The sequence below is a fragment of the Rosa chinensis genome, chromosome 4 (genome assembly GCF_002994745.2).
Source record: "Rosa chinensis cultivar Old Blush chromosome 4, RchiOBHm-V2, whole genome shotgun sequence".
Taxonomy (NCBI): Eukaryota; Viridiplantae; Streptophyta; class Magnoliopsida; order Rosales; family Rosaceae; genus Rosa; species Rosa chinensis.
In genome coordinates this window covers 4,646,752-4,718,840 of record NC_037091.1, presented here as the reverse complement: position 1 = coordinate 4,718,840, position 72,089 = coordinate 4,646,752, and the positions used below count along the sequence as shown (strand labels likewise).

At 39.1% G+C, this 72,089-nt stretch overlaps 3 protein-coding genes and 1 long non-coding RNA gene across 8 annotated transcripts; 2 read left to right on the top strand and 2 right to left on the bottom strand.

Moving 5' to 3' along the window:
• Positions 1-16,103: 16,103 nt before the first annotated feature.
• Positions 16,104-18,673, top strand: LOC112200946 (PRA1 family protein D). 2 transcript variants are annotated; one of them, XM_024341954.2, is made up of 2 exons: positions 16,104-16,838; positions 17,163-17,239. In XM_024341954.2, the coding sequence occupies exon 1, from the start codon at positions 16,270-16,272 to the stop codon at positions 16,804-16,806; it is 537 nt and encodes a 178-aa protein (XP_024197722.1). In that variant the 5' UTR covers positions 16,104-16,269; the 3' UTR covers positions 16,807-16,838; positions 17,163-17,239. The 2 variants fall into 2 exon arrangements, with proteins under 2 accessions (XP_024197722.1, XP_024197721.1); XM_024341953.2 differs by lacking the exon at positions 17,163-17,239 and adding an exon at positions 18,327-18,673 and having other exon boundaries at positions 16,106-16,838.
• A 330-nt stretch (positions 18,674-19,003) lies between these two features.
• On the bottom strand, positions 19,004-23,389 carry LOC112198661 (E3 ubiquitin protein ligase DRIP2). Its single transcript, XM_024339795.2, has 7 exons — positions 22,907-23,389; positions 22,269-22,368; positions 21,328-21,715; positions 20,859-21,232; positions 20,704-20,754; positions 19,926-19,998; positions 19,004-19,446 (listed from the first exon to the last, which is right to left on the bottom strand). The coding sequence occupies exons 1-7, from the start codon at positions 23,031-23,033 to the stop codon at positions 19,270-19,272; spliced, it is 1,290 nt and encodes a 429-aa protein (XP_024195563.1). The 5' UTR covers positions 23,034-23,389; the 3' UTR covers positions 19,004-19,269.
• A 19,708-nt stretch (positions 23,390-43,097) lies between these two features.
• Positions 43,098-47,140, bottom strand: LOC112200506 (magnesium transporter MRS2-I). Of its 2 annotated transcripts, XM_024341544.2 has the most exons (11): positions 46,790-47,140; positions 46,680-46,709; positions 46,359-46,497; positions 46,126-46,247; positions 45,423-45,497; positions 44,703-44,930; positions 44,158-44,202; positions 43,782-43,826; positions 43,649-43,678; positions 43,410-43,529; positions 43,098-43,329 (listed from the first exon to the last, which is right to left on the bottom strand). In XM_024341544.2, the coding sequence occupies exons 1-11, from the start codon at positions 46,895-46,897 to the stop codon at positions 43,243-43,245; spliced, it is 1,029 nt and encodes a 342-aa protein (XP_024197312.1). In that variant the 5' UTR covers positions 46,898-47,140; the 3' UTR covers positions 43,098-43,242. The 2 variants fall into 2 exon arrangements, with proteins under 2 accessions (XP_024197312.1, XP_040375005.1); XM_040519071.1 differs by lacking the exon at positions 46,680-46,709 and having other exon boundaries at positions 43,099-43,329; positions 46,790-47,139.
• A 423-nt stretch (positions 47,141-47,563) lies between these two features.
• Positions 47,564-50,482, top strand: LOC112197996. 3 transcript variants are annotated; one of them, XR_002935821.2, is made up of 6 exons: positions 47,564-47,713; positions 47,801-47,986; positions 49,040-49,099; positions 49,229-49,429; positions 49,676-49,748; positions 50,054-50,482. It is a non-coding gene; the product is annotated as an uncharacterized LOC112197996 (long non-coding RNA). The 3 variants fall into 3 exon arrangements; XR_002935822.2 differs by having other exon boundaries at positions 47,575-47,709; XR_002935820.2 differs by having other exon boundaries at positions 47,582-47,986.
• The last annotated feature ends 21,607 nt before the right edge of the window (positions 50,483-72,089 follow it).

Here is a 72,089-nt window from a genome sequence, read left to right as displayed (position 1 = left end):
AGGAAATCTTAAGAGGAAACTAAATGGTCCCTGAATTCATATGGTTTACTCTTAGCAGGTAAAACGGGCAGCCGAAAATCTATGAACTTCAAAAAGTCTATGAAATTGAGACATTATTATGAAGTAAGAGGTATTATGAACTTCAAAAAATAAAAAATATTTTCACTTAGTATCTACAGTTTATGTCCTTTACATTCGATTAGAGTTGTCCTTTACATTCAACAGCGAAAACTTCAGACTGAAAAATCAATTCCATTTCCCATCAGATTATCCTATATGCTAGTTAAATCAGTTTGAAAAATATATAAATGATCCAACAATGTCAAGCAATCAGTTATTTAATATTCTTTGTGCATTCTCAATAATAGCATCCTAATAACAATGCTTCTAGAATAAACACTACCACAAAGACAAAATGCCGGATAAAAACTAAATTACCCCAGCATCTAAGGACTGGAAACCTACTGTGAGTGTTGCCTGGGTCAAGACAGCTGCAAAAGTTGTACCTACAGTCAGATAATTGAAACAGTCACACACTTTACAAGCTATCACATTTCTCAAGCACAGATCATTGAAAATAGAGCCATATTATTTCAGAGTCAATAGCTCTTGTTTTATACACTTTGCAAGCGAGAAAATAGGCTATAAAATAGAGTCTCCCTCAGGCCGTGCCCGCTGGCTGTACGTGAGACAAAATAAAACAACCATAATACTCTAGGTACCAACATTTATAACCAAGGTTAAAAAATAAAAGAGGAGGCTACATCCTTGTTTGACTTGGATAGCTATGCAATCTCTTGCTTATACATGTCCATATCCTCTACTTAAGCTTTTTATAAGAACTGAAAAGAATATGAATATCCTCTGTCAACAGCACTATCATGCAAAAGTAAGTATATTAGCAATTATGATAAAGCTACTTCTTAAGATCAGGATTCAGGGGAAGTATATTTTCCCAATATTAGACGGTTTAGACTTCAAATCCAAATACTTAATTACAGACAATCTAATAATTAATATCTGAGAGACCTATTCTAGGCCTATATTTATTAATGTTTATGCCATATATTTATAAATACTTATGCCATATAACTGAGAGAACTAATGTGGGTCTATATTGTAGCTCAAGAACTATTGTAACCTGTACATATCAACATTACTTGTATCCTGATTCTTGTACCTCATTCCTCAAACAGCTCCTAGCTTGAGAATTAACTTCTATGGTTCCTCAGACTGACTAGGAAAACCTTTGAAGTCTGAACAATATAGGCTTAAGGTTATGGACTCTAGCTCTCTTTGTTTATACTTTTCAGAAGTGGTTTAGTAAAGACATCATCTTATGGAACTTTCAACTATCCAGCTTTCCTACTATGAATGAAATTGATAAAATAGCTTCAGGTTTTCAAAACTGAGTGATATGACAAAATGTTATCCAGAAACATCAACAGGTCTATAAACTTGACAAGGTTGACCAGCATTTGTGTTTTAGAAATACAGAAAGTTGGTCAGGTAATAGTTACAACCGTGAACTGTGTCAATGAGGGATTTGTATCAATAAGCTCCCAGTTTCTTTTTAAACTACAAGACCCACACGTAACGATAACTATATTCACTCACCTCACTGTATTTTTTCTGATCAATCAGAAAAATCAGCACCAGCAAGTAGCAGTAAATCTCTAGCTCAGGCGAGGCATGTTTCTTGGGAACTTGAGTAGCAGAAGTTGCAGTATCAATATCCATGTCATGCTCATCGTCCTGCATAACCATTGTTTCACAACCACAGACCTCCAAACATAAACTGAACACTGAAACACAGCTTTAAATCCGAAATCACTAATCGAAAATCATAACCCAAAGGCATCACAGTCACCCAATCGATGATTTGAACCCTAAAAAAATAATCCTAAAATCCCAATAATCAAGCAAATCCACAGAATTAATGGCAAAGTTGTAGACTTTAACAACAAAGGCATGAAATCTAAATCAGAAATTACTGATAAAGAGTTTTACCGGGTAAATTGAGTTGTCCTGTTTCAATGGTCTTCTTCAATTCCTGCCCTATTTCATAAACATAAGACATCAAGAAAAGACAATAAGTAGTTATGAGAATGGAATATGTCGGGGTTTTGAACTACCTTCAAGTACAATGAATCATAAACAATGGAAGCACTACTATAGGTAATGAAGCGACCTAACACCAAAAACCCAGCGACTCAAATTCCATTACCTTTCTCATTCGAAGACCAACACAAGCTTAGAAATCTCAAATCAAAGAGAGGACGAAGAGCCGTAAAAACCCCAAATCGAGTAGCTGTGAAACCCCCAAATCGAGTAGCCCACAAATCCCCAAATTGATGTTGTGAACCTAGAGATCGAAGAACACTAATCTTCAGCGGATTGAAGAACCTCCTCCTTCTTTCCAGTTCCTAATACGCAGAACCCTATTTCTTCACAAATGGAATTGAGTGATGGCTGAGTGACGGCGGTGATGTGTGTAGGCGAAGATCATGATGTAGATGGAGGAAGGGATTGCGGAGACAATAGGGAGAGGAGCGATCTAGGAAAAGGGACAGTAAAATGCGAGAGGAGATGATGTTTTGAGGAGAGATGCTCGAAGAAAAGGTCATTTGTTATTTTGTTTAAGTGTTATTTTGTGTAAGTGGGAGACTATCAAGGCGCGGGGGTTTGTGTTTTTTTGTTATGTATTCATGAATCAGACAACACATATATGAAGTTATGTTGTCTGATTGTACATACTTTAAATTTGAGCTAAGGGAGTAAGGAGGGATAGTTCCCGCCTATGTGCAATCATAGTACCAGTTTTGGTGCTTGGGATAGGTATCTTTCATTTAGACAACACAAATAAGAAATTACGTTGTAGGAGTACATATATGCAACCTACATTTTGATCAAAGTTTGTTCATTTTGGGGGAATGAATGACATTTTGGATGCATTGAAATCTTGCCAGTATATATCTTCATTACTTGGACAACACAAAGTAAAAAACTGTTGTATGATATTTTGCAAGCTACACTCATACAATAGATATAACTATTCTGTTGTCCTTCGGAGCACCAATTTAGAGCCAAATTTGAGTTGGGCTAAGAGGGAAATCTGCCGCTATTTTTTTTTCATTCACACAACGAACTATTCTTATAACTGTTGTGCAATGATCTACTAGCTAAAAAGTTCAAAATTTTAACCGCCATATACAACGCAAGTTTTGTAAACCTGTTGTGTGATTCACTTTTCTTCATCACACAACACTTTTTTTTTTCGTTGTGCAAAAAGTGTTGTGTGTTTAAGTAATTGGTGTAGTGATATTTATAGAACTTTCCCAAAACTTCAAACGTCATAACTTTCTCATACGAACTCCGATTCTCGCGTTCCACATGTCCACGAACTCGTATCTACGCACTCTACAACTTTTTTGAAGGAAGTTTTTGGAGAATCCCAACGCATCAAAAGTCAACCTTGAACCCCCCCCCCCTAAAGTCATACCTTTCAAATAATTAATTCATTTGAAACACTTCCGCTCCGTCCATGAGCCACGAAACCGTCCAACAACCACAAATTAGATTTCGGAAATTCCTTGGAAAATAATTACGAATTTCCGGGGCATCACAGTTTTCTCCATCTTATTTTTCTCAAATTTAAAATCGAAATTGCTTTCTTTGTTTTCCTCTTATTTTAGTAAAACCTAAAAACCCCCCAAAACATTTATTTTTCTTTTCTTTTTCTATTTCGTTTCTTCTTTTCTCCTTCTCCCTATTCTACGTTTGTTCTTCTTTTAGTTAGTTTCTTTGTTTGTTTGATTTGTGTTCTTTGTTAGTTTAGCTTAGTTTATTTTTATTTTTCTTTGTGATTAATTGGTTACCCTCAATCTCTGGCATCGAACGATCCTTGCTTACTCTATATTGCTAATGACTATATCTTGTAGGGTTAAGTTGAGCGTCTATTTTGGGCATATCAATTGTCACAAATAGCTATGAAATTAGTATGACTAGCCTTGAATTACAACCCCACAAAATACCAAAATCTTGAATCTTGTAGAAATTGAGTCCCTTGATGGATTCTTGGAGCTTTGTGTGAGTAGTCCTTCAAATCTCAAAATAAAATAGAAAGAGATTAAAAAGGAAAAATGGAGGGAAAGGAGGAGAGAGAGCAGCCCAAAGGGGCTGCCTCTGTTTTGGTGGTTTTGGCTACTGTTGCTCTAGGGTTCTCCTCCCCCTCGGTAAAGAAGGAGAAGGTATATATATTATTGGTGGGTGTGTGGCTGGTCTCTGCTGCATTAGGGATTGGGAGAAGAGAATGGGATAATGTGGGTGATGTGGCAGCAAATGAGTGGCCAAAGAAAGAAATAAAATATCAATGAAAATTCAAATAGAAAGAGCACGTCAGGTGGTAGCTCAACAAGATTAATTAAACAAACTGATGATTAATTAAACAAACCGATGATTAATTGATACTATCTTCTTCTTTTTATTTTATTATTATTATTTTTTTCTTTCCTTCTCATATTTTTTCTTTTCTTTGTCGGCGCTGACCACAGTTGACTGCTTCTACATTTTTCGTCCTTTTGTCGAAATACTCCGATTTGCATAATTTCCCACCTTTTTATCTTGATTTTCACAATTCCGCTTATTTCTTACAAAATAAATAAAAATGAATTAATTACATCATAATTGACTTGAGGATTAGCTTATTTCTAGTGCTTTAGATACAATTACATGCATAGAAATACGTGTAATCACTAGTGCAGTTGTTAAAATAGATAAAAAGTTAAACATGCTCTCTAAAATAGCTAAGGAGTTAAAATAGAAAGTATGCTAAATATGCTCTTATCCTTAACACCGTGCTTGTGCTTAATTTTAGGATGGCCCCTAGAACGGCTCATTTATTGGCCCGGTATAAACACGGCTCGAGATAATAAGTGCTTGGGGGCATGAGGCGAGCTGGCTTAACATTAAAGTAAATTGGTCAGCACGAGCCGAGCACAGAACAAGGAACGAATAAGCCCACTTAAAATGGCTAGCCTGGCTGTTTGCCACCTCAATTTATGAGAGACTGAAAGTAACGAGGCATATAACCATAGCTTAATTAGTTTGATGTTGTTTGGTCCTTACTATTTGTCACGCCCCTGATTTTTTACACAAATAAAAATTGATATATATATATATATATAATCCCATAATTATACATGCGTGAACGTTCAGTCATTAATACAAAATACCTGAAATCTTTTTCCCTTTAAACCAAGTACACACTGATGCCCTGAACCCTCAAAGTTAATATACACTCGCTCCATAGAGTTATATATTACACAGGCTTACGAATTAAATTGTCAACAATAAAATAAAACGTAAATGCTACTCAAAGTTAACTATGCAACGGAAGTCCTTATCAACAGTAAAGTCACAAAAATGGCTTCCTACAGTAAAGCTGCGAGGATGCCTTCACTGCTTCAGCCACGATTATCCTTGTCACGCCCCAAATTTTGAATAAAAAAATTCAAATATGAAACGCGAGAACAAACACAAGCAAACACATATAGAAAATTTTTCATTTAAACTAAGTAACAAACAAACTGAACTCACAATGTCAATACCGACTCGTTCTTTAGAGTCACATATTACATTACAGATAGTTTACAAATCATATTGAATGACAATTCAATAAGTAAACACACCCACCACAACTCACTACCCAGTGGAAGACTTAAAACTAAGAGCACCCTTCCACGTCCACGCCATCGAACGTACACCTCAGCTTTGATAATGATCACTCGATAATCAAACCTGCACAAAAACCCCTACACCATAGAATAGTGCACCGGGAATGAACAAAACAAACCAGGTAAGCTTTTCACCCCGTATGAATAAACTCAATTAAAGTGACTCACATCACTCATGCTTATAATTTCTCAGCTCGTGAGATAATTAAAGCAACAACATTTAATTCTACAAAATACATGCTTTCACCATCTTAGCTTAACAAAAACAATATGCAATTATCACAACAAAATGTCAAGTTCAAATTAATCAATAACATGCTCAACAATTTCAACCCAACTAAAAACCCACATGCTCTGTCTCTCAATTCATTTTACGTCCCCACAATCTATTAGATTACTATTCCTTTGCCTCAACGGCACAACCAGGAAATCATACTCATTTCCCTCAACATAACGCGGTTGCCAAAATCATGCCACCCCAACTCATTTATCAATCACTATAGATCACAAGCCACAACTGTACCCACAATAAGAATTAAGCAAAATCAGTAATTCCTGCATAGAAACTTAGTTCATGAGATCACATGAAAACAAACAAAAGAATTCATAATAATCCCTGCATAGAAATTTAGTTCAGGAGATCACATGAAAACAAACAAAAGAATTCATAGTAATCCCTGCTTATGGTTTATTTCAGGAGATTACAAATAAAACAAACAATACAAAAGGCAGTAATCCCTGCATATAATTTAGTTCAGGAGATTACATTAAAACAAACAATTAGAATGACACGGAAATAGATAAAGAAGTCAAACAACTCACACCAGAGTCGATGATCACCCATCAACTCCAAATAAATCATCTCACAACATGACTTATTTTCAAAACTCGACATCCTTACCCCTTAAGGTAACATACATCACAAAAGTGATAAAAAAATCATATTATCCCAACTCACCCATGAAAATCAAATCCCTCTTGGACAATAAAAGAAAGAACCCACACGACACTCTCAATTAAAAACATGTATTCAAAGGCTTCATGTAACCCTCGTGTTACTCCCCTGAAATACAAATAAAGACGTATATTCAAAGGCTTCATGTAACCCTCGTGTTACTCCCCTGAATATACAATGGCAGACAGACTAGAGCTCTAACTGAATCGTAGCCTGTCACCTTGGCCGAGGTTCAAAGCTATGATAATGATTGCCTCTGTCACTACTTGTGACCCGGATCCGTAGACCCGAAAACATTTAAAGTCCCACGTGACTCAAAACTTTATCGAACTCGACTACTCATTCAACACAATAAGCAACAGTTTAAAACGATATTCTGAATAAATCACAATTCACTCATATCACAAAATCATCTTTTATTTCCAAAACCATATATTTTCCTCAACATCACATTGCACAACAATAGTAAACTACACACTCAATTCCACCAAGATATATATTTCACGTAAATATATATATACGTAGTCATCCACTCAGGGATGCCACTAATACCAACTATAGTTTTATAAATTATACTTCTCGAAAATCATTTTATATCAAAACATTGTTTTCACTTACCCATGAACCGTTGTCGATCAAGTTCATATATTTTAAAACAAATATATAATTTGTTTCGAAAATGATTTAACAATTAAACAAGTAATTCCGAGTAATAAATAAATCCGTTCGTAAATGAACCGCGTGAGATTTACTCACCTCCATATCCTGCTGCGTCTTCACACAAAACCAAGATAAGCACCAAATCGGCCAAACTCCACTCACACAATTTTGTCAATCACCTAATCACATCAAGGTTACACTTAATACAACACAAAGCACACAATTCACAAAACACAATTATACTACGATCCAATAGTCGGATCCTCATCCGAGACCATCCAACGTCTTCGGAACACTTCTACGATCACTATATCAAAACTACAAGTCGATCAGATAGCCGAATCCTCACTGATAGAAAACCGATCGAACCGAAAACCCTAAAACTTGGAAAATTCATAACATGCTCATACCATTTCCAAAAATTACAAACTATATATCAAAATGCTCGTATCAACGAGTAGATCGCACTGAGGAGCAGAAACTGCCCCAGAGGTGGCCGGAAGCCGCCGGAACCCACCACCACAGTGGCGGCACCGCCACCAAACCAAAATCAAAATTTGACAAAACTTCCAACATCAAAGTTCTTCATCTCAACTCCAATTGAAACATTCATAACTAGCACAAAGTCAGAATCAAAGCCATTTGGCCGGAATTTACCTCGCAAGTTCAGAAATTCGAAGAACCCTAGATTCCCAATCTTCCAAATTCGAGCTCCATAGGTTGAATCGTTGCAAGCATCTTGGAGGGAAGCATCTACGTCCTCTGGACTTCAAAAACCCCCAAGAATCACTGCCTGAGGTGGCCGGAAACGCCATCTCCGATCTGGGCGATTTGAGGCGATTTGCAGCTCCACTGTGCAACTTCTCGGCCTTGTAGCATCGTCTACGGTACTTCCCACGACGAATCACCACCACAGACGTGTAAAGGGGACTGAGAAGAGTAGGATTCCATTTGGAATCGCGCCGATTGGTGGCCGGACTGTGAAGAAATCGGCCGGCAAGGGAGAGGGCGAAACTGGGCTTGGGACCGAAGAGAGAGAAAAAGTTTCCAATTTTGGAAACTTCTGATTTTTCTGATTTTTTCCTATTTAACCAAAATGGAAACTTTTTCCAATAGCCATAACTTCTTCCACATGTCCACGAACTCGTATCAATGCACTCTACAACTTTCGTGAATGAAGTTTTCTGAAAAACTCAATGTCTAAGAAGTCAACCTTTGCAACCCCTCTAAAACCATACTTTTCGAATAAAAATTCGTCCGAAACACTTCCGTTTCGTCCACGAGTCACGAAACCGTCCAATAACTATAAAATTAATTCCGGAAAATCCTTGGAAAATAAATACGAATTTCCGGGGCATCACAATCCTGACCTGCAAGATTAACCCCTACATGGTTTGAATAGTGTACCGGGTTGCCACACAACAAAACCCGGTAAGCTTTTGCAAGCCCGTATGAGTAAACTCAAAATCACAAAGCAAAACACATTTTTAAGTCACCTCAACCTAAACACGATATGCACATATCTCACACCTACGGTCATTAATTCCTTAACCTTTCATCGTGCCTACTTAAGTCAACTGGTGACTAAAGCCTCATGCTGAGATCCTTAATCCTAGCATCCAATTACACAAATTTCAGTCAAACAAGACTTCCTCAAGCAATGTTTGACACCATTCTAACGCCCTATGGCGAATTCTAGAATCACACTCATTCCCCATTTCGCCCCTAGGAGCTTTTGTCATCAACATGACATCAAAGGTGAAAATCAATGAATCACCTTCCTACCCTCACCACAAAGTACAATTCGTCACCACTATGGCTCTTAAAAGAAATCAAACCATCAATCAATACAATCAAGAAGAAACAAAGCAATCACATTTCAAAACAAGCAAAACAATTCATAGTAACCCCTGCATATAATTTAGTTCAGGAGGTCACATTAAGTTAAGAAATTCAAGTCAAAGTAGTCATCGTAATCCCACACTCTGCCGTCTGTAGGTAGCCCCAACCATCACAGCAGTTCTCACGATCTTTGTTAACTTAATAACAATTCAGCTCCGTTACCGAGCAGTCATCACATTGATCATCGCACAGATTTCACCAATCATCACGCAGATATTCATCATCCTACTGATCATCACATAGATATCGCTGGTCATCACATAGGTAGCGATCATCACATAGATTCACACAGATATCACCAGTCATCACACAGATAGCGATCATCACATAGATTCACGCATATATCGCCAATCATCACATAGATTTACGCATATATCGCCAATCATCACATAGATTCATGGCTAGTCATCACACAGTTATAAATCATCTTACTAATCTTCCTACACAAGCTACACAGATATTTCTACACAAGCTTTACATGACAATCATCACAAAGATTCATCATACTGATGTCATCGATTCATTATACAAATATTCCTACACAAGCTTCACACGGCAATTATCACAAAGATTTATCATTACATATATATTTCATATATATATATATACACACACGTAGTCATTTACTTAGGAATACCATTAATACCAACTATAGTCGTAGTTAACCTAATAACTCCATAACAATAGAGTAATCTCGCTCATAACAAATATCGATCATGCTCATAACTAATATCGATCCTGCTCATAAAAAATATCGATCCTGCTCATAACAAATATCGTGATATTTTCTCACCAAACGATAAAGGTAATCCGTTCATTAATGAACCTTGTGAGATTACTCACCTCGAAACTCCCGCTGCGTCTTCAATACAGAACAAAGCAGCCAAACCACCCAAAATAGCTGTCCAAAGAATACCTCGTCACGTACCTAAAGAATTACAGCTCTCATTCAGTCAATGAATCATAAGGAATAACGTTCGAAACCATAAATAGAACCAAAATTCCCAAGGTGACGCCAAATGAGGCGAAACCACATCCGAGACTTCCCAAAGTCCCCGAAATTCGTCCACGATCGATGTGACCAAACCACAAGTCGATCGGACGCTCGAATCCTTGCAGATCGAATAAATCGATCGGTATGAAACTACAAAAATCATAACAATTCCATACGAATTCCAAAATTTGCATATTATATATTAAAATGCTCGTATCAACGAGTAGAACATATATAATACCAAAAATAGTTCCTTAAGTGGCTGGAACACAGCCGGAACTCCTCCACAGGCGGTGGCGCACCGCCACGGGCCAAAACTCAATATTTCCCAAAACTCCCAACATCAAAAAAGCTTCATCTAAGCATGCTTGTGAATTCTCATAACTAGCTCGAAGTCAGAAAACAAGCATAAAGGGTCGAAAACTACCTCACAAGATGTGAACAGTAATCCAATCTGAGTTGAACCAAGTTTTACGCGAATCGATCCAAACAAACACCATAGATTGACTCAGACGACCCCCATGAAGCCAAGGAAGGAAACTTGAAGCTGTACGGTCGCCAGAGCTACATTTTCCGGACCGGTCCGAAAACACTCAACTGCGCCTCTTTGCAGGGCCGCCGTGGAGGAGAATCGGCGCTAGAGGACACCAGAGGGACGACCAGACGAAGGAGACGATCCTATCTGGAAAGTTTCGTCGCCGGAGACTGCCGCAGTTCGCCGGAAAATCCGGGTCGGGTCCGTCGGGTCCTGGTCCGGGTCGGGTTAGTCGGATTATTTTGTTTCTGAAGGTGCAGCCGAGAGAGAAGAGAGAGGAAGTGAGTTTTCCGGAAATGGAAATAATGAAAATAGTAAGTTTCCAACTTGGGAAACTTCTATTTATACCAAAATGGGAATTCCTTCTAATGGCCATAACTTTCTCATACGAACTCCGATTCTCGCGTTCCATATGTCCACGAACTCGTATCGACGTACTCTACAACTTTCATGAAGGAAGTTTTTGTAGAATCCCAACTTATAAAAAGTCAACCTTTGCGCTCCCTTAAAACCATACTTTTCAAATAATTAATTCGTCCGAAACACTTCCGCTCGGTCCACGAGCCACAAAACCGTCCTATAACCATAATTTAGATTCCGGAAAATCCTCAGAAAATAAATGATGAATTTCCGGGGTACTACACTATTACCTTCCTTAAGAGTTAAGATTCTGATAATAATGATAATTTGGTGTGGGGGTAAGAAAAAGAAAAAACTGTATGCAATGGCAGGTCTAATAAGGCAAAGCTGCATGGTGTAAGCATGGAACTGAGACGTGTTGTCTAAGTCTAGGGACAAGATGCTTGCAGCCCAAGAAATAATTCGATTACAAATGTAGAAAGCCAAATAGCTATCTAATCATCTTTCTCTGATTATTTACTATAGATTTTTTATCACTACTAGAGTCAAAACTATCTTGCATCGGACAAAAAGATACCAAACTTTAAAAGTGATAAAAATGATACCTAAATTTTTAAAAACAGATCAACTTGATACCCAACTTTCAAAAGTGATCAAAATGATACCTAAAGTTTTAAAAACAAATCAACTTGATACCTCGTTTTATTTTTTGTAATTTCTCTATTAAATTTGATCACGTGTGGTGCGGTGTTTTGTGGGGTTATATTAATATTTTACACAAAAACTGCTTTTTTTTCAAGTAGATCCAGAATATATGTCTGGTCCAAACTCTAGGTTACTTGCTCTAGTTGTAATAGGTTGTATTAGAGATAATCTTGGAGAATCTTAGTAGATATCCAATCAATGTACGATTATGTTTTCATATACAACTCTATCTCTATACTTGTAATTCTCTATATAAAGAGGCCCTTATTATTAATGAAAGCACAACTCAATTCTCTCTTAATTTCAGTTTTCCTAAAACATGTTATTAGCATGAAGCCCTAACCCTGAAACCCTAAAATCGTAGCCTTCAAACCCTAGCAACCACCAACCCCTACCTCAAATCTCTCAATCCCAAGAACTCAAAACCGGAAAGTGGCTGAAAAATTTGCCAAAAAATTTGCCCACCAGTCAATGTCCGGCTACTTTCCGGCGAGATTTTCCTGTAAATTTTTCAGCCACTTTCCGACACTTTTTCGACTAGATTTCAGGCGACTTCTGGCACTTTTCCAGTGACATTTTCCTGTTACTTTCCAATCACTATTTCGAGGTACTTTTTACTAAAAGTTTCATTTTTTTAGTTTTTTCAATTTCTCTTCATTTTATCGGGGACTTGCAAACTCCCTTCTTCTACCCCCCTTTCTTCTTCATAGGGGAGACCAAAAACCGAATTGTGGTGGTTCGTGCTCACTCCAAGCTTGGAGCTTGTTGACATCTCCAAACTTAGAGTTTGTAGAGAATTTATGATCGACCACTTACATCATTGTTTCGATCTAATCCAATACCTCTTGGAATCTGATTTCTTGGAAGTGACTACACTAAAAAATTCCTAATTTCTTGAAAGCGATTATGCTAAGAAATTCATAATTTCTTGGAGTGACTATGCTCAGAAATTTTATATGTTTCATGGTAGCCTTTTTCGCTCCTAAAGTAACCATTTTTCTTGTTCTCTTTCAGGATGACTAATCTGAACAAACTGGACTTCGCTCCATTAGGAACAACTGGCTCTGGATATCACAAGTGGGTTTGTGATGTTCGCCAGCATCTTAAGGCTGATGGAATCCTAGATACGATTCTCGAGCCTAGCTAGGACTTGCTAATTGTTGAGCAAGATCAAGCTTTAGAAGCGAATAGAGTAGCTTTAGAGGCAAATAAGGCGAAAGTCATCATCCTAATGACTCGTCATATGGATGATTCAATTCACTCCAGTTTGAGTATATGAATGAAGAAGACCCCAGAAGGCTGTAGGTCTCACTCGAAGAAAGATTTGGCAACGTTCGTAACTCCCTACTTCCTAACCTAGAAGTGAGATGGCATAGCCTCCGCTTCTATGATTTAAAGACAGTTCTTGACTACAACTCGGAAGCACTTCGCATTAAATCCTTAACGAAATTCTGTGGTAAAGAGATCACAAATGCGATGTTGATTGAGAAGACTCTCTATCTTCCCAATCTATGCATTGATGGTTGCTAAGAACTATCGAATCGATGTTACTGTAGGATGGATCACAAGGTTTCATCAGCTCATTGGAGCTATGAATGTTGCTGAAGAACTATAATTCAAGATCCATGGAAACAGAGTATATTTCAGAGTCTAATTATAGTCACGCCCCTAAGAGCGGCTCTAATAGTGAAGCCCTAATCTTAGGGATACTTCTGGACATTTTTGTTTATATAATTGCTCTACTAAGGAAAGTAACCACCAAAATAGGCAAACACGAAACCGAAGAGGTCAACGTGGAAAGAGAGAGAGAGAGAGAGGCAACGCCTCTAACCATATTAGTGGTGCCACCAACACTAAGAGTCATCCTTATGATGCTTTCAAAGCACACATTGTCATCGCCTACAAAGCATATGGTGAAGCAAGAGAAGCTCACTGTGGAACAAGAAGGTCAAGAAGATGATCTAGGGTGAAGGATTGAAGACTTCAAATCTAGCTAGGATCAATAGATAGCCAATTATGTTTAAGTCTTTATTTTTCTAAGTGATGTAATAAGCAATTGCCATATACTTTGTAATAGGCAATTGCCATATACTCATCCAAAATGTGTATGATGTCTAGGAAGGTTTTGAAATAAGTGGTACTTAAGCGAGGTTAACTCCACCGACATCTCTCTACTCACCTGATCATATTTATTTTGAAGTTACCGAAAGAAGTCAAACAACTACCTTTGTTTTTCATTAGCTAGCATTTGGATTAGATTCTCTTAATGGTTAAGAAACAATGATGTACTCCATTGGCTTATGAATAAAATTTCGAGTTCTTTTCATTATGACTCCATTTTGATTCTAAACATATTATTTTGTGACTACGATGGCTGGGCCATCAGTATCAATTCAAGGACATGGAAAAACCCAAGTCCCCTTTGCCAAATGGCACCTTGATCATTGTCACATAAACTCTCTACGCTCTTAGAGTGAATCAAAGCCTAATGAGCCATTTGAGCCAACAGATTTCATGCGGAAAAGAATGTATAGAACGCAAATGAGTTCTTTTGTAATACCTCTAATGATTGCGAATAAATTAGGCGCACCTTAGAGAAATACATGTGTCTCTAGTGGATTTTAGGTCACTATTCAAGCTACCAGGTCACCTTTTATAGTAGATGGAGATAGATATTAAAATCCTTAAATAATTTCACAATCCACAAAGTCACCAAAACATTGGTTTTATTCTATTCACAACGTACATTAATATCCAACATTGTAGCATATTGAACTGGATTATTAGAGATAGCAATGAGACTCGTACATTAATATCCAACATTGCATCAGATTTTTAATTTGTGAAGGCTTGAACTGTTTTCTCACTTTTCTCAGTTTCTGTTTTCATTTAGTGAATTGCAGGTTTAGAGTTGAATCATATGTCTTAATGCTTTTCTTAGTTTCAGTGCTTCATTTTAATATTAATTTTTGAATAATGTTGATTTGCTTGTATTGCTATTTGCGTTGGTGATTGCTCATTTGATTCTTTGATATTGGATATTTGGATTGGTGGAATGGTGCAATGAGGAAGCTGGGAGGAGTGAACTGCATTATATTGCAGCCATTGCTGATGGAGTTGTGCAGCAACTTAGTTGTTTTAAATTTTCAAACTGTGAATTGTGATTCTGTTGGAATGTTGGATCTTGCAAATTTTTAGAATTTCAGACTTTCTTGTTCTATTTCATACTTTCAATTGGAAGGATTAAACTGTTTGAGCTGTTTCTGCATTATTTGTTCTGTTTCAGAGTTTTAGTTTGTACTTTGCAGTTTTGCAGTTAGCATTTTGCAAGTTGGACCGTTTGTAACCTTGTAATGACCTGTGTTTAGGACTTTGCAGTTTCACTAGTTGGTACTTTGTATGGTTTTACCGAGTTTCTATCTTTTTGATGCATTCATAAGTTAAAGTGATGAGCGTCTGGACCCAATCCCAAGCCGATTGAAAGATAGAGAGGTGGGTGCACGGCCGCCGGAATGCAGGTTTGATCTTATGAATTTTGATTTCACTGATTTCTGAAACAATTTACTACTTTGTCACTTTGTCCAACAAAGTTTGTTGGCCGGTAATGGTCACTTTGTGACTTTGCTGGAAATCTGTGTGCAATTGTGCATATCTGCTCTGCATTATTGGAAGTGAATAGGCATTTGCATTTTGAAATTTTGCAACATCTCTTTATTTGTTCCGTAACTTTTGTTTTAGGTCAATTTTGGTACAGAAACCGAAAAAATCAAAAACCAAACCGTATGTGATCGGTTCTGTCCCATCTCGGTTCTAAATGTGAAAAATGGCAAACCCGAACCAAAATATACTAACCTGTTCTGTCTCAGTTCCACTGCTTGAACTGACAAAATAGAACAGATCCCAGCCATTGGATTTCACCATCATGAAAAAAATTCACCTATTCATTAAATTTCATCATTAGTTGTGTTCAACTGTCGTTCAATCTAAATCACAGAGTAAATAACAATACAGGTGTTGGAATTCATTTATTTTTCTCAGTATCCTTTACCGTTGGATTCAGATCTAACAGCAGTTGAGTACAACTGATCATGAAAATCACGGCATAGATGAATAGAAACATTTGGTTTTCCCTAGAATGAGAGCCACTTTTGAAAGCTCACTGGGCCAGTTTCCTCTCAATGCCTATGTATTCTTGGGCCAAACACACACAACATCTCCCTTCCAACCCAATCACCCTTTAAAAAAACCAACTGTACCAGTCCAAACCCGTCCAAGCTCCCAATCGGAGAGGTCAATGGAGTTGACACAAACGCCACATACATCACCACTGACATAGAAACCAAAGAGAACCCATTTCTGATTTCTCCTCAATCTCACATTTCTCACCCCAAAATCCAATCTTTCCAATCACCCAATTCTCCCAATGTCCACCGGAATCGTCACCCGGTTCAAGGAAGCCGGCCAATCGGCGATGTCCGCCCACCGCCCCTTGTCCGAATTCGCCGACCCCACCGCCCTCAGCCTCCCTTCAAACCTCTCCGACGCCACGACCCGGCTCTTCCAGAACCTGACCCATTTCCGGTCCAACTACGCCATGGTCCTCTTGGTCGTCCTCTTCCTCAGCCTCATCTACCACCCGGTCTCCATCATCGTCTTCCTCATCGTCTTCGCCGCCTGGGTCTTCTTCTACTTCTCCCGCGACGACGAGCTCGTCGTGTTCGGGTTTCCGGTCGGGGACCGGGTCGTGATGGCCGTGCTGGGAGTGGTGACTGTGGTGGCTCTGGTTTTGACGCACGTGTGGTTGAACGTCGTCGTTTCGGGGGTGGTTGGGGTGGTCTTGGTTTGCCTTCATGCTGTGTTTAGAGGGACGGAGGATCTTGTTATGGAGGATAAAGAATCGCCTTATGGGGCTCTGCTTCAGGATGATGCTGACCCGAGTGGGAATTACACCATTATGTGATCATGGTGGTGTTGTTCTTGAGATTTGATGAGGTCAGTTGGGTTTTATTTGATTCTGGGTTTCGATTAATTTGCGAAAAGTTTGATTCTTGTGAGTGGAATTGTTGCAGAAGTTTCAAGTTCTAAGTAAAACGTGCATTGCTGTTATATAAATCATGTGGAGAACGTTGTGGTATTCATATTACTGCTACAGTCATACTATTGCAACTGAAAGTTTTATGATTGTATCGAAAAAGTTGGAGCTTCGTTTAATATAAGTCCATATATAGAACATTTTATGTTTGCACCCACTATTTCAGTCTATAAATTTTTTCTGGCATAACTTCCACACTTATCGAGATTATGCTCTTTTACCAGCTCCCTTGTATAAGTGTTTGCAATGTCCTTGGTTTGAATCTTATGTTGCTACTTGCTGATGAAGCGCCTAAACAACACCTGCACATGTGATGGTGCGTTGTTATGAATAAGTAAAACTTGTTTCTAGCCATTACATGGTTTATACCTTTATTTCTAGGAAGTAAGTTACTAAGTTTGAATTGATCATTTGGTTCTTTTTTGTATCTTGATGATTTTTTGAATCTTACATACATTGTCGTTTGCACATCTTAAGCTCCAAGTTCAAAATGAAGTAAGTTAGTTGTCAGGCATGAAATTCTTCTTGTTGCATTACCTGTTTTTGAGGCATTTTCAGTGGACTAAAATAAGTGTAGCTGTGGAAGAGGGTTTTTGCCAAAGTTAGTACTTGGCATCACTATCTGACCATATTGCTGCAACTGCCAAATAATTTTAGTTTTTCGGGAATAATCAATATTTTTTTTATAATTCTTGTCATGATACTCCTTTTATTGAAATTAGCAGATGTTTGATGTTTTTTAACCATTTTAGTGAATTTTTGTTTAATCATTTTGTCACATTCATGTCAGAACTTAGAGTTTCTTCCATTTGATTCTTTCCATGTGATCTTGTATCATTTCTTCCTGCTTTAGTCCATGATATCCCTTGGCCTGAGTGATTAACATTGCACAGCCACCTTTAGTTGGCAAATGATTTGTCAATGCCATATGCTTTCCGCAACATGAACACAAGTTGTATAAAACATCGATATTAGCCGTCAGGACTCAGGACTTGGTCAAGGATTGAATCAAGTTGGGCGCTTTGTGCATTTAAAGTATGGATCTTTCTGTTTATGTATGGATGCTTATGTATTATTTGGAAGCATACACATCTACGTTGGAATGTTCTGACTTGATTAATGACAAAGGCATCATTACTGGTGATTAACCTGGAACATGTGTAGGGATAGTTGCTTGGATACCCTTAATTGGTGAAAAGTGAGAACACAAAATTTCTTGAAAATGCTATCTAGTGTGGCTTTCCTTGAGTTGTCAAATGGTATCTGTTATGCTGAAATGTGGTTCTTGCTATTGCCATTACTCCCTATTAGATGTTCCTATCATACATTCAAGGTATTATGTCCTTTGATATGGGTTCTTATGTAGTTTCCTCCTGAATGCATTGCAGATGGTAGTATTTCTTCGTCTACGAGCAGGTACCTGGGTTTGATGCAGATATACTTTAACAAACAAGTCCAGCCAGTTCTGATGTTAGCATTTTGCTTCTGGAGTCTGTGATTGTGTAAACATCAGCATAATTGTTTTTCAGCTTTTTTCACCTATTCAATCATGTTGTTAGTGCTTTTAGCAGAGAAACTTGTATATACCATTGTTCTCTCATGGTAAATCTGGAGCAAACAGAACACATTGCAACTGCAATTTTGTAGCAATCATTTCTGCAGTGCTAATTTTCAATAGTGGTGTATGCCATCTAATTCTAATGGAAAATTGAGAAAAGTCATCAGTTTGTGGAAATGGGGTGAGAATAACCGGTTTTAAACTATATGCAAAATTCAGGCTTGCATATAACTTCTATCTCTCGAGGTTATTCCATAACCTGTTTCTTAGTTATTTCCATATCTATCGAGGTTATAGAAATGAACATGACAGAAATGCTCCATTCTTGCAAATTGCCACATTCTACTGATACTAATATTGTATTCATAACTTGAATAAGCATATCTTTTGGTTTTAAACCACATGGAAAATTCAGGCTTTCAGACAACTCTCCATTGAGGTTATTCCATAACCTGTTTCTTTGTTATTTCCATATGCAATGAGGTTATAGGAAATGAACAGGACAGAATGCTCCATCCTTTCCAAAATCTACTGTTACTGCAACATTGTATTCATAACTTGAACAAACAAATCTTTTCAAAAATTTCTCATTTTTCTACTAATCAGTTCTATAAAGTGCCGGGCACACCACACTGCAAGCAAAGCATTATATGCTTGCAGGGATGAAAAGAAAGAAGAAATGAAACTCTAAATCCAAATGCATGTTGTCTGTTGAAGGTGGTTGAAACTGCCAGGACTACAGCATTGCATTCATGCAGGTCGCTTAAACAAGTCTACCAGTGCTGTAGCACTTTTCGACAGTAGGTTATAACCATCACGTACTCCTTTGCCGAGCTGCCTACAAAGGATTCTATCTTATGTGATGCTGGTATTTTCTGTAACCATAAATCCACCAAGTTATGCAGCTGCAATGTGGGATGTATCGGCCGACCCCACAATAGAATCTCCACCTGTATTGGAAATGAAGTGAATGTCAGCATCAACTTTGTGCTGAGATAACTTTACGTTGTCAAGTCCGGCCAAGTCAAAAGACAAAATGGGGATGGGTAAGATGGAAAAATGACATGTGGAGCAACATTGATAAAACAAATCAACAATACTTGGTTTTGAGTTTTGACTACAAAAATGTCCATTGCAGATTATACTATCAGAAACAACACTTCACAATTCTTTTTTCTCAAGGATATGTCCTTGATCCATCTTTAGAATCTCAAGGAAGGTATTGATATTCCACATATAATCCAACTTCTGAATTCATTGGTGGTAAAACGATAAATGCAGTTCCTACTAGTAAGTTTAGGCATTAAAGAAACAGGTAGATTAAGATAAAAATAAACTAAATGAACCTGCATGCATTGTCACTATCATAACACAGAAGGGTTACACATGCATCTTTACTAATTTGAAAAGGGAGAGCAGATGATGTTACCTCCGCCTCGCTGTGAAGATTCAGCTTTTTCACCAGATACTTCTTTATGAAAGAACTGGGTAAGTTACCATCTCTGAGACATTTGAATAAAGAAATTCAAATTAATGTGTGATAAGGAAACAGACTAAACAGAGAAAATACACTAAGCGCTGCCAATTTTCCAGAAGATTTGAAGAGAGCATTTTCAGGTTGATCACCACTTGACATTCTCTTATTGGAATTTTTAACAAGCAACAAAAAATCAAAAATGCAAGAATAACAAATAAACACACTGACCATAGAAGCATGCTCAAATATTACTCAATGAAGTTAAATAAACTACTATGAAAGCCAGGGGTTTTCAATAATGAAACATCGACAAAGAAGAAAAAGCAAGAACATGTACTCACAGAGTGACAGAACACATAAAAAACAAAAAACTGAGCCCCAATGTTTACATTTTATCTGATGACCTCACCCACAGCACTTTAAATTTTATCGGTCGTTCTGATCAAAGGGCATGAGAATACAGTTTTGTGCCAAGAAGTAAAAATGGAAGGCAATACAAATATGCCAAACTGACAAAAAATCCTCATAAACCATACTGCAGCAACAAAAGGGAACAGTGCAAACAAAAGTTTATTTTTAGTACAGCCACATAATTTAAACAGATTTCAGCATTCTAAAGGTTATGAAAAGCTAATGAAAACATTGTTCAATTAATAAGGCATTAATCAGACCAAAATTTAAAGCCTCCTAACACTTCAATATCAGACAGAATTATGATAACGAAACTTACTTGACTCTCAAGTAACATGAAGGTATCTGTGGCAAGGGTGCATATCCTTCCCTACAACCATCAAATTACAAGATTGTAAAACTTGACATATATGGAGTGAGGAAAAAAAAAATCAAGATCGCTTTACGTTTTACTCCAAAGGAACAGAATCTCACCATGGATAAGCTTCCAACGAGAACCAGATTGGTTTAAATATTGTTTCACCTTCATTGTTTGCGTCAGATACCACAGATTGTGCTGGAGTTTTTAACTCCTCGGGTTCTGATACTGCTTTTCTTTTGCGGCCACGTTGGCCTTTGGCACTTGGCACTGAAACTGATGGTGCAGGAGTAGATTCACCATTATTGCCATGTTCCTGAATGGGTTGAAGTTCTTCTGGTTCATTGTTGAGGTTGAGGAACACTTGCCTTATTGGCACTCTTGCAGCTTCTCTTTCAGCTTCCATCAGCCCAGTTGTCCACCTTGGTTGTGCTTTGTTCTCGTTGCCATTATTCTCCCCATCTTTCTGAGACAATTTCTCAGTAGCATTCTGCAGCAAAATGAAAAGATTTAACATATTTTAAGAACAATAGAAGGATAAGCAAAACCTTTAAATCAATTTCTTTTTATTTTCCTTTTGTTTACCTGTCTGGCATGTGCTGCATCTTCTTTAAGGTTCTCAGATGATTTAACCCTCTCCGGAAAATCTTCATGTTTGTGAACAGGCTCTTCTTCAGTCGAAAGATGACTCTCTTGAAGAGCTGAACTCTTTCTGGTAAAATACTTCATAGAGGACCTGGTTGTAACTGTAGGAGCGCTTGTTCCTAATGAAGAGAGGTATCTCTGCTTTCTTCTCCCTGGTAACAATATGGAGGGCACATTAACTTCAGGTGCCTTGGTTTTTCTTGTTTCTGAAGGCAAGACCTTTTCAGAGCCTACAGCTTGCAGATTGCGGTCCGCTGCTTGTGCCTTGACCTTTTTACTTCCAGAAGGGAAGAGCTTCGCCCTTATGTCTTCGAGACTATTGTCAGCCCTGCCAACCGAAGAATAATTACAAAACAGAAGAAACATAACACCAATATATATGCATCCATGGTTTGGTCCTTCTAGCATAACTTTGAGGTTATTATGCAGGCACACATCTGATGAAAATATTATTATGATTGATGATATTTACAAATGAACAAAGAAGGCTAAATATTTAATAGCTATGAGGAGTGAGGTCTGATAGTAATAGAATACATAAAAGATTCACACATCAGTCGAGAAATGTGTTATAAGGTCACAAAAACTGCTGCAGTGACGAATTCATTAGTGTAAGCTTGTTATAAGCTTGTAATGCTGCACCAAGAACATTAGAAAATGAAAAACTTCATTATACATTTTATTGACCAAACAAGCGGTGAATCAATAAAGGATTGCTGCAAAAGGCCAGTCTTGATTATTTGAAACTTTTTCATATTTGGAATGTTTAACAGTTGTTTGAACTTTTTTTTTTCTCTGTCATGGCATAAACTAGGCTCATGCATTAATTATGTGAGCAGCTAGCTAATCTATAAACATAGGAAATGTAGATGATCAATTACCTGAGCTTATCCATTGGAGCAACCCCTAAATCTGTCTTGCATACTGGACATCTATCCAAATCTTCATTGATTATTTTATCATATATGCACTTCTTGCAAACTGTTCTCAAAACCGCAATAAACGAGTCAGTCGCGTTTATTCATAGAAAAAGTTATGAATTGTTGCTCACTACCCCTATTACACTATACATGAAGCATCTACTGCAGATCATAGCCATATACTTCAGCGAAAATTAGAAAGAGACCAAGAGTTTAGGGGAGCAATGAGTAAAGAAGCATGTAAGCACAAGTCCATTTTATCATAGCCAAGAAATTTAATCATTACAATTACAAACACCAAGTGACAGAAACCCAATCAGGTATAATAGGACTTATATACCAAGAGTCAACAGTATATTCATCTACCAATATATACACTAACACATTACCTTATGGCAAAGTCCAAAAGAAGAAGACAACCAACAATGCAAATTGAATAGGACTCATATCATGAAATCGTAAATTTCGATAAACCCAGATCAGAAAACAAGAAAAAGAATAGGAATTTACGTAGAAACACGGCACCCCTATTAGAAAAAGGAGCATAACACATGAAAATCAGATCCCAAAAGCAGAGATGAAAAGAGCGAAAGACTTACATGTGTGAAGACATTCAGAAATAGTTGTGGCTTCTTCGAATAGCCCTTTGCACATGGGGCATGTCATGCATGCCTCGAGCTTCTCCCTCTTAACTTTCACAACTTGGTTGCTGCTAGTCGTCATCATTATCTTCTTCCGAAACCCACTGATAAACAGAGCACTCTGCTTTCACGTAAGCACATGGTGCATGACACCAATTACAATCAAGAAACCCCAAAAACCCAACATGGGCTTGTTGATTTTTTGTCAGTGATGAAGAAAAAGAACGGGGGAGAGGGATTTTGGTTATTGTGTCGATTTGGACAATGAGGGGCAAGATAGGGTTTGATGATCTGTTCGAGGCTCCAAACAGCTACAATCTCATCACCTCTAAATTATAGAAAACGCACACATGTTTGTAAAAACATAAAAAGAAGGCGTTTATACGATGGGTTTGTTTTTTGAATAGAACGATGGGTTTGTTATTCCTGCGCACAAGTTTTTACTTTGTTATTCCTAATTTCCACCGGAGCCAGAAGAAAAACTAAAAAACCAAAAGGTTGTCTTTTTCTTCCACTACTTTCCTTTCTTTGTTTTTCTGCGAAGTCAAAGTGACTCAAATATGTTGGATTATGCAATGGGAATGATGAACTGCTTTATATATTGCAGAAGTCGTCTGTATTTTCGGTGCGGTGTGTTATATATTGATGTGGATATTGCATGTCAAAGTGAAACTTTGAGTATCACCACTATCCTTGTCTCTAATGAGTCAATTTCATAAGTAGATAGGAGCTTCTAGGAGGCAATAAAAACAAAACAAACATTAGTAGGAACAACAAAAAGAAACGAAAATGTAAATGTGTTATATTAATGTGTCACGCAATGAAATTATTTGATTTGCTATGTAACTTCTCCATAAACATCACCTACAATGAGAGAATTGCTATAAACATCCATAATGCATGTGATTTTGATGTGGAGTAAGCTTTGTCAGTGTAAATTAAGTTTTAAGGTTTAGAGGAGGCAAGTGTTCATGCCTCATTGACACGAGTTTATTGGTATTCTCGACACAAGTTTGAGGTAGGAAAAGCATGACTTTTTTAATTAGCTTTCATTTTATCTCAAATGAACAAAATTTTCAACCAAATAAGCAGTGACGAAGTCAAAAATATGTCTTTGTGAGATAAGAAAAATAAGTCTGTTTGAGGCATGTCGTCCTCGAGATCAAGAAAAGGTCAACAACTATAGAGCATCATTCAAATTTAATTGGCGAAATCATTGAGAAGCAATATTTCCTTGTAAAATACAGGAAAAAATAAAACACACACTTCCAACACCCCCATTTACAAAGTACAAGTTACGGTCAATTTCATCAAGGAGTTCTGTTTGAAAAAGAAAATTCAAAAAGAAAACGCATACGGAAACACAAGAAGACCCGAATTGATTTAGGATTGAAAATTGGGACGTTATGGTTTTGTTCTTCCTTTTCTTTTATTTTTTTAATTTTTATTTCTTATTTTTTTGGCCACTCACTTTGGCACTGTTTCAATGTAACCGTTTTTTTGACATGCAGACAGTTGTGCCTCACCAGTGACAGGTCACTGACTCAAATTTCTCAGCCTCTATCTGCTTCAAGAATCAAAAACCTTCAGATGCTCTCATCTCATCTCAGTGATCTCACCCATGGAAATAAAGCTGACTGGGATTTGGTTCAGCCTAAAATTCATATAATTGTGATTGATTTCCTCTAATTTTGCTATAACAAGAAGGGTAGTATATATAATCAATGAATATAACAACTTCATCTCGAGTGATTATGCAAATTTTTCAACAAATTGGCAATGACAGAGAATACAATCATGTTTTGATGAGTTTTCAACATAATGGATCTAAATTGTTTCATGAATTTCTCTATTTTTGGTATCTTAATCTTAGCCTAACTAGCCCTTCCCCAAAAATCTTAGTGAATGCATACCTATAGACATGAAAATGAAGAGATCTGGATAGCATACCTGAATTTTGATCAATTTCTTATCTTTCTTTGAAATTCAAGTCCATCTTCAAGCGATTTGCACTTTTTTTTTTTTTTTTTGCTCTCCTTTTGCTTTTTTGTTTCTCATTATTTTCTGTGTTGTTGGTGAGCGTATATAAGCAATTTTCTCACTCGAAACAGACTGCTATGTGTATTTAATGGTGCTACGTGTTACGCAAATTGTAACTAATAAGGATAGTAATTAAATCTCTAGCAATAGAGCATGTTTTTCGTGGATTCTGACAATCGGTTCAAACTATTGTCAACCAACTTTTTCGATTACAAAAAAAGAATAAGTTTATTTCTCATATCACGTGTTAGGTCTCAGTCAAAAATGTGTGTGTGTGTGTGTCTATATCTATATATATATATATATATATATATATATATATATATATATATATGAATAAAGGAATTATCTTCATATAATAGAAAAAAACTCAATAGAGTTGATTACAATCGTATTGTAATACATCCAAGAAAAGTTCATGGGTATTAACAAATGATAAGAAATTTGTGCTAGCCTCAAGCCAGAGTTGCCATTACATACCCTTATGCTGTCATCTAAGGACAGAACAAGAAGATGTGGTAGTACCGACGGTGGTACATAGAGAAAGGTGCACTCATTGAACATCCAGTGCTCCGCTAATACAGAATAGTTCGAACCCTCCTTTAGTACTATTCCAGAAGATTTGCTAGTATCACCTATGTCAAACCGAAATGAATTTTGGTAGATCAATCCTCTAGGATCCCAAATACAAAACCCTAGAGAACTAGAGTCCATCAGTTTGGTCCACAAATGGGCCTGAATCCAATATAATTTGGACACCCAACTCCTTCCAACTGATCTGGGCCTCTGACTTGAGTTGGGCCTCGAAAGTGATCTAGGCACCCCACATGCAAATTGGGTGATCGCTCCCTTGCACCGGTCACCACTGCACATACAGGAAGCAACCGTTCCAGTTTTCCAAACCTTAGGCGCGCATTACCAGCCCAAACGATATGGTAGCTTTCTGCCACCGCTGTTGTCACAGTCATGAAGCCCATCGTCACTTTCCTCAACCACTTCGTCGCAGATCCAACCTCCTCACCATGGTATTCCACCACCGCTTCTACAATTCGAAGCCCAAACCCCCTGACATTGTACGCCGAGAGTAGGAACCTTGAACCACTTGCCCCATCATCCCTCGCAACTCTTCAGATCTGCTTATCATTTGGAATTTCGACCAATCATTCTTGAGCCGCCCTCGTTGTGGTCGGACCTGACCCGAACTATCCTTCCCAGCGATAAAGCACCGGAATGCCACACCCCAACATCGAAGGCCGGTTTTCCGCCAAAATTCTCCATGAGAAAAGCGGAGTTCTGAGTCTAGCGATTCAGTTCGATAGAGAGGCTGATCTGTTTGGGAGTTTACCGACACGAAGCGACGTTAGAGGGCTGAAAACCATGAAACAACCTTAAACATGGGTTGAAATAGTACAAAGATGACTACTCCATGAAAACAAGATGAGCATCGAGTAGTCTATACTAAAATAAAAGTCATTTTACCTTATAGGCAATCTAGTCTACTTGCCCCTATACACTGAGGACACAATTATGGTACGATGAAGACAAGCACATCTACAGAGGTAAGCACATCTACAAAGGCTCATAAAAAAGTTCTCACTAGCATCAACTAAAAAACAACTAATCTAAGCAACTAGAATCTCATTTTTCCTTAGGGTTAGAGCTCTCAGCATTAGAAGGGTGCATGAGTAAACTTAGATAAACCATTAACAAAATTTTCTTTCTTCTTTGAAGCTTTGGCACTACACTTTTGGAATAGGTCTTCTTTGCCTTAACCTCAATTATTTTCTTGTAGCACCTCTAGCGCGCCCTCTTTTCTTTGGAGTCTCTTGTGTAGTAGCCACACCAAGGCAAGCCCCATCGACACAGCATCCAGGTTGGTCTTGCCAACCGCCAAACTCAGCCTAGGTTTTTTAGGCGATAAGTCATCCGAACCATCTTGATTTCTCCTCACTCCACTCAGTGCCATTACAGGTGCCACTGGAGCCTCCAATGTTTGAATAGTGAAAACATTGTGAGCCACCCATTCAAAACCTAAGCTCGCCGGAACATCCCTTTGAAGGAGTTTTTGTTAAATGTCATAGTCGTACGTAGTTTTCCGACTAAGTATGACTGCGACCGTCACAGTCCTTCCCCTTTTGAAGGCTGGAGCTCGACCGGCCTCTTGCCACCAGGGTTGGTCTTGAGCCTAGGCGAACTAGGCCCAGGCTTAGGGCCTCAGATTTTATAGGCCTCATGTTTTATGTTGCCCAGCCCAAAAAATGATAAAAAGGAGACGTGAAAATTAGAAGAACTTTGTGCAACGCCTGCTGCTTCCACTTCATCTTCTTCCTCCTCCTTACCTTCTATAATTCTATTCAGCCCTAGACACTTCAAAATCTCAACAAAATCTAACTACCCAAAATCAAAATCAAAGACCCAAGAATTCAAAAACCCATATTTCGGAAGAAGAGAAGTCGGTGGCTCATGGCTGAAGAAGACCAAAAGGCCTAAGAACAGAAGACGATTTTGAATCAAGAGGCTTGCTGGCCTGGTCGATTTTAAGTTTATTTAAGTATTTTCTTTAAGCCACGTAATTTTGTTCGCCTTGGGCCTCCAAATTCACAGGGTCGGCCCTGCCATCTGCCAGAGCCAACGACGCAACCAGTCTCACAGCCATATCATCCACGGATTTCATTAGTTTTTGAAAACTAAACTTCGTTTTTCTTTGGCCCCGCTGAGATGTGGCTAGGGTCAAAATCTCAAAAACATTAGCCTTCACAGTTTTGTTCTTAATTTATTAAGTAGAGATATTAGAAGCTGACTAGGGTAGGTCCAAAATTATTGAAAGAAGATTTGGTTCAGTGCTCACTCAGTTGGATTGATGATGGTGGAAAATATATAATGAAAAGTCCAATAGCGGCCACAAACATAGTGCCAGATTCTCTGATAAGGAATTAACTAGCTGTTGGTAAGCATAAATTATGATATAATATATATATATATATATATATATTTATATATATATGATCAAAATAAAAGGTTTGGTGCTCAGTACGTTCTCTTATTCTTAGCGTCCTAGCTATTATCTCACGGTTGATTTTGAGCTAATTCCTGGTTTAAAGTCAAAATCCACTTGTGTTCATTCTCATCATACTCAACACCATAGTTGAAAAAGTAGCGAAATTACCTAATCTCATTTCTCAACGTACATTTAAAATTGCAGAAGATTGAAAATCATGTGTTTAATGAGGATATGAGTTGTACATGATAAGTAAGAAACTCGTCGGCTGTGAAATCAAATTCTCGCACTCGCGAGCTTGTTTATTTATGTTGTTTTCTATTGCTTTGTTGCTTCTCTTTGTTGTTGTCTAAATTTGACAATACTAAAATCTATGAACGTTTACATTTTAGCACTCCCCTTTTAGCTCACATGTTAATTAACTAAGCAATTCTCTTGCTGATCCTTAACAGAAGGTCAAGCGTCCAAGTTCACAATGATCACCAATTATCTATAGTATAATATAGTATCTCTTGATAGTTGATACTAAACTACTACCAAATTAACAAACTCAATTTAACCAAGTATGAGCATAATTATCCCACCAATATTTTCACATATCATATTGCTAAAATCCAAATGCCAAAAAACAGTACAAATTAATCAACATTTTTTTCAGATTGAACCTTAATTCTAGTATCTCTTGATACTAAACCACTACCAAATTAACAAACTCAATTTAACCAAGTATGAGCATAATTATCCCACCAATATTTTCACACATGATATTGCTAAAATCCAATGCCAAAAAACAGTACAAATTAATCAACATTCTTTTCAGACTGAACCTTAATTCTAATTCTTTTTTTATCAGTTGGTACAAACTATTTTCGGGTCGTTTTAACCGAACTAATAGTTTTCATGTGCTCTGATCTCGGTTTTCTCATTCAGGACCTTCGAACTCTTCTCCATCAAGCTGCGATAGCTCAGGTTCACTTTGTGGGACAAGCAGCTAACTCTGTTGGTCATATTCTAGCTCAAGAAGCTAAACCAGTTATGCATTTTATGGAATTCTTTAGTATCATTACTCCGAGTGTGGAGGTTGCGATAGATATTGAATGTAAGGATGCTTAATCAATGAAAATCTCATCATTCTCCTAAAATAAAAAAGTAAATATATGTGGCAATAACCTCACCTTTTTTTTATTTTTTTTATTTCATATGATTAACATGTCACACATATTTTTGATTTATTGAGAATTTTATTTTAAACAAGGTGGTCGCAATAGATCAGAAGTAGGGCTGTCAATTCAGACACGACCCGATAACACGACTCGAAACCCGCACGAAATAAAGCGGGTTGAACCCGCACGATTAAAAAGTGGGTCGGCGGTGGGTCAAGCCACCATGACCCATTTAATAAATTGGTTGGCCATGGGTCAACCCTCTAACACGAAGTGAACTCGTATAACCCAATTATGCTGTACTTTTTCTTGAAATTTTGGACGTTGGGAGTATTTGATCATAGGATTAAACAATTTGAAATATTTTGCTTTATAATTATTGGATTTAATTATTTATGAATTATATATAATTATTTATATTCTTTGTCTTGTGGAGTTTTTAGCGAATTTAATCAATTTATGCATTTTTTTAGTTAAATGGGTCATATTGTTAACCTTTAAATGAATCATTTTATCTAACATTACACGACCTATTTATTAAATGGGTTAAGCGGGTTGGAAACGGGTAACCTGTTTAATAAATAGGTTGGGTTTGAGTTTAAATTTTTGACACGATTATTAAATCGGTTGGGTTTGGGTTTGTCTCTTGAGACATGACAAATACCTTGACCCGACACGTACCTAACCCGACACGACCCATTGACAGCCCTAATCAGAAGGTAGAGACAACGGTATTCTTTAGGGATTATATCACTAGGTTCCTCCTTAACCTATTTTTGGTACTCGGTGGACATTGCCATGGTCATCCACGATGATATATACACAGTTGCAACAATAATAAAGTAGCATCGGTGTGTCTGGTCCTATCATCACAGTGGTAACAAAGGGATTGTCTTTCTCAATTATTGTTTTGGCTTCCTGCCCAGGCTTTCCGAGTAGTTCAGGCCATATATACTTATATCCTGTGCAAAGTCAACAATACTTCTAAGTTTTAAGATTGTAAGATATGTATATTTCGACCCAGAAAAAAAGTGAGAAAGAGAGAGAGAGAACCTAGGCTATGGCATCCCAGTGTTCCGCTTTGACAAGGAGGGTAAGGATGAGAGTGATGAGACAGTTTTTAGGTTGCTTATGGTTATGATGATAATGAACAAGCAAGAGATTGTATATATATGATTTTGATCATGCCAAAATTGTAAGGAAATCTATGAAAATTTATGTGGATTTCCCTTTAGTGGATTTCTTTAGGAAATAGGCAATACGGTATTTTATTTTTGGTCAATACCATGAGAACACTACTACAAAAATTGAATCAGACGACGTATTATAGTTTTCTGTTGTCTGATTGATTTTTAATTTTTTGGACGTCATTTTTATAAAATCCGTCGTCTGATATGGAATTATGAATTAGTTCAGAAGACGTTTAAGGATAGAACTGTCGTATGACCCTAAAAAAATTAAGCGGCAAGTTTCCCACCATGTATGTGGTGCCAAACCCCATCTCAAAACACCTGAAACCCTAAACACTTAAGCAAAAAATATAACAAAAATAACAAAAAAAAATCCAAATCCAAAACCCTCTCGACAGCGCCTCACTTTCGACTCGCCTTACTCTTGACGCACCCAGAGCCAAAACCAAAACTCTCTCGCGACTCGCCTCACACTCGAAAGACCCAAACCAAAACCAAAACCAAAACCCTCACTCTCGACAACTTCTCACTCTCTTGACAAAACCTACAACCAAAACCTCACTCTCCCAAACACTTACTCTTCTCTCTAACCAATATCTCACCTCTCCACCGGAAAACTCATCGAGTCCATTCAGATCTCCAACCGAGGCAACTTGGGTGAAAACTCGCCGGATAACTCATTCCCTTGGAGGTACAGATTCTGAAGCACTGTTGGCGAACCTGTGAGCTTATTGGAGCGAAGACTCAGAACTCGGAGCTGATTCAAAACCCCTCAAGTCTAGTAAATCCCTAGAAATTTTGAGAAAGCAGACCCGAGGTATGAAATCCTTAACTCCCATTTGATTTCTCTCTCCTTTATCTATTTCCAAATGAAATTTCAGATCAGATCAATTTTTCGGTTTTGTGCAATTTCAGATCTGTGTACATCTGGATATTTAGAGGTAGGGGCGTATAGGCGGCCTAGGTAGCTTGGTGGTAAGCGCTAGGCGGAAGGAGCTATGCGGTTCTCGGCGTTTTATATATATATTTTTTGTGGGATTTTTGCGAGATAAAAGTCACAAAATCCCCAAAATAGACACGAGTCCCAAAATCAATTGTTGTTCTCTCCTTGTCGTTCATCACTCTCTCTCCACCACTCCACCGCGCCGCTCGTTCTCTCTACCTCAATCTCCCACAGGCCACAGCTAGACTACCCCGTGCTTTTCCGATAGCCAATCGACTTCAGCCTTCTCTTCTCTCTCTCAGTAACTCAACGTAAGTTACTGGAATTTGAATCGGGCTTCTCTCTTGTCTCTTCTTCAGTTCTTTGGAATTGAATTGAATTGAATTGGAAATTTAGATTTGAATTGGGCTTCTCTCTTCTTCAGTTCTAGAATCTAGGATTCATATTGAATAGAAAATTGTTGTTTTTGTTGATGGAAATTTAGAAATTTGGTTGAATAAGGAATATTCTCCTTCTTCTTCAGTTCTTGTCTAAATCACTGCCTACTGAAGAACTAATAATCTAGGATTGTTGTTTTCGGTTAGGGAAGGTTGGAAATTTAGTTGAATATGGAAATTTGATAAAGGGCTAAATACTAGTTAGTACCCTGTGGTTTAGGTCCAAAATTAATTCAGTCCCTGCACTTCTAATTTCATCAAAAACACCCCTGCACTTTCAAATTTGATCTAATAGGTCCAATTCATTAATATTATGTTATGGGTTCAAGTTATAGTTGGATTATTTGTTGAAAAACTATTTATTTTTTTTAGTAGGACTCACTCCTAAATTGACTATGCAGACCACCTCGACACCACATCATAAAACATACGCTATATATAAGCCACATTAACAAGTTAAATAACTCAATTGTCGGAAAACTAACAAATTGGACTTATTAGATCAAAATTGAAAGTGCAAGGGTGTTTTTGATGAAATTAGAAGTTCAGGGACTGAATTGATTTTGGACATAAACCACAAGGCAGTAATTTGTATTTAGCCCTTTGATAAACTGCTTTTAATTCTGGGCTTCTAATATGATCATCGAATATCATATTAGTTTAAAGCCACTGAGCCATCATTGAATATGGTATTGTTAATAAGCCATGAAGTGATTGTTTCAGATTTCATGTTTATTTGTTATGTTGAGGGAATTGGTGAGTTCCTCTGGCCCAAATGAAGATTTTTTTTTTTTTTTTTTTTTGCTTTGATTAATTACCAAGTGTGATATTGTTGTGGTGCTCAAGCACGATCCATACATTTTGTATATCTGTGAAAGAGATATGTTTTCTTTGTTTTGGTTACGTTTGCTATTAAGTTATTTGTTTGTGTTTCTCAAGTTCTAGGTGGTTCCTGTTAACTACGCTTGTTTCTAGATTTTCGGGCCTTGGTAGGCAGATGACAAGTATCTCACAAAAGGTTTCTGTTCATATTTTTGTTTCATGATTGATTCATTTTTTCCAATATGCCTGAGCCCTTTATTCACAAGCTTTTTATGTGCTTGTTGTTTAGCTTAATACTACCTTAATTGTTTCATATTGATCATTTGATCTTCGTGCACAAGAATGAACTTGTTTGATATACTGATCTTTAATGCAAAATGAAACAATGGTGCTTTGGAATTTCGATTTGTGTGTGGTACAAAGTGGGGAATGGCTGATCACTCCTTTCTCTAGTAAGCAAATTCTAATTTCAGATTGTCTCCACTGGTCTACTTCCATATAGCATGGTGGTATTGCCTTCTGTTTATAGGTTGTTGGTAACTTCCTAATAGATTAAAGTTTCAGGACTCTTGGGCATTCAATAATATATGTTACTAGATTGCATTTTACTCATTTCTCACTCGGTATATTTGTGTCCTTAGGTATGATCATGTTCTGTTTGTTTGGCTTGAAATAGCATATTATGTTTTGAACATATGAAGGCACAAATCTTACCTTAGAAGGAAGAAAATAAAATAGCAGTTATCATCATTACTAGAACCTCTTTTGTTTGGTTGGCAGGTGGTAATCAATGTTGGCTGTGGCACAGGAATTCTTTCTATCTTTTGTGCTCAAGCTGGTGCAAAATGTGTAAGCACTTTACTTGATCATTATCTTTTGCATTCAAGATATTAATTCAACAAGTTTATGTCTTGTTATATTCTCTATCCTATACTAAGAGATAACATTTCGCCACCATAGTTTCCTCTTTCTTTTATCTGATACTTGATGATTATGATTGGTTCTATTTTATCTAAATATTCTTTCTATATAGGCTTCTTCGAGAAAACAATTGGTGAACTTTCTGATCTATCACCAGCTTTCAAAACTGACTGAAATTTTGTTTACTACAGTTTATAGGAAAGAAAGCTACCTATGCCTTGAACGAGGGTCTAGGAGTAATTGAAGATAGGTCATGTACAACGACTTATTGTATTCTTGTAAGTACTTTGCTTTCCCTTGCACCGACTTATTAATCTGACTTACACATGTATAAGCCAACCAATCGTACTGCTAACTTTTTTGGTTTTGTAGGATTTGATATTGATGAGGAGGTTGATGTTATAATTTCAAAGTGGATGGGATACATGCTTCTGTATGAGGTAGCTATCAAAAATTTTGTATATTATATTCTTAAAATATTGGTTATTAGATTGTATAATTACTGTTAGTTTATAATTGTGCCTCTAAATATATACATGGGCATATATGGTTCGAAATTATTTTGTTGACATGCTTACTTTTCAACACAGTGTGGTTAGAAGTGTCATTACAGCCACAGATCGCTGGCTAAAACTCGGAGGTCTTGTACTTCCTTCAAATGCAATGGTAATTTTCTGTCTCTTTGGTCTTTCAATTGTTGTGGCCAGTACATCTTTAGTTATAAATACACGGTTGCTACTTTAATGTCATTGAATTGACAATCATATCAACCTCATATGTCGTTAACTTGTGGATTACCAACTAGAGTACGTATGCAGCTTCGTCAATATATTTTTGTACAACATTAGATGCTAAATGAATTTGGTTCTGTCATGCTAATTTTGTTGTTGACTGCTTGCAGTTGTACATAGCACCTATATATTCACGTTGCAGGTTTCATAGCTATGTATGCTACATTTGCCAGTCGCGATGTGGACTATTGTTTGATTCCGGATTCCCCCTTTCTTTCTTAAAAGGACGAGGTGGACTTTGTGAGTTCATTGAAAAACGACTCAGAAAATGGATATATGGTTATTGTGATTGCTGACGGAGCAGGACATGATCTTCTTTTAGAGAGCTTGTAATCCATGAACCAGCAAGATGCTTCAAGAAACAAGCAACTTAAAGACGTTGGGTTATGGATATCTCAGAGGATCAGGGTATTACTCGCAATCCTACAGAGTTAGTGCTTGGAAACTTCCAAAGCTAGACTCCAATGAGGCCATGAGAGCAGCAAAACTTGCAAAGCTAGACACAAGTAAATTTCTGGATGTATTTTGCTAGGAGAGTACTATTAGATGTACTCCTTTTGGGGATAAAAGATTAACTTTACACAATCCATTTTGGTGCATGATGTGAATTATAACAATTTCTTCTATATATATATTGATAAGTTAATTTGGTCTTTTTTGATTCCACATCCAGCAAATATAATGCATTGAATCATTCTATTAGGACAACAATAACCACAAAAAAACTGTCGTATGTGCACAATAGTCACAATGACCCAAAAATAAAAACTGTCGTCTGAATGTAAAATAGATAATGGATACTTTGAAAAACTGTTGTCTGAATGAAAGTCACATAACAGGCATAAAATAAAGCGACCTCTGAATTGCCTTCACACAACAGTTTCTAAAGTTGCTCGTCATCTGAAGAATAGTCACGCAACAGCTAATGCTACCGACATGCTGTCGAGCCCTTCACACAACGGTTCCTTATAATCTATCTTCATCAGACGGCGTCTCGATAGACGACGCTTTGCCTCCATATCAGACGACGGTTTTTAGCTGTCGTCTGATTCAATTTTTGTAGTAGTGGAACCATGAGACTTTTTGTATAGTCAAGATGATACTTTAATTGTAGTTGGATTTACAATTGCGCCTATTGCTATTACAATTTGGATTAATTACACATAAGTGCACTTTTGAATTTTTTTTAGCCATAAGGCCACCAATTAGTTTTTTCTCTCATAAGGCCACTAGATTAAAAAGTGTGTTATATTTTGGATATTAACAATCAATATATTTACATAAATACCACTAGAGTACAAAATCAACAGTCATTCTCTCTTTCCTCTCCGGCGAACTTCGACGTGTCTTCAGCCGACCTCCGGCGACCACAAAAGCTACTGTCACTAACACCAAAAGTTACTGTAACTAGCAACAAAAGCTACTCTGATGAGATTTCCGGCAACCTCCGGCGAGGTCACAAAAGCTACTATCACTAGCAACACAAGCTACTGTCACTAGCAACACAAGCTACTGTCACTAGCAACAAAAACTACTCTGGTAAGAGTTCCAACAACCTCCGGCGAGGTCACAAAAACTACTGTCACCAGCAACAAAAGTTACTGTCACTAGTAATAAAAGCTACTCTTATGAGATTTCCAGCAACCTCCGATGAGATCATAAAAACTACTGTCACTAGCAACAAAAGCTACTGTCACCAGCAACAAAAGCTACTGTTACTAACAAAAGCTACTGTCACTAGCAACAAAAGCTGCTCTAGTGAGATTTTCAGCAACCTCTGGCGGGGTAACAAAAACTACTGTCACCAACACCAAAAACTACTGTCAAGTCAAATAAAAGCTACTCACAGAGGCTAAGAAAACTATTTTAAGAGACAAACAAAACTACTCCCAACAAATTGGAAAGCTATTCTTATAGACTAACAAAGCTACTCTTAACGAATGAGAAAACTACTACCAACCAATATAGAAACTCCTCCGAAACATCAAAAAACTGTAAATTTATAAAATCAAAAATGCATGAATCAAAACACTTTTAGTTTCAACCAAATGAATCCACCATGCGTATATTTAACATAGAGAAGACCTAGAAGTACTACCATAACAAGCTTATGCCCAAAGCTATTACTAAAACCACCAAAATAACTTCAATGCGTCAATTTGTAATTATGTGATGGCATTAGCTCATCCTTACACAATCATCAATTTAGGATATACAAGTGATTGAAACCAAAATGATTACTAAAATAATCTATTCAGAATACCAATATATACAAACTGAGCAACAAATGAATACACAAACAAATAGAGAAATTAAACCCAAATTCTGATCCAATTTTATACATTAATCATTAAGAACAAAAGGATACCGAACATAGGCACCTTTTCTCTCTCTGCATCATCTAACACATCTGCTACGATTCGAATCACCCTCTTGAAAGCAAAGTGCACGCCATTCGAAAGCCCAATCCAAACCATCACCTCATAGACGAAATTGAATGCCAGATCAGACCTCGACGACGATGAATCATCCCAAAACACCGGTGCAGAGCAATCTGGAAGCACGTCGAGCAAATGAACTACCTTTGCCTCGCTTCACGCCTTGATTCCATCGTCGCAGTCAGTAAGGTCTCCATTTCAATCCACCGTCGGTGACCATCGCGCTTTACTAGACGACGAGCCCTGAGCGGCTTAGGAGGCGGTTCCAGCAGCTCAAGTCGCTGAAGCTGAAGGGAAAGTCGAGGGCGGAGACGTTTAATCTGATACTGGAAGATTAGGGAGGCTAGTGATGCCGTGGGTGGAAGAGATTGCCAAGTCATTTAAGAGCTTGAAGGCTTTGCTGGAGAATGATTTTGAGGGATTCGGATCTGATGCTGAATTGTTAGAAGGAGAGAGAGAGAGAGAGAGAGAGAGAGAGAGAGAGAGAGAGAGATTGATCAGATTTTATGCTGAGGGCAAAATGGGCATAGGATAAAAGGAAGCTGATGTTTTTAATTCTAAAATCGCCTTTGTGGTGACCCGAGAGAGGGATCCCACAGCTCTGCGACCCCGAGCCAATGAGAAACCGACATGTCACGAATGACATCCCGATAACTCATCAACCCGAAATTGCAAGGCCTTTTGGGTTCAAACTGTTGGTTTACAAAACATTTTCTTGGACAAGTCGTTCTAACAACCAAACAACACATTTTCAAAAGCGGAATTTAAAGTGAGCTAAGAGTTTTGGGCTTGCAATAGGAGCCCAATTTGGAAAATGACAAATCACTAAATAAATACAAGTATGAGAGACGCGCCCCAGGGTTGCGGGTCTCCCGAGATTTTGTAAATAAACTAGTAAAAAACAAATAAAAGTAAATAAATAAGAGACTTAAAAACCCATTAAAGGACTAAGACCTTAATTTATAAAGTCAAAGAGAAATACGCCAAGCCGGACCATGTGCCTCCCCTGTACGCTTCCCGACCACACGCTCGAAACCTGCACACTATTGTAGGGGTGAGCTTTCGTCCTCGCATGCCCAATAGGGGCCGACCCAACCATGCTAGGTTTGAAAGATAATACACTTGAAAATATTTACTACATAATATTGTGCACGTTTATCGAAAATACTTTAAAAAGAGGCAACCACAAACATTTATTCACTTTTATAAAACATATGCAGCACGCTTCACACAACTTGGAGCTCTGAGATACTTACCTGTCGGCTAAACTTAAACAAATCGGTGACCGACTTGGTTCGTCATCATTCGAGAACCGGCCAACTACTCTATAGTCCTTGTAACTACAAGTAGCGAAAGTGTCCATTTCTTGGCCCTGAGTCTCCTATGACTGGTTCACTGTCTGTACTCACTCTTCCTCGACAAACATAGGAGCACGGCCCCCTTCGGAGATTCACTGTTATCGACATCGTGCGATCCCTAGGATTCTACGCATCTAGGTCCCATTCACTTTCAAGTCACAAGTACAGGCATACAAAGGGTACAGTATCTCAACATACAAGTCTAGCCTCGGTTTTAGCAATCAACAATTATCAATTATGAAAACACAGGTATCACAAGACATCGACTAATGAACAACCAAAACGTACTTGCAGGCAACATAATATACTACTAGAGCATTCCACATATATCGAAAAGCCTCTAACAAGGAATGGACAACTCACCCTACCTGGAAATGGAGTGCTCGCCCAAACTTAGCTTCGTTTCCGACTTTCGATCATTTGTTCTAATCCAAGTGCACACGCTCGAGTCCTTTATAATAAAATTAAACCAATAAGTAACTTGACTCATAACTTACTTTAAAATATATTCACCAAATAACCCATGATCGATAATTATTAGAAACCACTCCCAAACAATTCACTTAGAATGGTAAGCTCATTAGGGATATGATGATCATAATTTCTTTCGATAATTTAGTTCGGGTTATATAGTTGATGCCATTGTCTAGTAATCCTTTCTTAAGCAACAAACACCCTTACCATTCCCAAATTATCCAAATGAAATGGCATTTGGACCTATTTGAGATATGGTGATTATACTTAGCACCTTGACCTTCATTTATTTACCCTTTTTACTTTAAGAAAACAAATGGCAATTTCCATTCCCGAACATTCTACTAAATAAATTTCTCTAAATTTTCGGGACATGGAGAAAATAGCAAAGCTATGATCCGAAATTAAATTTTAGGACAACTCGTTAGACCGTTCTATTTTCTTGGTATACCTTAGCTTCCTTAACTGTCCTCTTATCAAAGTAATGCTATGTTGAGTTTGGTCCAATAAGTTTAAATCAAAGTACCTTCATTTCGGATACCAATTTCTCAATCACCATATCATTAACAATCATTCTCCTTCAAAATTGGGTTAAATACTGTTTACTCCCTGAACTTTCAGGGAAAAAACAGTTCAGTCCTTACCTTTTCAATTTCACACGTTTACTCCCTCATCTTCTCAATTTTGAACCAATAGGTCCATTCCGTCGAAACACTCTATTAAAATGTCTATTATACCCTCAATTCATCTTTTTTCTTTTTCTTAATTTATTTTTTTATCTTTTTTTTTAATTAATTTTTTTTTGAAAAGATTTTTTTCTCTTTTGTTTTGTTTTGTTTTTTTTTTCCTTTTCCCATCTATTTGATTCCGATTCACTTTCCTCAATTGAATCGAATGGAAAGTGAAATCGGAATCGAATAGATGGAAAAAGGGAAAAAACAAAACAAAACAAAACAAAACAAAAGAGAAAAAATCTTTTAAAAATAAAAATAAAATTAATTAATTAAAAAAAAAGATAAAAAAATAAATTAAGAAAAAGAAAAAAGATGAATTGAGGGTATAATAGACATTTTAATAGAGTTTTTCGACGGAATGGACCTATTGGTTCAAAATTGAGAGATGAGTGAGTAAACGTTTGAAATTGAAAAGGCAGGGACTGAACTGTTTTTTCCCTGAAAGTTCAGGGAGTAAACAGTATTTAACCCTTCAAAATTTAACTCAACCAAAGCAATAGTAACAGCCCACTTCATTCCATTCTGCAGTAACTACAACAATAAGCTCACTACACCAGACCCTTACCATTTCCTTTTCTTTTTCTGCTGATAGTCACGATTCAATGTATTGTACTCCATCACCATCAACTTCTCGAATTCCCTAGCAGGCACATCGCAATTAATATCAACCTTCAACCGATCCTTATTCAAAAGAGAATTTGTACCTAATCCTTACCTTGATTAATGTTATTCAAAACTAACCCATCAGCACAAACTCTCCTCCGAAGCTTCAGGATTCTAGATTTCCACAAACCTCACAGAAAAAAATTTCAACTATAGGATTAGGGCTTTCAATCTATATCGAATCGGAGGCTTCATTCCAGAAGAGGTGACAGAGCTAGCTTACCAGACGGAAGTGGGTAAATTGGTGGCATTCACGACGGTGCTGGGTGGCTCATGTACTGCTGCCGGCATGTGCGGTGGCTCTAGTCAGAGTCAGAAGCCGGGATTAAGGGGATAAGGCAATTCGTTCAGCCTAAGCTTCTTCAAGGTGATGGCTTCGCCTAATCGTGGCCGGAGGTGGTAATTCTGGCTTTGCAGAAGCCCAGATCGCCGGCGAAGGCGCACAGAGTTCTCTAGCTTTGGGTTAGCGACGAGGCTTTGGGAAGGTGATAAACTGCTTGCCCTGAACTCGTTGGTGGCGGTGGTGAGTTGAGATGATGGCCGGAAATGGATGTTTTGGCTGGGCAATGTGGCGACAGCTATGGTGGTTGCATGTGGAGGTTAACGGCAATGCTTGGTGGTGATTATAGTTGAGCTTTGGTCAGACTTTGGTGCTGGTTCGATTGGTGGTGAAATGGTGTTTCCTGACAATGGCAGAGAGAAGATGAGAAGGAGAGAGATCGCCGGGGGGGGGGGGGGGGGGGGGGGGGGGGAGAGAGAGAATTGTATGGCCTGAGGGAGAGAGAAAAATGAGAAGGTTGCTAGGGCTTCCTCTTATTTATACCTTATGTGTAATGACAATTTTGCCCTTACAACGAATTACGAAACTCTCCTATAGTTAATTGCTTTCGGTTTTGGGCTCGTAACTTTTCTTTTATTCACTTTTCGTCGGGAACTTCCTAAGTTATTTCTCGACTTCGTCCTAGGCCCAAAACTCAATCTCGTAAAAATTCAAAACTTTGTTACAACTCAATTTATCGTCTTCGAAAATTCAACAAACTGTTGCCTCACTAAACCTCTGTAACCTTCTGGCCCCAAAACGAAGGACTCTGGCCCAAACTTAAATATTAAGGCCCAAATCGTGATCTTGAGACCAAAATGACCTACAAGGCCATTTCCTCCACTTAAATCACATTGCGGAAAAATCTTATTGGCAAAATTACCTTCGAAAATTAAACAAAATTTTCGGGGGCTCACAGCCTTATGTTGACAAAACAAATTAAGTGGCCTTATGGCTGATAAAAGTTTCAAACCGACACTTACTAGTAATTTGTTATTACAATTTTTGGTCAATACCATGAGAAATTGAGAACCATGAGATTTTAACCATGAACCTATTGCTATTGCTTATTGGGATTTTAACCATGAACCTATTGCTATTGTTTATTGAGATTTTAACAATTTTTTTTTTTTTTACCTTTATTTATTTTTCTTTCTCTCATTTCTTTAAATCCAAACACATTTATTGCAAATTGATTATGATAATTAAAAGAGAAACTTCTGAGATTAAAAAAATAAAAAGTCAATAATTTCTCAAAATTAAATAAGAGAAATTAGAGCAACTTGTGCTTGGATTAAAGTAGCTGTGGGTAAGAAGGAATTATGGTATCCAATGCATGTGTAGTTACAAAGTTATACATAGGACCAAGAAAGTGAGGTTAACGGCACGTACATAGCATCCTTAAACTTGTGCTCCCATCAGTGACCAAGCATTACAAGATGGAACAAATGTCCGGCCCTCATTAAAGCAATTAATTAGGTCAACGTATTTGTCAACCGTAACAACACCACAATCCTACCACTTTTAAACCAAAAGATATATGAGTTTTCAAGTGTCAATACACTCAATTGTGGATTAGTTTTCTATGTCAATCACGGGTCTAAGGTTCTAGTCTGCTATCCTTATGGCTTTTCTATGGTTTTTGTTTGGACAGATCATAAGACATGAGAGGCTACTTTTTGTTACTGAGATGTAGCACTCAACTTGCTACACGATTGCATGAATTGGCGGCCAATGCTAGACGATTTGTTAGCACACTTTTTTCCTTGGGTTTTTTTTTTAGTTTTTATGTTGTCTTTTAAGAGAAATAATTACCATAAAGACTGATGTGTTAAGAGTTCGAAGTTTGATTGATTTAAGCGCAAGTGTTACTCTAGTCTTTAGCTTTCTCAAAAAACCAAAAAAATTATAAAATTTTGTTTCTCAAAAGAAAATAATTAAATATATAAATAACTAGGGGTTAGATATGACAATGGCAATTTTCATATTTCAAGGAAAAACACAACTTCCCCATAAAACACAGGGCCATCACCATTTGAGTATCAATACTATTTGCTTGTAAGAGAGAACTAAGGAAAATACTTCAATACATTAATGTATCAATACATCAAGTAGACTAGATTCAATACAGATGTAGACTAACTCAGTACAATGGTAGACTAACTCCATGCATGTCTACTCATGTACTGAGCTAGTCTACCTCTATATTGAACATAATCTACTTGATGTATCAGTACATTAATGTACTGTAGACAATCCCGAGAACTAAACCGTGGATGTTTTGCTTAACCTTTTGGCGGTAGAAGTTAATCACCAAATTTTAATTTTTGAATTTGAGAAAATGTTGAATAATATAACATTCTGGTTTTGGTTTGCACTTGTGAAAGCATGTGCAAAACCAATGAAAAACTATACAACACACCTTTTTTTTTTTTTTAATGGAAAATGGCATGTTGAAATCACGTCAAGATTTTTTTTAAGGGGATGTTGAAATGTTATAGTACCAAAGAAATAAATTGCTCGGTTTTTAGTTTTTTTGGCATGAATATCCTACAGATAATTACTCGCAACGCATTAGTAACTTGATCGATATGACATTTTTGCTGATTCAAAGTAATATACTTGTTAGAGCAAATACTTGATGTGTAACCGGAAGAAGAATTATGGACTAAAATTAAGAAATTAATATCAACAGAAGAATCGTTTTACAGCCAGTGTTGGCAAGCGAATTTTGTTATTAAGCTTGTCAACAATCATAAAAATGTGCCACATCCTTGGAATTTCTAATCTAAAATTCCCATAGTCAGACTTGGCCTTGTTAACCACAGAAGCCATTATGGGCTGTATTACCAAAACTCTAGAAGAGATTATAATTCTTTCATTACCTGAAAGTCTGGACGCCTAATGACAAGATCTAAACAATAAATTTCGGACTCCTTGCTCTCAGCAAACTTTAATTTATCTTCTCAAAAAAAAAAAAAAGCAAACTTTTATTTACAAAGTTCACGATCCGACCAACCCTTTGTGGCGAGCATATGCTACAATTACTATGAAAACAGAGAAACATACTATTCCTGTGACAATCCAAACCTGTCAATTCAGAAAGATTCAATTCTCAGCCAAATCACAGTTACACTAGCCAAGATTACTGGAGGAAATAATGTGCGTACCCATTTAAACATGTATCCATGATCCTGGTTCCACGAATATGGGATATTCACGCCAAAAATTCCACACACCAAAGAATACATGGATAAACCAACAGTTCCAGAACTAAGAATAAGCTCAAGCTGCACCATGAATAGTCAAGAGATTAAAACTTAATGTCAAAAACAACTACTCCAGATTTAGCAAGCAAACAGGAAGCAAGAAGTATGAAGAAACGAAACCAGTGCAGAGCAGTAAGCACCTGAATTAACTGATTCCTGTGGTTATCGAGCTGAAAAATGGAAAGCACAATTAAGATCAGAAACATTAATATATTGCCATAAAGTTTTATGGTACTGGCCAAAGCAACAAACTAAAGTTCATAAATCAAGTACCTGAATATTTATGTAATCCTCCGTATCATCAATATATTCACGCAGCTGCAAAATTTCAGATTAAATGGTTAAGGTTGTCTAGAATGTAATGTAAGGATTATGAAAAGTACCTACATTATAAAATAAGATTATATATTACCTACATTATATAGGGTGTAGTGTTTCCACTTTCTGTTTCCAGTTCATTAAACTTAATGTCAATAACCAACATCCCCAAACAATTCCCATTTCATCTTACTTTCATCCTAATCCTCAGGCCACTAGGTGATCTTTACATCTGCGACCTTCCTTAGCCGTGTGGCATTGGGTAGTATGGGATGAAGGATAGATCCTAGGTTCAATTCTCCTTGTAAGCCGACAAAAATAATAAGCTTACCGTAGCTAACTTGTTCAAGGTGCCATCAATCTGCATAAAGTAAGCCTGCACAGGTATTACTAACCAATTTAGTATATAGATTCGGGAAAAACTGACAAACAGTACCTGAACTACGGGCCACTAATAACTTTCGTACCTCAACTTCAAAAACTATCACAATGGTACCCAGATTATCTAACACAACCTAACATTCATACATGCCGTCCACTTCGCCGTTAACGGTGTTAACTTTGCAAGGGTAAATCTGTCCTTCCACTTGCAGGAGGGGAAAAAAAAAAAAAAAAACAGTACCCATGGTGTGAAGGAGAAGAGAGATGAACAGTGGAATGACATAATTACCCTTGCAAAGTTAACACCGTTAACGGCGAAGTGGACGGCATGTATGAATGTTAGGTTGTGTTAGATAATCTAGGTACCATTGTGATAGTTTTGAAAACTTGGGTACAGAAATTCGGAGTCGGCCATAGGTTGAGTACTGTTTGTATTTTTTTCCCTATAGATTCACTAAAATCCTACAAATGAAAAGTATGCCAATGTCATTATACCTCCAGTAACATTTCAAGTTCGTCAACGTCATTCTCATCTCCACGACCAGTTACCATACTTGCTCTGCTTGCCCGTGATATTGAGCCTATGGTAGGGGAGGCAGGATACCAATTGGGAGGACCAGAGGCACTAACTGGTGAACATGCACCCGCCAACTTTCTTGACAAGTAAAGGTCGGCCATATCATCATCATCATCATCCAGCAGCTGCTCGAGCTCATCCCTCACCTGCAAATAAATACTACAGGATTACCTCTTGCCTTGATTTGCCGAAGTAAAGAAGGCACTGGTAGGTTGTCTTTATTCGTACTCTAATCAAGAAAATTGGTCTCTACTCCACACCAAAAACTCCATTTGATATCATTGTCTGCAAATCAAATATAAGATACACCACCAAAAAGAGTGTGGCTTACAAATATAAGTGGAAACAGGAGCCTGCATTCCTAAGGCGACTAACTTGACTGCAACCTTCAGTGGTCATGAAGCACAAATCCTGGGGTGCCCCAAGCGGGCTTTTTGAAGAAAAAGTGTTTATCAGTGTATGTCAAAAGGTCCGTTAGCTATACACTTGAAATATCTTTAATGTCCCCACAGAAGCTACAAAATGGGATTTTGGAAAAGCTAATATTTGAAGCTAACAGTTGCATTTAATTTCAGTCACACACAGATTAGAGATGAAGTACCAAAAAATCATTCACAGACCAGAGGAAGATTGTATACCTTTTGGACCCGTGCAGTCAACCTTGTCATTGCACTTTTCAATTTACGAACCCTATCCAAATTGTGGCTACTAATCTGCAGATTCAAATGGATTGCAAGAATATCTTAAAGAATCATGCAGAAGAAGTAAATTTCATAGAACAAATGAAAACTGCTAAAATAGATAATCAAAATGAACGAATAAATAAATAATTTTGTCAACTCAAAACAAAAGGAAGAAAGAAAACTGAGCAACTACTTTTTCTTTATAGAAGATCATTGAGATAAACATTCTCTCACTACTATAGTAAGTTTACAAAACTATGCAGGCAAGTATGCTAGCCAAAAATCCTCTGAAGCCAAACAGGTCAACCTTAAGAATGCAAAGCCAGAGGGATACCAAAATTCAACAAAAAATGATGTTTGGATCATTATTTTTTAACACAATTTACACAAAACTGCAGACAATAGTCCCTTGAACTAGCCATCTTGTTTTTTCAGCAAAAACTTACTGATACACCCTATCTGACAACTGACATGCCTAAATCTATGAGCTATAATTAGTTATTTTCCTGAAGTAACCAAACAAGTGCAGGAAGTACTATAATTTTGTTCCTTGCACTCTTTTGTATGTTTGCCATTTTTTTTTTCTCCCCAGTTAGCCCCTAAGGGATTCAGACACGCACAGAGTCGAAAAGAAACAGTGAAACAAGTTATTCCCTACCTTAGAGGTAAGCAAATCTAGAGCCGGATAAGCAGCAGTCTCCAGTTCTGTCGTACGTGCAGCAAGAAAACTACAAATTACTTCCAAGGCTACCTCCAAGGCCCGGAATTCAAATGAAGACTCTACATTGAAAACTCAGTATTCAGACTGGTGATAGAAGTGAAAGGTGCTAAAAGATATGCATATAACTATAGGAACTAAAGACAGACACTGCTCCTGAAGTGATACCATACCATCTTCTTCAGCCGCGTCAACAGGGAACTCACTTCCATCTGTTTGATTTTCACGGTTGGAATTTACAGGAGGCAACCGTCTCTGAAGCTCTTCAACAATTGGAATAACATTTTCATCCAACGGATCCCGAAGCAGCACCTATATCCACAACAAAACTAACAATCATCATCTGCAAAAGGGCCCCAACTCACCGAAAGTCAAACGCACACCGAAAGTCAAAACCCATGTGTTTTTATGTTGTACTTCCTTTCCTAAATCAGCAACCTTTAACCCCACACCAAATTGAACACTAATTCAACCGAAACAGTAAAAGCACTAACCTCTTCAGCAGTAATTATCGCTTTAATATGCTGTAAATCAAACAAACCCAAATATATATCAAACATTCAAATCCACTATAAAATCCCCGAAATCTGAAAACCGGACATACCTCCAGATTGAGAACAATAGCCCTGTCACGTCCGAGAATGGCGGAAGGGTAAGAAAGCAGAGGGTCGACAATGCGGAGATCCCGAGCGTGAATGTGGACTCTCTGCATGATAGCGTACTTGTCCACATCCAACACCGTCGCTTGTCCCGTCGCGTCCAGCGAAACCCAGCTCCAAGACTACTTCTTCTTCACCTCCACCACCGCCGCAACAGCTTCCCCGTCTCCTCCTCCTCGTGTCATTTCTGTGTATTTGCATCGTCGGGGAGGTTGAAATTGAGGATTGGAGAGTTGACAATTGGGTAGTGGGGGTTGTGTAGGGTTCATGTGAGGGAGAGCTTGCTAGGGAAGGGGGACTTGACACGCAAGAAAGAGATATATCAAAAGAGAAAATCACAAAATATATGCGGTTTAATGTTTTCTGGGCCTTTTGGACTTTGATTTTGGAAAGAAATCACCTAAGACGACCGGTCAACGTCGTGAGATCACACTGTCCCACGATGTTGACAAGTTATTAATCGCGATTGAAATGATCTTATATCAAGTTTTTGACTCGTAAGTTTATCCGATCATTTCATTATTTAAAAATAACACTACCACAAAAGTGGGCTAAGGATACCATTTCCCAGCCACTATTACATTTTTGGTGTGTCTACCCAATTTGTACTCACCAATATTTCTAATGGTGTGTCTCTAATTGATTTTTATTTTTATAAAACCAATAAAAGCAATAAACAAAAGGGTTCTAGTGTCACCAAATCCCTTAAAAGTATAAAATATTGTTTAGAGAGTTATGAACAGTTGTTTTGATATGGTTATAACTCTCACTTTCAATTTATGCGGTGCAGAACTCTCTCTCTCTCTCGATCTATCTCTCAATCATGAACAAGGGAGCAATAGTCTTTCAAGGGTTCTTTCAATGAGTCGGTACTCTCTACATTCCTTTTCTCTTTCCTCTTCACAACGCAAGTCAAATTCCTTTATCTTCTTCTTTTGGTCGAAAAATCGATGCAGATCCAAAAATCGATTCGCATAAGAGGATCAAGTTATTGATATGATACTCTTATGCGAATCGATTGTTTGACATGAATCTCCCCCTTTCAACAAAACTTCTGATGGAGATTTGCACACCATGCCTAAGGTCTTGAGCCAAGCCGTCATTCAGGCTCCGTCTCATGCCCATCCAACCGATTTCTTAAGGTTCTTAACTTGAGATCTCTCCCCTCTGTTTATTATTTAGATATGGGTTATCATGTCCTTGTGGGTTTGAGAAATGAATTGTCTTTTCTTGAATTCAATTCTAGAATTTTAAATTTCTGTTATTTTTATATTTTATACGCGGTGGGTTTTTACTCTTCGTTTTCCAATTGTTTACAGTGTGATGCTGCATCATTTGTTATTCACTTGCTTAGCGCACTGTTTCTGTCTAGATTGTTTTACTTTATGTGAATGGAAGATGGGTTGAATATGCATTCTGATTTCTTAAGCTACTTTGATGGATTTTGCGGTGTAGATTCATTATTCTTAAAATTCTGGATTTTCTGGGTTGCTCTATGACTGGAGTCTAGAGGTCATTATTTACATGTTAGGTGTATTTTTTTCATATTTAGTTTATGGGTGAATTTAAAATTTGGATGCATGATGAAGACCCAAATACTCTGATTGCTTGTGAAAATAAATTCATTTAGTAGCAATTGGTAGGAGGAAAGTTGCGTAATTTGAAACATTGTCTAATCTACTTGCTGCTTCATATTAGTTGCTGTATTATGGTTTTGTCTCTTCAAAATATATGTTTCTTTTTTGAAGAGTATGCTTTTGTAGGTTCACTCAATTCTGTTGTATAAGATATATTTGGCATTGGAAAATTGTGTCAAATATGGGCTTACATGCTCAGTAGGTTTCTCTTTTATCAATATTTTGAGCTCTTGAATGATTTATATATAAAAGGCAGAAGCTTTTGTTAATGATTGTAGCTTGAGTACAGAATTGACTTGTGTTGCTTTTGAGTTTACAATTGGCAGTAGTTTTATCAGTTTGCTCAAGTAATTGCAAAATTTTCCGTTCTTTTTTATGATGAAGTTATATTGAAATTAATCTGTTGATTTTGTAACTACTGAAAATGCTATTTTGAAAGTGGAAAAAATAATATCAAATTAAATTTCTAAGTAGGTGTTAGTTTAACAACCTTGATGTTTGTATTTCTTTTCAGAATAGGATCGATGACTTACAAAGGAACTGGTTTGTTTTTTGTAGGTTGGTCTGGCCTATTGCTCTTTCCTTGTGCCTATTTTGCTTTACGGGGTTCATTTACAGGTACAACAACAGTCTCTTGGAAGAATTTCTTCCATTAAAGTGTGGGTGGTTAGAATATGGTTTTACTCCGATTCATTTTGCTGATATATGAGATATAAGTACTGTATGATCTTTCTTTGTATGCGGTAGGTTCAGCAGATCAAAGACATAGACAAGCTGGGTTTTATGGGTCTAGTTCAAGAAGAGCTTGTGTTGATAGAAGACTGGTACATTTTCAGATAAGACCGGTGGGGATTGGTGGAGGGTTGTCACTTGAGACAAGAAAACCAATCATACCAATTGCGGGGTTTACTCAAATGCAGTGCTTCTATAATATGTGCTTCTGCTTTGGTTAGTTTGTTACTGCATTTTCTCATTTTCTGTTTCATCTCTTTTTGAAAATGCTTTTTACTTCTTAAGTAGGATTGTTGATTGGGTTCAATATCTCCTGGAATTAGTCATACCTTTTACAAATTGTACTGATGCTCATTCTGGTGCAACTCTAGTTGTATTGCAATAAACATGCTACATACGGACTAGCTTTGCCTTCATATTGTATTACATTTTTTTCTCCTGATTTTGCTGCTCTTTTTGCAGAATGGCAGATGTGCTACAACACTACAAACCAAATCTGTTATGCACCAGGCTCCAACAATCACAAGTCTTCCTCGTAAGGCAAATTCTTAATTTTTTTTTTTTAACATGAGCAAGTACTTGTTGTTAATTGCATATCTGGTGGCATTGAAAAAGCTGGTGTTCTAAACGGTAGATAACAAAATTTATTTCTTGTCTTCTTTATTCTGTAGTTGATATTCCTTTAAATTTCCTTTATTGCAACAAGCATGCATACTATGTGAAACCATAGTTTTTATACCCTCAGATAGTGTTTGTGCATTAGTCCCAGAAGCATCCATACTATGTGAAACCATAGTGATTATTTCTAGCCAAGTTGACTTGTCCATTTGCCGCTTGCAGGAGTACGAGCATTTTGCAGTTCGGTGATGGAGCAAGACAGATGATATATTGTGCTTTCAGATGAAAGAAAAGTCTGCTGTAGAGTTTTCTAGAATAATTTGTATTTAAATATTTTTTTTAAAATGGAATATTTGTAGTCACCAAAGATTGTATTAGTGGTAGGAAGTCTCTGTGGGACCCATAATGGCAGTCACCAAAAAGTTGATAGTGGGTTCCTTGGGTACTGTCACGCCAGCAAAGGCAACTATTAACAATAATGGTGGCTGGACCGTGGCTATTGGTGTTACACACCAATGATTGGTCCCTAATAACCCAACTCACACCATTACTGATGGTGTCTAAACTCTAAAGGCCACATTTGTGGTAGTGTAAGTTCAGGTAGCCTATCGTCTATAATTTTCCGACATTGTTGTGCTGTTTTTTTACTAATATTGTTTTGCATCGTAAGTGCGGCTGTTTTTTTGGTTAGAGGATTACTGTCTTATAGTAACAAAAACCAAAAAAATAATAAAAATTTATGTGTGATCCATTGACCATACGAAAATCAATTTTGTGTTTGAATTGAAAAAACAGAAAAATATTTCAAACCTGAAGAGAATTAACCTTGAGTACCAACTTTTGGGTTGCTAAATTACAGCCACCATGTTTGGCGCTCACTGTTGGAGTTGGACTAGGTAGAAATATTTTGATATAGGAACCATATTCCTATCAAACTTTAACAGAAAATGTGGTTTTAAGAGATAGAGTTATACGGTAGAAAAGGAATATTTCCACTTTTTTTATGAACATCAACGTCAAGCCGTTGTTAAGAGCATGTAAAATCTGAGTTAGTCTACCTAATCTTGTCGTTCATTAGTTTCTTTTCTGATTATTGTGTTACGAGAAGGATAATTAAGACCAGCTAACCCAGCTTTCGCTATTTTTGAAGAATCTATTTTTTTTTTAATAGAAGTTGATTGTTATTCAATAAATCAACAGCCAATTGGCTATAACTTACAAAGCTTACATAAGTAGTCCGGCAAGAAAATCCGATAAAACTTATCCAAGTTAAAGCAAACTAATTAAAATCAATGGGAAGCTCACATTTAAGCAAGTCTGCCCAAGCATAAGAAAGTTTCGCCTCCTACGGAAAGAAATCATTCAACTAGCCCTCACTTGCCAATCAAGCAATTGTGGTACAAGCAAGAAACTAGAAATGTCATAGAAGACTCATAGAAACTTAATCACACTCAAACAGGCTTAAGACCCCAATCAAATAAATTAAACAATAGCTAGCTCCTTCCCTGGCGAGTTGGAGCTGATATTTGCACCAGCATTGTTACCTTCATCTTTCAAAGTACGCTTATTCCTTCGTCCAACAGGACGACCTTTTTTCTTTAGAGCTGTCCCCAGGGAAACCGAAACCTCCACCAATTCACCAACGTGAAATTCCAGAGGTATGAAAGCCAACCTAGGCTTAAAAGCTCTTCTTTTTTCACACCCAAGATAAGATGTTTTTCTGAATTAATCCCAACAGCAAGGCCCTTTATATTGGCCCCATCAGCAAAGAAATCCGGCCCAGTCCCATGCAGACCTGGCCCAATCCCAAGCAGACCCGGCCCAAGACCATGCTGACTAGTCCTAGTTAACCCAGTGGTCAACCCTAATTCAAAATTAGGGTTTCCCGCTGATTTTTCCTGAATGAGCTCTACACGCCCCGCGGTAGGGGAACCCGATCCCAATACCAACGTTCCAGCCACTTCCGCCACCCCAGAAACATCTGGCGCATCCAGTCCCGGTGCCGGCATCTCTGATGTAACAACCAACCCAGAAACCGTCGCTTCCGACACCGCTAACCCACCTGGGTTTGCTTCCACCGCGTGGTCCGACCCCGCTAGAACCAGTGCTGCATGCGCCTCCGCCTCCGCCTCCAATCTGCCATCACATATACCCCCTCCATGACCAAAGAAGCCACAAGCCGAACACAACCCATGACATTTTTCATACTGGAGTTCCACCAACATCGAGACCGTCGGAGAAAATTGAAAGATCCGCCGTGCCTAAATCCTCCGCCGGACGTCCTATACCACACAGATCATTTGAATAGGATCCTTTCATTGCACCACCTTCTGATCAACCTTAATGAAGGAACCCAACGCTCGTCCAATTAGGGTTAAGGCCTTCTTGTTGCGCATAGCAATGCACAACCCCTTCACCGCCACCCAAACCTCCAGGAGATGCAGCGAAGTCGCCTCGAGAGCTGAAACGCCGTCATAGTCTGCCAGCAGCAACATAGAGTTGTTGTAGAACCATGGACCCCCTAAGAGAATCCGATTCTTCACCTCTCTATCCTTGAATTGGAAGACAAAGCCTACCGGATCAGAACTCTCTCCTTCAACCCCCAAACGTTAGAGATCGCCGCCGAGAACGACAGGATCACCACTGTCTTCTTAGATAAAAGCCGACCACAAAGGTAGAAAAATGAATCATGGATTGCATCCTCTCCTCCAACAAGGCTCACAATGGCCTCCTCAGAAAGTGCAGAAGGAGTCACCGTGTTCTCCTCCACCATCGTGTCACAAACTCAATCAATGGTACGGCTAGGGCAGAGAAACCCTAGCAGAGCAAAGTCGACAAAATTGTTATTTTTGACTTAATCCTTTATGTTTAATGGACGTCTTGTTTTTGAGTTAGTATATAATATAATCATGTTACAGACCAAGGAACAGGAGGCGTGAGGCAGGGGAAATGGTTCAAAAGCTTTTCTTATTTCTCCATTCTTAAGTCTAGTTTGAGATAGCTTAGCTTACATGAAGCAAGTGTAGCTTTTAGCTTATAAAAGCCTTTTATCAACTTTATAAGAAGCAGCTTAATGTTATAACTTTTGAAATAAGTTATGCCTTATTTAATTTAACTAAACTTATAAATTATGCAGCTTTTTCACAACATGCATGAGCTATGCCAAACTGGACCAGAAATGTGAGGCTTTAATTAGCAATATAACAAGGACATAATTTATAATTAAGAAAGTAAAGAAACCAAAGCATTGTTCTGCAGATAAAGAACTAAAACAGTCGCTGGATTTATAAGTAAAAAGAACACTGACATTAGCAACTACTTAAAATGTAATCAGAGTTGAAGGAAAGTAGGAAACTGAGGCAGGCACTTGATCTATCATGACAAAAATGAAAAGGAAACAAGAAACGAAAATGGAAAAGGTAGAAGCACCCAACTGTTGGTTAATACAAAACAGAAATTAACACCATTTCTAATTAAAGCTGTACACAAAAAATTATTTTGTATGACAATTGATGATAAAAGCTACAGATATACAGTGTGCTTCACTGCTTTGTAAGAAGAAATCTTGACTGTTTGCCATTCTGAGGGAGGAACTCGGTTAGCCTCCAAGTGCCATCATCAATTTCTGGGGTTTCCGAGTTCCAACAGCTACCTCAAAGTCTCATGGTTTGGGTTATAAAAAGCTTCCACGGTTCCACCATTGAGCAATCTTTGACCCATAATGAACAACCATATGACAGTAAGAATCAATGAACAAGATAATATCTGGAGAGATAAAGTGAACATCTAGGAATGGGTGGACAATCGGCGATATATTGAAGCAGTGTAGGTTAGATCATGAATAGAACCAGGCCACCACCCTCATGGTTCAGCATCAGCCCCAAGAAAACCACCTCATCAGGAGTACTATATATAAAGATTGATCTAATCAAGTAGTACATGAGTTGGGGAGAAAGGGGGAAGTTGGATGACAAGCAGAAAGAACATGGATCTTCCTCCACAGTCTTTGAAGCAAGATGTACCATGTATCAATGTGTCATCCAGCCATTTGATAGAGGTACCAGTCTCACCAATATTAATGCTATTCGCTATATTTTTGGCTCTTCGAAGAGAAACAAGCACATAGGGCTTCATCCATATTGACATCTTTTAGTGGCCACTATCTCAATATTTGCATCACAATATTGTTTGTACCCACATTTGCATGGCCACTTGGACATAGCTAACCTGCATAGTTATTGAATGATTTCTAATTACAATGAGCCGCTCAACAAGTAATTTGGGCTGGTTACCAGAAATGGTGGCCGATGAATAATTGCACTTTGTCTGATCCAAGTCGAGTCAGACAAAGCTAGGCCTTTAGTTATCAGCCGGCCCGTAGTCATTAATTCGGAAAAGATATTTATTATCTAAAAGCCCATCGGCCGATTGTTCAAGTCATTCTAGTCAGTTTCCAACTCGAACTCAACTTGGGAGGATAATAGCTAATCGATAAAGTAAGCTGATAAACGATAAAGATGAGGTGGGATCTAGTATTTCAGTCGAATTGAAGTTCTTAGCCGATAAGGAGAGTTCAATCCAAGATAATCTACTTCAAGATTTATTACAGCCGTTGATAATGACCATCAGAGCCGATCAAGATAGAATCTAGCGTCAAGTCAACCGACGATAAGTATTGAAGCCAAATCAAGATAGAGTCACGGAGCCAAGAGGAGGCCGAATTCCACTCAACTTCAAAGAATCAAGAGATCAGTTCAAGTCACAAAGCAGCCAATATAAATAAAAGCATCGACAGAAGACAACACACACACAACTCCAGAAACTCAAGCCATCAAGCTTTTCTTGTTTTCGTCTTACCTTTTGCTTAGGTATAATTTCCGCTTGTTCCTCAGTTAGTTTGCTCTGCTAGTTACAATTTCAGTTACTTTACTTTCCTTGTAGCCTAGTATCGATTTTGAATTGTTCTCTTTGTTTTCTTTCAAACAATAGTTAATAATTTTCAGCCATTCCAGTTTTCAGTTTCGTTGTTATTATCTTTTATTTGCTCCTTATTGTCTTTATGCTTTACTTGTTTGATCATGCTATTTACTGTTCGTAGTCGCATAGTAGCAATTAATCTTAAAGATTTCATTCTTACGAGTTCACTTTTATTGTTACTTGTTATTATTTGGATCCAATTGACCTAAGCTCTGTGACCAAACAGTTCATATTTACTCAAACTCTCACGACCGCACCTAACTCATCCGACCTTCAGCCACCAAGTCCTTAACCTGGAGGCATCGAACCACAACCGAGAATAAGTTACTTCCTCGGCTAACAATTGCTTGATAAGTCATATCTACATCCACTACACCTACAATTGCACACTTGGCCTTTTGGCCGTGTGCTAGCACGCTCTATGATCTATTCATCAAGAAGGACATTTGTTCCTTGATCCCTCGGCTGTATAGGGCGAGGTGATTTTCAGAGGCAATATCTTTTGGCACGCCCAGTGGGACTCAAGATTACTATTTTCTTAGTAAGGTTGAATGCAAGGGAAGGAGGTTAGTCAACAAAAACAAGACAACCCATACAGTGTAAACAGGGGAAAGAAGTGTCTTCGGTGTGGAGAGTCAGGACATAATTCAACTTTTTGTCCATCACGGCCGAAGCTCGATCTTACTCCAATCAGAATGTCACTTGAGTGAAGTGGGAATGGGACTTCAGACTCTTCGTCGGCAGAGCAATCAGCCGATGAACGTAGAGCTCAAGAAGCAGCAAAGACTACAGCAGCGGCAGCCGCTGCAAGGCAAGTAGACATGAGACGAGCCGCCGCTGACGCAGCCTTGGCCAGGCAATCTACTGAAAGTTCGTCTAGAGGCTCACCACTTAATTCTTTTCAGAATGCCTCGAATAGTGCAACCACTCCCGGTGCTATCATATATGCAACACGAGATGGTAGAGTTAGAGATACTGTGAAAGCTGATTATTTAGAACCGGCCGGAGTGTCAGCCGAGTATATGTACAAAGCATTGAATGAGGTTTTTAAATTGCAGACGAATGAACTCGCTGCCCGAGGAGAAATCAACAACAGAACGTTGGTAGATCAGTTAGCTACTGTTTTGGGAGAGAATACTAACCGATCAATCGAAGGATTGCAAACGTCTCTTGAGCAACTGAACCAAACAATGGCAGCTATGGTGAATGGTCAGAACACTTTGCAAACCTTGCTGATACAAAATCAACAAGGCCAACTCAACCAAGCACTTCAACCTCCATGGCAGCAAGCTCATGCTTATGTTCCACAGCCACATGCTCAGTTTCCTATTGGTGGACAGTAGTTTCAAGCTCAACCCCAATTTGGAATGGCCAATAATTATATGCAACAGCCGATAAATAACAACAACGGTTTAGGAGGACAAAATCCACCTAGGAATGGGTTGACAATCGAAGAAATAAGGAGAATATGTGAAGAAACTGTAAGGCCGGCTCCTAGAAGAACGGCCAGGCTGAGATACACCAAACCATATCCGGAAATGGTTGAAAACAGAGACTATCCAAAGGGATTCAAATTTCTTGACTTTCCTCTCTTCAGTGGAGATGATTACCAATCAACTATAGCACATATTTCTCGGTTCACAGTACGGTGTGCCGAACACTCTAGAGATGATGACTTGAAGCTAAAGTGGTTTGAAAACTCGTTGACCGGCCCTGCACATGCGTGGTACGTTAACTTGGCACCTAATTCTATTCAAAACTGGGCCGACATGGAAGGAGCTTTCCATGAGCAATTCTATCGAGCTGAACCAGAAGTAACAATTGTCGATTTGGCAAAGATGTATCAGGAAGCACATGAATCAGCCCAAGATTTCTTGGATAGATTTAAGGCCGCAAGAAACAAGTGCAGAGTTAATTTGGGAGAGCTAGAGTTTGTCCGGATAGCTCAACAAGGTCTAAATTACGAGTTGCGCAAGAAATATATATATATATATATATATATATATATATATATATGAAGGAGTTGATATTAGGGACATCTTTGAATTAACCACTAGCGTGGCTAGATACTAGGCAATCATCAGAGAAGAAACTCAAGCTAGATCAACCTCAAAGGGAACTTATTATAAGAATCCTACTGTTCATGCTATGGAGGCCAATTTCGAAGGTTTGAAGGTTGAGGAAGAAGATTCAGCCGATATCAATGCTGCCGAATTGTTTATAAACAAGCCAATGGTTTGTAAAGCCCTTGCAAAGCCAACAAACCCAATCAAGGATAAACCTTAGCCGATAACCTACCATACCAAAGATGGCACACCTTTAAGATTGACACCTACCTGCACTTACACTTTTGATATCACAAAGGTTGACATAGTTTTTGATCAACTTCTTGCTAAGAAAGTAATTAAATTGCCAAACGACCATGTTATACATAAGGCCGATGAAACTAGAAATAAGTCTTATTGTAAATTTCACAATTCATGGAAGCATTCTACTAACAATTGTGTGGTTTACCGTGATACTTTGCAGGATCTCATCGAAAAAGAAAAGCTGAAGTTTCCAGAGACGAGCAAACCAGCTTTGCTTGTCGATACCGACCCTTTTCCAGTCAACATGGTGTACGTCAACTTCCCAAGAGGTCACAGGAGGAATTGGCCTAATATGAACTTGTTTGATCCTAGGGCCCGAAGGAGGTATATGTTTCTTGACTAGAGGAGGGAGCCAGTTTATGACAGTCAGGATGAGGATGCATACAATATGACAATGCCACAGGCTTTGAAGGCCTCATCGTCATCTACTTCAAAAGCACCGCCGGCCAGTGCTGTTTGCTCAATATGATAGTGATGGGGCAGAGAATGTTTACCAAGAGCTCCCCGGGAATTACTACGGGATTGATCAAACGGGCACTCCGATCAAGATCACTGCTTTGGCCAAGGATGTGCCCGCAACAAAAATTACTCTTCAACAGCCCAATATTCCCCGGGTCGTTCACCTGGGAGATGGAACAACAACTACTAGCCACGCTGTGCTTCCTTTGCAAAGGGCCCATCACATGGTGGCTGCACCTCCTCCTCCTGGCCCAGGTTATGTGCGACGTGAAGAGGTGGAGGAGATGATTAGGTTGGCTAACCCTAGGGCCCACATCGATGGGGTTTATGAAGGGCCTTTCCTACCACACATCATGCTCGCACCTTTCCCCAGAGGCTATAAGAATATCATATTTTCTACCTTTTCAGGGGAAGACACCGAGAACACAGCAACTCATCTGGCCAGGTTCAAGGTGCAATGCGGCCAGTACCAGAATGATGACAGCCTCAAGTGCAAAATCTTTGGCACTTCTCTGTCTGGAGCTGCTTTTACATGGTTCTCTAAACTCCGCCCAGGGTCGGTGGCAAATTGGCCAGCAATGGAGAAACTCTTTAGAGAGACTTTCGGAGTTATAGAGCCTGAGGTTGATTTGGCTTCCCTTATCCAGATGTCCTAACAGCCTACTGAATCTGCAGTTGCTTATCTCCAAAGGTTCCAGATTCAGAAGGCTAAACTGAACATGGTTCTGCCAAAAATAGAATTGGTTAAGCTGGCAATCAAGGGCTTGGAGCCGCGCCAGCGAAAGAAGCAGAATGGTAGTATGATACAGTCAATGGGCGAGCTCATTACTGAGGTAGGTAGCTTCGAGCATCTCCTCAGAGAAACGGATGCTAGGAAGAATGCGTCCAAAGGAACTTATGTTCCTGGAAAACACCGTACGGTGGCTGCCCTGAACTACCAGCCAGCCACTTATGATCCCTATTATCAAGGCGAAGAAGTTTTCCAGGATGACGATGCGGAAGAGGAGAATGATGTTTCCGCTTTAGAGATAACAGGAAGAAAAAACCCCGCCTTGAAACAGTTGAAAATAACCAAGGAACCAGTTAAGCTCAAGTCCGTAGCCTTCACCAAACCTGAGTTCGCGACATATACTTATGACACCAATAAAGCGCATGAGATATTAGATGAAATGATAGCCGCGAAGATGGTAAAGACTGACTTTGGACCCTTTCCTCGCCCCGATCAACCAAAAGGAAAAAAGTATTGCAAATTCCATAATCTGTGGAACCACAACACGGCTGATTGTGTTAAGCTAAAGGACCATATTCAAGTATGGCTCAATAATGGTAGTCTGCATGTGGAGACTCCGGATACCGCAGCAGCACTGGTTGATTTGAATCCCTTCCCTGACACCGGGGTCAATATGGTTGATGTAGCTTGGACCAAGAAGGGCCAGAGGAGGCCAACCCTGGACCTGACAACAAGAGGACAAGAAGAAAAGAATGAAGAGGAACAGGCCCCAGCAAAGAAAAAGGGCAGGCCTGTCAGTGAAGCCTCATCAGTGATCTTATGTTTCTCGATGCAAGGAGGAATGTGGCATCCAGGCGTTACATGAAGAGGTCGAGCAGACATTTCATTTTGGCTCTCTTCCGCCAATTAAGTGGACTTCGTCGGAGCGAAACTATCAGCCTTCCAGCCCAAGAGAGGGAGACAAGATAGAGTCGCCATCATCCCCAAAGGATTCCAACTTGTTTAATAAGTTAAGGGCAGCTGCGATTGAACAGAAACAGGTGGGGAAGCTTAAAAGCGATGATTGGACCAAACCATACATACCACCGTCTTCAACGTCCTCTCTCAAGGAAGGTAAGTGGTACACCCGAGAAAAAGGGAAGGTTGTAGAAATCAGCCCTTCTAAGAAAAGGAAGTTGCAACGCAGGTTTGGAGAAGCCAAGCGAACATTAGAGGCTCTAGATCATGGTTTAATCAAGCCTTCGCAATTGGTTAAGTCTCCTGATCAATATCAGAAAGAGATGGAGGCGCTAGCTGCCAAGCCTTTAGTGGCTCCCCGCAGCTTTCAAAAGCAAGTAAGCTCAGCATCAAGGGCGTCTAAGCCTAACGTCATCTGTAGGATCACCAAAGAAAAGACACTCCCGTCTGTTAGGAAGGAAAGTTCTCCAAATAGGTGTCCAAACATCCGACGCAGGTTGTTTCGCTACAAGCCTGAAACCAAGTCCTCAGTTTTTGAGAGGCTGGGGGGCAAGGACAACGCCTCAGACACCTTGCAGTGGAGACCTAAGAAAGTTCAAAGCTTGGTGGTCGTTCACCCAGAGGAAGTGCCAGCAGCGAAATAAATTTCAGAGTCGCTGAACCAGGTTCCCATGGTACAGGAGCACAAACAAGCCAAGGCGGTGATCCTCGAAGAGGAATCATTGGTTGCTTTCATGGCTAAACAGTTCAACGCCGAAATCCCAGTAGATGAACCCAAGCTCAATCTTAATGATGATATGGATGAAATAGAAATGGTGGATACCTCTTGCAATATGGTTTATGTGCTTCCTGCTAAGTATGCCTTACCAGTCGCTGCGCAGGAATGGGTAGAAGCTGACGCAATTGGAGAACAACAGTTGCAGATCACTTCAGCCGCAACCACGCCAGTGAAAGAAGAAGTGTTCCTTGAGACTGAAGATGCTAACAGCAAGGGTTTCTTCATGAGCTTCACAAGACCCACGCCCGCCATGGTGCAACACATGCGACCTTTGTATATCACAGCGGAAATTAAAGGGACTAAGGTCAGCAAGATAATGGTTGATACCGGCGCGGCTGTGAATGTCATTACTACAAGGACCATGCAGCTTTTGGGAATCAAGAAGGAGAAGATCCAGTCCACCTCTCTCACATTGAAGAACTTTGCGGGAACAGTAACCAAGACGTTAGGTTTACTGTTCCTAAAAATCAAGGTGGGTCCCGCGAAAAGCGTTTATGCATTCTTCGTTACTGACTGTTACGTGGCCTACAGTGCCATTCTGGGAAGAGATTGAATTCATAGCTATTGTGTTCCGTCAACACTCCATCAAGAGCTGATTATGTGGAACAGGGTGACAGATAAGGCTGAGCTAATTAAAGCAAACCCTCGCCCTTTCTCTGTTTCCGCGAATTACGTAGATGCCATGTACTATTTGGAGCCAATTACTCCATTGCAAGTCAGTAGCATCGACAATAAGGGCCGCCCCATAGGGCTGACGGCTTCTGAGTTGGCATAGTGGGGGCTCACGCTAGCAAGAGAAGGCCTAGCGAGACCTGGCCATGCTGTGCCCCATGCCATGGGTGATCAAAGGATTGTGATCTTCCAGAGGAAGGGATAGAGGCCTTCCATTCCTTGTACGAGAGGCTATCCTCATACTTGGTGGAAAGAGAGGCCTATGATCTAGTCGCGACCTTAGAAATTATTAATGAAGAGTTCACGGACCAAGAAGAGGAGGAAGAAGAGATTCAGCTTGCTCTAGCGGCATTGGATGACACACCTTCGAAGGTTAGGGACCCTACTGAAAAGGTCAACCTAGGAACAACTAATAAGCCTATAGCAGTGGCTATCAGCACTTACTTAGAGCCTAGAGAGAAACAGAGGCTCGTCGACTTATTTATGGAATTCAAGGACTGCTTTGCGGAAAAATACGAGGATATGCCAGGCCTATCACCAGACTTGGTATGCCACCGACTGTCAGTGCTACCAAACCCTCCAGCCAAGCTAAAGTCACGCTTTAGCAAGTTCTCCTCACTTCCCAGTGGTTCTCGCTCTGCTCGATATACAACATCGAGTATCGATTGTGATTTTGAAGAAGCTCAGCAAAAGTCCTCGCCACGAGGCACAAAGAATCCCACGATGAGGTTGGTGCTCTCCTCGTCCACAATCACTTGAAAGAAGTCAGGTCAAGGGACACCCCCAACGACTGCACCTGAATGGTGCTGGCACGCCCACGCAAGAAAAGAGACTATTGACCAGCTCAAGAAAAACTGGAGCCAAATAATTTGGCACGCCCAGTGGGACTTTAGTTTGGTAAGGGATTGTGAATCATAACGGAATAGGTGAAGTCTCTTTTGTTAATATTGGCCTAAACTCCTTATTGGTGCCTAGTTAAGGTCTCTTAAGGTTAAGGGCGGCTTTTATTAACACTTGTTGAACTCTCTTCACACTTATGTCATTTCTCATCTTAGTAAGCATAGCCTATGTGAAATAGTGTCTAGAAAAGGGACAACGTTCATGACAGGTTCTTGAATCCAGAAGTGCGTGCAAATGGGCCTATACCACTAAGTGGGAGTAGCTCATGCCAAAATAGATTCTGCCTCTCTTGTTCGCCCTCCCCCACCTAGCCATTTCAGTAAAGTTGCCCGAAGGATTTGAAAGAAAATTTGTGTCTAGGCAACTATACTTGGGCCGCATGTCTAAACCTTGATTCATAGTATTGAATTCAGCTACTTTTTCAATTCAGACATCCAGAAGCCATTGGGAAGTCAAGTGCAAACCCTTATCAAAAGGTTTACGTTAACTGCCCGAAACACAAGACCTCCAGTTACAGCTCGCACTTTCGTGCAGACTGTCGTGGTCTTTTTGACGAACAGGTAATCTGAAGATTTTCTCTCCACTCACCGTCATCTGACATGTCAATCAAACAGAGAGAAAGTCAATAGCCCACCACTGAGGGCAACAATGATCCTATTATCCAATCCGCTGGAACTGGTTATGCATCCAACTCCACTCAGGTGGTGGGAGGCGAAATCTTCTTAGATGGCTTCGTGCCCATTCTTATCCCACCAAATTCGAGCTTAGAGGAGAAGCTTGCCATCTTCCAGCAGAACAATGCATCGTACTATGAAAAGACAAGTAAAGGGCTTGCGGAAGAGCTACAAAAGATTGATGACCTTGTTAATCAGGTACAAACCCTAGGCCAAGGATTGCAGCAGACGCAGGGGCGTTTGGATAGCATGTCTCAGCGAAGCCAAGTGAACCACTATCATATTAAGCAAACACAACGGGATCAGCCAGGCTGTCGTCGCTGAATTTCAGACTTTTACTCTTTTGTCCAGCCAATGGTGTGGCCTTGTCTTTGTCGCCAATCACCAATGCATTTTCTTTGGCTTTGGTAGACGTTGCCGTGGCAGTAGCAGATGGTGTAGTAGTACTGCTGCTGACCTTGTCACGAGCATTCGGTGGTACATACTTCCCTGTTCCAGCAGGTTGACCAAGAGAACCCAGGATCGCATTGGGATCTCCCAATGCTTTCTTCAAAACCTCCTTGGCCTGTTCCAAGATTGGACCCATCTTTGCGCATAGCCGCAATGTCTGTTGCAATGTGTTTGTTCTAGGTGTCCTGGTCATTAATCAAGGTCACAAGCTGATCGTGGTTCACTTGGCTTCGCTGAGACATGCTATCCAAACGCCCCTGCGTCTGTTGCAATCCTTGGCCTAGGGTTTATACCTGATTAACAAGGTCGTCAATCTTTCGTCGCTCTTCCGCAAGCCCTTTACTTGTCTTTTCATAGTACGATGCATTGTTCTGCTGGAAGATGGCAAGCTTCTCCTCTAAGCTCACATTTGGTGGGATAAGAATGGGCACAAAGCCATCCAAGAAGATTTCGCCTCCCACCACCTGAGTGGTGTTGGATGCATAACCAGTTCCAGCGGACTGGATAATAGGATCACTATTGCCCTCAGTGGTGGGCTATTGACTTTCTCCCTATTTGATTGACATGTCAGATGACGGTGAGTGGAGAGAAAATCTTCAGATTACCTGTTCGTCAAAAAGACCACGACAGTCTGCACGAAAGTGCGAGCTGTAACTGGAGGTCTTGTGTTTCGGGCAGTTAACGTAAACCTTTTGATAAGGGTTTGCACTTGACTTCCCAATGGCTTCTGGATGTCTGAATTGAAAAAGTAGCTGAATTCAATACTGTGAATCAAGGTTTAGACATGCGGCCCAAGTATAGTCGCCTAGACACAAATTTTCTTTCAAATCCTTTGGGTAACCTTACTGAAATGGCTAGGTGGGGGAGGGCGAACAAGAGAGGCAGAATCTATTTTGGCATGAGCTACTCCCACTTAGTGGTATAGGCCCATTTGCACGCACTTCTGGATTCAAGAACCTGTCATGAATGTTGTCCCTTTTCTAGACTCCATTTCACATAGGCTATGCTTACTAAGATGAGAAACGACATAAGTGTGAAGACAGTTCAACAAGTGTTAATAAAAGCCGCCCTTAACCTTAAGGGACCTAAACTAGGCACCAATAAGGAGTTTAGGCCAATATTAATAAAAGGGACTTCACCTATTCCGTTATGATTCACAATCCCTTACCAAACTAAAGTCCTACTGGGTGTGCCAAATTATTTGGCTCAAGTTTTTCTTGAGCTGGTCAACAGTCTCTTTTCTTGCGTGGGCGTGCCAGCACCGTTCAGGTGCAGTCATTGGGGGTGTCCCTTGACCTGACTTCTTTCAAGTGATTGTGGACGAGGAGAGCACCAACCTCGTCGTGGGATTCTTTGTGCCTCGTGGCGAGGACTTTTGCTGAGCTTCTTCAAAATCACAATCGATACTCGATGTTGTAGATCGAGCAGAGCGAGAACTACTGGGAAGTGAGGAGAACTTGCTAAAGCGTGACTTTAGCTTGGCTGGAGGGTTTGGTAGCACTGACATTCGGCTCTTGAGAAGACTAGGACTGGAGTGTGACTACCGGTAAGAGAGGGAGAGGGGTTGCTCTAGAGAGGCTTGGATAATCTTAGAGATTGTTGTGATGAATTGTGTGTTGAAGTGTTTCATTGTAACCTCTATTTATAGGCTACCATGCCAAAGTGGTTGGCCTTAAACAAATGATAGTGGAGCACTAATTGGAGATAGTGGAGCACTAAATGGAGATAGAAATGATGAGTTTTGGAGTGATTTTGAATCACTTTCGGCTCCTTTATTCCTTCAATTATATCTCCACTAAGACATCAGAATAGGCCTTTGACTTCTGCCCTATCAAATGATCCACAATAAGTGTAGATCATTGTGGTGAAATTTCAGAGCTTAATTCCATATGATTGGGCCGAAAACGCTGTTGGACTCCTCATAGGTCCAGTTTTCCAGTTTTGCTTCTGTAGAAAATTAGATTGATTGTTTGCAGACTTTTCACTCGAAACTAGCTCTGGCACTCTTCATAAGAAATGATCCTTGGGATGTCTAGAATTAATGTGGAAATTTTCAGCTCATTTAGATCTTGTTTGGTTAGTCTTCTTCCCCTCCTTCCTTGTTTAGCTCGGTTTCTCGTAGCTGAAGTAGGAAAATGTGCTAAAGTTGACTTTGCATTTCCATGCTTTCATCATTTCCTTTTCTCACATAATTCTCCATAGTAGGCTTTATCTAGTCTCTAAATAATATATTTCAAACTTGTCGACGTACAATATATAGCTTGAGCCACTGACATTGGCTAAATTTCTCCAAGACACGCCTTGTCAGGCCAAAATGCTCATTTTAGGTCCAAACAAGTGCTGTGATTCTGTGCAGCCGTTGCAACTATGAGGTAACCCTCAGTAATCTTCTGCAAATTAAGAACCAAGAGTTAGCTACTGATCAACAGGTAAAACCAGGGTTAAAAGGCCCAACTAATTGTGAAGAAAGTAAGAAGAGAGACTCAGGAGGGAAACATGCTGGCAATGAATTGGGGACTCCCACTACCAACTTGGCCGAGGATGAAGTACTTAAGCTCTTTGGCCCTCACAGTCCCAAGGGATGTTATCAGGGACAACAAACTTCTCAAAGTGTGTTTAAGAGGATAAAGGAATCTGAAAACGCCGAAAGCGGACGACTGTCTGTGAGGAGGAGGTTGACTTTTGAGGATGATGATCTAGAGGGAAATTTTGCTGACGGTTTCACTGGCCGACAGTGATCAGGTGTTGACCAACATGATCGATTTTATGACCAAGATTACTTTGCTAGAAATAAAGGCCGTAGACCTTATAGGACATGTCAGCCACCAGTTACTCATGATAATAGGTGGTATGGCCGAGCGGCCAGAGATCAACCATTTTCCCCTTTGACAAAAACTCAAAAGAGATGCATGTAAAGGGAAGTGGCGGCCGCAAGGCAGCAAGGGTCTGAAGGGAAGGAAATCAAATGCTCAACTGAAGCCGATAACAGAGAAGCTCCCATAATAAGAGAGGACTTTCATAAGGATTCAGGAGAACCTATGGAACTGGAGACCATCGGTGACCAGTTTGAGAATGTTCTTAGCTTCCCAAAGCTACCTCATCTGCGGTTTACTGAAGGAGGGGTTAAGATCTTCAAACATCTCAACCCTCCATTTAAGTTGGCTGAATTAGAAATAATGAGAAAGTTCCATCAGAAACATTCAGCCCTTGCAGTATATGGGCTTCCGAGGAGCCAAGATTATATTCTCAATACAATAATAGCAAATTCTGATACAGATCATGCTTTGATTCTGCAGGGTTTCCATAGTTGATTCATTACTCCTGGTTTGAAAGCCTTATATCAAGCACATCATAAAGGAATCTAAAAGAAGGATATAGTCGCTCAAATTCCAGTTTCAGAAGCCGACTTTCATTTCCTTAGATGTTTTCATAGAAGTCACTCGGCTGAGGAAACCTATGGCATAACGCCAGAAGAGGTCCAGCTTGCAAGAGAACTAGATGATTATTTAGAAAAGAAAGACTTCGCAACTGAAGAGCAAGCGAAGGCCGATGCCAAAGCTAAGGATATTGAACAACAGAAAGAGATACAGAAGGCGGCTAGGGATAAGACGCCAAATGGGAAAATCCCCACCATAAGAGTACTGAGAGGATAGGATCCGCCGTTCTCAAATCAAGATCTGGGGATGATGAAGAAATATCATAGAATGTATTCAGCATTGGCCACTTATGGCCCATCTGAGGAGGAAAGCGCAATACTGAAGATGTTGGAAAAGGATCTGTCTTCAGAGTCATACCTCATCACCGAGGATTGTAGCATCAATTTAAAGATAAGCTATCAGGCAATAATGGAAAACAGTAAGCTAGAAGCCAGCATTGATAACTTGCCCATTTCCGATTCTGACCTTGCTTACCTTCGCACTTACCATAAACAACATCCGGCTGCTGAGATGTATGGATTCACGTCTGTCGAGAGAAAATTATTGGACAATTTGTCCAAATACCTGCTGGCTCGTGCAATTGAATGGCAAGCAGAGACAGAAAAGGCATCCACCAAGCTGACAACTGGGGCCATTGAAGAATTAAAGAAAGAGCAAGCCAGTCTCAATCAGTAGTTGAAGGATGAGGAAATGGTAGAATGTGCTGACATGAACAATGGCAAGCAAGACGATTTTGGAGACGAAGGTGATGAGGAAGTCTATTATGGGGAAGAGGAGGAACAAGGTAACTATGATAATGAAACTGGAATCGACGACAACATAGGAGACGAACCAGCTTTTGACATAGAAACCTTATCCCCATTTTACAAGGGCAAGGCCGCCTTTGGAAAAGGAGAAGGTAATACAATGGACATCAACATGGTTTATGCCCTACCTTCAGAACTCAAAGCTCTACCACGTCATTCAAATGAACTGATCGGCGACTTTGTTGCCGATCGACAACCTCAATTTGAGATTGATGAAGTCGATGCCCAATTGAAGGATGAAGAAGGTTGTCTGGTACTCACAAAACCAAAGGCTAAAATGGCTCAACATTTGAAGCCGTTATACATCACTGCTTACATAGAGGGATATCCAATAGCGAAAATTTTGGTGGACAATGGTGCAGCAGTTAATGTGTTACCTACAGCCGTCATGAAGAAATTACATAGAACTAAATCCGACTTGTTCCCTACAGACATTACAGTGAGAAACTTCTCTGGAGGTAAGAGTAGGCCAAGAGGTATCCTCCCACTCGATGTCACCGTGGGGGAAAAGACAAACATGATGGCTTTCTTCGTGGTCCATTCATCTGCTCTTTACAATGCATTGGTTGGCCATGATTGGATTCACCAAAACATGTGTGTACCTTATTCCCTGCATCAAGTTTTGATCTTCTAGCCTGGCGACAAAATTGAGGTCATTCCAGCAGACAATAACCCATTTCAGGCATCCACAAATGTAGTGGAAGCAAGGTTTTATGAGGATGATATTGGTCATTTCACTTTCAGTGGACAAGATAGTAAGGGTCGACCTACCCAAGTTACGGCCTAGAAGATTGTCAACCTAGGGATTGAGGATGTTTTGCAAGACGCAGAGCGTCCAACCTTGGTTGACCTATTCAAGGACAATATCAATGTCTAGAGACCCAAGGTCTCTAGAAAGAAAGGCTGCAGTCTGATCTATTTTAGGACGTTTGCTGGCCTATTGGGCCGACAGGACTATTAAGTCTAACTCGGCCATCAACTTGATGGAATATATTACAGAACAATAGGAAGAAGAGCTGCAGTTGGAAAATATCGGCCCAACCCCGGTAGAATTAGAAGATACTGAAGCCGAAACTCAAGACCCCATAAATCAAATTAACTTGGGAGATGAGGATAACCCTCGGCTGATCTCTATCAGTAGACTTCTCGATCCAGAATTGCGAACAGCGATGGAGGCATTATTACGGGAATACAAGGATTGTTTTGCATTGGTGTACCATGAAATGCCTGGCCTCGATAGAAGTTTAGTAGAACATGTGTTACCTCTTAGAGACGATTGTAAACCTTATAAACAAGCTCCTCGACGATGCTCCGCTGAGGTAAAATTGAAATGAAAGAGAAAATTGAAAGATTGTTACATGCTAAATTTATTAGACCTGCTAAATATGTGGAATGGGTTTATAACGCTGTACCTGTAAGAAAGAAAAATGGCAAGATGAGAGTATGCGTTGACTTCAGAAACTTGAACTTGGAAACTCCAAAGGACGAATACCCTATGCCAATGGCCGATCTCTTAATTGATGGAGCGGCCAAACATGAAATATTATCTTTCATGGATGGTCATGCCGGCTATAATCAAATATTTGTAGCCGAAGAGGATGTACATAAAACCGCCTTCAGGTGCCCAGGCTTTGTTGGAACCTTTGAATGGGTAGTGATGCCTTTCGGTTTAAAGAATGCCGGAGCAACTTATCAAAGGCCATGAACGCCATTTTCCACTATTTACTTGGCAAAACTATGGAGGTGTACATAGATGACGTAGTTGTTAAATCAAAAATCTGATTAGGACATCTAGCCGATCTTGAGCAAACATACAAATGTATGCGAAAACACAAACTTAAAATGAACCCCAAGAAGTGTGTTTTCGGAGTATCAGCGGGGAAGTTTTTACGTTTTCTCATTCACCAACGAGGAATTGAAGTCGACAAAAATAAGGCTAAAGCCATTATCGACGCACCCGCTCCTTCTAACAAAAAACAGCTACAATCATTCCTTGGTCAGGTTAATTTTCTTAGACGATTCATCTCTAACTTGGCCGGTAAACTTCGACCTTTCTCTTCTCTACTTAAGTTGAAAATTGGAGATGAATACAAGTGGGAGCGAGAACACCAAAAAGCTTTCGATGAACTCAAGAAGTATTGAACACAACCCCCAGTGTTAGTAACTCCACAGAAAGGAAAGGCGCTGAAGCTCTATATCGCGGCGACAGCTGAATCAATTGGGAGAATGTTGGCTCAAGACAATGATCAAGGAAAGGAACAAGCCATCCATTATTTGAGCAGAATCCTTACACCTGTTGAGATAAGATATTCGCCGATTGAAAAACTGTGCCTCGTGCTCTACTTTTCGACGATTAAATTACGACATTATATGTTACCATCAGTTGTTCATATAATTTCACAAACGGATTTAATTAAATATATGCTGACTCGGCCGATCATCAAAGGCCGAATTGAAAAATGGAGAATGGCGCTTTCTGAATTTACTTTCAAGTATGTGGCTCAGAAGTCAGTCAAAGGCCAGGCATTGGCTCAGTTTCTTGCTGACCACCCTTCTGTTGAAATTGAAGATATGGAGAACGTTGAAATAGATACTGCACAAGATGTATCACGAGCCTTGGCTACTATATTTTGATGGCTCAAGCACCAGTGACTCTGCCGGGGCAGGGATAGTGATTGAATCTCCAACAGGGCAAAAGCATCAATATGCCTTCAAACTGGACTTTAACTACACAAATAACCAAGCTGAATATGAAGCCTTAATCATTGGCTTGGAAGTATTGGAAGAGCTTGGAGCAACACGAGTTAAAGTGTTTGGGGACTCACTACTAGTCATCAATCAAATGCTCCAGGTTTTTAGATGTTCAAATCTTTCACTGGCCACTTATTATGCCACAGCACAACAATTGATTAGTTGTTATCATGATGTGGAATTTCACCATCTGCCGCGAGAACTCGATCGTGAAGCGAATGAAATGGCTCAGATTGCTTCTGGTGTCTGCATCCCGGAAGGCCAGACTAACAAAGTCATCACAATTTAGAGGAAATCGTTGCCATCTTTGGCCGAGAGAGGTATGACGACTGATGTCTTTGAACTTGACGTGCCACTTGGTGATTGGAGATTTTACATAATCCAACACCTTTTTATGAAAACTGATGGAGGTGGGAGTCGAAAAATCAAAATGTTGTCTACCAAATTCACTATTAAAAATGGTGAACTGCTAAGAAAAAGTCATGATGATGACCTCCTTCTTCGTTGCCTTGGCTCTGAAGATGCCCAACTCGTAATGGCTGAAGTTCATGAGGGTATTTGCAGAGCACACCAGGTTGGGATAAAAATGAGGTGGTTAATTAGGAGACATGGCTACTATTGGCCAACTATTCTTAAAGACTGTATTGAGTATGCTCGAGGCTATGCTCCATGCCAACTTCACGGGTCCATTCAGAGAGTTCTAGCTTTCCCCATGAATCCAATAGTAAAGCCATGGCCTTTTCGGGGCTGGGCAATGGATATAATTGGCCAAATCTCTCCCCCATCTTCCAAATAGCACAGATGGATTCTAGTAGCCACAGACTACTTTAGAAAATAGGTTAAGGCCGTTCCATTCACCTACATAAGTGGTGCTGAGGTGATCAGATTCACTGAGCAGCACATCATTCACCGCTTCTGTATTCCAGAAACTATCACAACTATTCGAGGATCGGTATTCATAGCCAAAGCTATCATCAAACGGATGGCCGAGTATAAGATTACAACGTAGCAATCGACACCCTATTATGCTCAGGCTAATGGACAGGCTGAGGCCACAAACAAGGTCCTCATCCAAATTGTGGAAAAGATGATTCAGGAAAATCCTTGTGATTGGCATAATCTTTTGTCAGAAACTTTATGGGCTTATCAGACCTCCAAACGCTCGGCTACAGGAACAACTCTCTTTGCTCTGACTTATGGACACGATGCAATTTTACCAATAGAAATGACAGTCAGATCATTGAGAGTCCCCATGCAAAACAATCTCACGGCCGACGAATATAGTCAGGCAATGCTTCAAGAACTAGAGGATCTTGACCAGGCACGGCTGGATGCATATGATCTGCTTCAAGCTCAAAAGAAGGCCGTCACTCGTGCTTACAATAAAAAGACCAAATACAAGAGTTTTGGGGAAGGCGAGTTGGTTTGGAAAGCAGTGTTACCCATCGGCACGAAGGATCCCAGACTTGGAAAATGGTTACCAAATTAGGAGGGTCCATTTATTATTGACAAAGTTCTCAGAAATTTGCGAGATAAAAATGGCGAACGACATGCAATGCCCATTAATGGCCAATACCTAAAGAAATACTATCCCACAATGTGGGAAGCGTGAGCTACTGAATAATGGTGTGACCAAAAGACAGCCACCAGCTTATAATTTATATATGTTTAGGCCGTTTTGATTCCTTGGCCGATGCAGTTAAGATGAAAACATTATTATCAGATTTTTCTAGTTTGTTTGCTTGGCCATTATGATCCACTTGTACTTCCTACTATAAGATATTTTCTATACATGACAACATAAAGTTTATGACAAGTTACCTGCAAGCAAATAATTAGTTTTTCATCGACCTATAAGTTTCAATTGTTTACAAAAACCGGCCAATGGCTGATAAAAGAGCCACATACATCAATCATCATTACTCGGCTAATAAATCTTTAAGAGCTCCCAAGGTACAACCAGTGTCCTGAAGGTCACTCTCAAGTTGCATACACTTAGGCTCGGAATTTTTCAATTCGGCCTCTATCTTTTTCAGTTGTCCTTGGCTTTGGAAACACTGCATACTTTTTTGCAGAAAATTCTAGACACTTCAACAAAACCTCAAAACACTCTTCTGCCAAATGCGACAATAAACCAAGGGGAGCCAATTGTTGTCCAAGAGTGGTGTCTGCAGCCAATGCTAAACCCGGTTGTCTGAAAGCGGGAAAATAAGGCCGGTATCTCACTATGGAAACTTGGCCCAAGTTGACGTACCCCACCTTTATTCGGGACTCGTTGTGTTACTCTATTGATGAAAG

Bases quoted from the DNA above. Each gene is read 5' to 3' on its own strand.
- LOC112198661 (XM_024339795.2), bottom strand. From the start codon at position 23,033: ATGATGACGACTAGCAGCAACCAAGTTGTGAAAGTTAAGAGGGAGAAG. The intron at 22,369-22,906 runs GTAAGTCTTTCG...TTTTGAGAACAG, and splicing joins TTCTGAATGTCTTCACACAT to TTTGCAAGAAGTGCATATAT. The intron at 21,233-21,327 runs GTAAACAAAAGG...ATTTTGCTGCAG, and splicing joins ATGCAGCACATGCCAGACAG to AATGCTACTGAGAAATTGTC.
- LOC112200946 (XM_024341953.2), top strand. From the start codon at position 16,270: ATGTCCACCGGAATCGTCACCCGGTTCAAGGAAGCCGGCCAATCGGCG.
- LOC112200506 (XM_024341544.2), bottom strand. From the start codon at position 46,897: ATGCAGAGAGTCCACATTCACGCTCGGGATCTCCGCATTGTCGACCCT. The intron at 43,827-44,157 runs GTAAGCTTATTA...GAAATTTTGCAG, and splicing joins CCTTGAACAAGTTAGCTACG to CTGCGTGAATATATTGATGA. The intron at 43,530-43,648 runs GTGCTTACTGCT...TTCATGGTGCAG, and splicing joins ACAGGAATCAGTTAATTCAG to CTTGAGCTTATTCTTAGTTC.